The 70,950-nt window shown below is 48.2% G+C and overlaps 2 protein-coding genes across 2 annotated transcripts; one reads left to right on the forward strand and one right to left on the reverse strand.

The window, feature by feature from the left end:
- The first annotated feature begins 20,735 nt into the window (after positions 1-20,735).
- On the forward strand, positions 20,736-26,012 carry TBX22 (T-box transcription factor 22). The gene is made up of 8 exons (XM_064462721.1): positions 20,736-20,871; positions 20,980-21,109; positions 21,358-21,459; positions 21,583-21,757; positions 21,946-22,110; positions 22,273-22,337; positions 22,414-22,499; positions 25,402-26,012. Exons 1-8 carry the CDS (start codon positions 20,736-20,738, stop codon positions 26,010-26,012), a joined length of 1,470 nt encoding a protein of 489 aa, XP_064318791.1.
- Positions 26,013-50,243: 24,231 nt separating this feature from the next.
- On the reverse strand, positions 50,244-58,717 carry CHMP1B (charged multivesicular body protein 1B). Its single transcript, XM_064462840.1, has 8 exons — positions 58,621-58,717; positions 55,967-56,064; positions 55,115-55,261; positions 54,383-54,451; positions 53,939-54,046; positions 52,900-52,943; positions 51,989-52,061; positions 50,244-50,954 (listed from the first exon to the last, which is right to left on the reverse strand). The coding sequence occupies exons 1-8, from the start codon at positions 58,634-58,636 to the stop codon at positions 50,910-50,912; spliced, it is 600 nt and encodes a 199-aa protein (XP_064318910.1). The 5' UTR covers positions 58,637-58,717; the 3' UTR covers positions 50,244-50,909.
- Positions 58,718-70,950: the final 12,233 nt, after the last annotated feature.

The raw sequence follows: 70,950 nt of genomic DNA on the forward strand, positions 1-70,950 counted from the left end.
ACCTTGGTTTCCATTTCGTTAATATTTTCCGAGCGGGTTTCCTGTTTTCCTGTTGCCAGAAACACACATTGGCAAAAAAGTAAAATAATTCACATACCAAGTGTTTGAAACAATTGTTTCTGCCCAGAAATTAGTGAAAACCTGATACTTTTTTTATCAGCAGACCCCGCTGTGGTCCTTGCTCTCGCAGCAGATGGATTTTTACCCCCATTTATTGGCGCAGGGAGGAAGCCCGACGCCTGCGTGCCGCCCCGGGTTTTGGGCCCATAACTTGAATACCAGGGTCTGCTTCACTTTGCGAAACAATATTTTTCACATCCCGGCAGAAGCGGGTGTTCTGTCCTCATCGGTTCAAAACTATTTCGTCGTAGGGCAAAAATAACAGGGAAACTGTTAAAGGGCAGGCAAAGGGCTCTGGGATTGGAAAATTTCGCTCTGTCTAAAGTTACTGCTTTCAGGGCTCAATTCAGTAGAAGAAAATTGTGGTATTGTGAAAGGCCGTGAAAGCAAAAACCTTTTTACTGGGGCACAAAGCCAAGGCAACTTAGCAGGCTCCGTATCTTGCACATCCTGACAATTCTCTATGTACTTAAGCTATTAAGCTGCCCGTGCCCCGACTGGTCCTTCCCCGCAGCTCCAGAGATGCAAACGTGGGAGTTAAAAGCTTGATGTTTTGAAAAGTTGGTGGTTTAAACCAAGAGGAAATCGGGCGGTGGTCCCGCTGGGGTTTTCTCCTGCAGCGTGAACCCCAGGGAGAGGCTGCGGAGCATCCCTGGCCGGTGCGGGCTGCCGGGACGAGCGGCTCATGGGGTGCCCGGCGGGGTTGAGTAGCTCGTAAATAAAAAATAGAAAGAAAATCCTCTAAATCAGGCTGATTCGTTTTAGGGATTTGAGAAATTGTAACCTTTTTTTATTACTTCAAACTTTTTTTAAATATGGGAGAAAATGTATATTATTTACATTTCCTCTGGAGCAGCTATTTTACGAAATACAAACGATCTTTTGAAGGAAAATGTAAAAAAAAGGCAAGGACAAATTTTGACAGTGCATGGAAATACTGTATTTTGTCAGTTTAGCGTGGGGTTGAGTGCTTGGGGGGCAGAGGTAGATTCCCACCTCGTGCCCTGCCTGCCCTGCCCCTCGGCGCGGGGACCTGGATCGACAAAGAAAACAAAAATGAGGAAACTTTCCATTTATAAACGCGTGTTCCTCGTCTCGCCTTTCTCCGCGCGGCTCCAATCGGTGTAGAAGTGTTTTTGCCGTGGGTGAAGCAAGTCCTCCCAGGGCAGGAGGAGAATCCGCTGCACCATAAGGAAAAGAAAATAAAACAAATAAATGCATTAAATTAAAAAATCAAGGAGTGAGTGATGGGGTTTGCTGGTCACCGGCCACCTCCGACAGAGCCTCAAAATGTAATATTCAAATAGGCGCCTGATTTGGGACAAACACAACCCAAAACTGATGCGGCTTCACCTCCTCCAGCCTATCGCAATAACCAATACAGCTTTAGAGGGAAAGGCGGAGAAAGTCCGGTCTGCTCCTATGGTGTTTTCATGGCACTTTTTGTTTGAGTGATTAAATTCAATGCAGCTAATTCTAATTTACACTGGCAAACTCAGAATCAGGAAGAAAAAAGATATAAAGATGGGGGAGGGAGAGAAGAGGAATAATTTGAATGAAAAAGAGAAGAATTGGCCAAAAACCTCCTACAACACAAATGTACTTTTAGGAAAAATTTGGGAAATAATGACAGCCATTTTTATCACTTGATGCTCCAAGGCCTTATTGTTAATATAATTTGATTAACAAGCCGTTTTATCCAAATATTGCTGTTTAACATAAAAAAAAAAACCAAGAGAAGTTGCTGATGTTTAAAAAAAGAACAGGCAAGTAAAACCCAATACTTTCATTAAATTTTGACTGAGGGAATGAGGGGGGGGGCCTCATCCAAGCTCCCTTGGCCGGTTCCGGATCAGGCCCTCGACCGCTGACCCCGCATTCCCTCCCTTTGTCTGACATTAAACCGAGCAGTGCAGATAGTACCGACCGTGCACGAAAGAGCTGGGCTGTTTTAATGTCGCGCAGGGGCCGTGACGTGGGCCCGGCCCCGCGAGGCGAGAGCAGCGGCGCCCCGGCGAGCACCGCTCGCCGCCGGTGAGCGTTAGCCCGCTCGCCCGTTCGCCTCGTTCTCGTGACGCTCCGGCCTCCCTCTGCTTGTGAAAGTACAAATCCCTCGCTTTGGAAATTAATTCGGGAATATTTTCTTTTCCCTGTCATTTTCTATTGCATGGCTTAAAATACGTGATTCAAGAGAGGGATCTTATTATTGACTGTTTTATAAAATGCAAATTAAATAACAACCAGAGTTAAACAAGCCTAGGTAGCCACCAGCTCCTAGAAGTAAACGTTTCACCTTCATACTTCAGAAACATTAATCAATTTTCTATGTTTTCTCAGCTTTTCAGTGCAGAAGGTGCCGAGACGCGAGCCCAGCCCGCGGTCTGTCCCTGCCGCGTCCCGCCGCGAGAGCTTCCCTTCCTCTGCACAGCGGAACGGGCAGCGGGGCCGCACCCCGACCCGGTGCCAGCAGCGGCAACGGCACCGCTGAGAGTCGCTTTGTTTAAATTTAAAACTTACAGCTCTACTTATTAAGGCACTTTGTCTCAGGCATTTGAAATAATTCCTATATAGGAAAAAAAGAGAGAAAATTAATTTCCTTCGCCCTGCTCGAGTTTCAGAGGAAATTCCACGTTATCACTCTCGAGAGCACCCGCAAAAGAAAACAGGGAGAAAGAAATCTTTTTATCCAATCATAAAAATAACCCGACTGTGGTGTTGCTTCCTCTCGGCTGAGCAGCACGGACTGCACATGCTGTCTTTGGGCTTCACTAGAAGATAGTAGTCACTAGAAAACAGTAAACCAGAGTATTTTATATCTACATCCCCTGCCCAAGTGCCTGTGCCGGGGAACACTCGTGTTCAACTTCACAAGCAACAAGCATCACGAGAAAATGGGGCCACAGCCCAAGTTTCAGATCCAGCAAAACATATGCGAGGCTGCAGGGAACGTCTCTTCTTGCAGGATTTGGGGGTTAAAGAAAAGCACGGTCTTGCCTCAAGATGGCAGGCAGGAGACTTGGATCTCAGCTGCGGTGTTTTACGAGGTGTGTGATGAAACCTCGACTGGCCCAAAATGTGCGTGGTGCTGGCACCTCCAGGCAGCCTTGTGCCGGCACCTCCAAACCCCAGTGCCTGCGCCCCCAAACCCCAGTGCCGGCACCCCCAAACCCCAGTGCTGGCGCCCCCAAACCCCAGTGCCTGTGCCCCCAAACCCCAGTGCCAGCACCTCCAAACCCCAGTGCCTGCACCCCCAAACCCCAGTGCCAGTGCCCCCAAACCCCAGTGTTGGCACCCCCAAACCCCAGTGTTGGCACCCCCAAACCCCAGTGCTGGCAGCTCCAAACCCCAGTGTTGGCACCCCCAAACCCCAGTGTTGGCACCCCCAAACCCCAGTGCTGGCAGCTCCAAACCCCAGTGTTGGCACCCCCAAACCCTACTGCCGGCACCCCCAAACCCCAGTGCCGGCACGCCCAAACCCCAGTGTTGGCACCCCCAAACCCTACTGCCGGCACCCCCAAACCCCAGTGCCGGCACGCCCAAACCCCAGTGTTGGCACCCCCAAACCCCAGTGCAAGCATGCCCAAACCCCAGTGTTGGCATACCTAAACCCCAGTGTTGGCACCCCCAAAGCCCAGTGCTGGCACCCCCAAACCCCAGTGCCTGTGCCCCCAAACCCCAGTGCTGGCACGCCCAAACCCCAGTGCCAGTGCCCCCAAACCCCAGTGCCAGTGCCCCCAAACCCCAGTGCCGGCGCCCCCAAACCCCAGTGTTGGCACCCCCAAACCCCAGTGCCGGCGCCCCCAAACCCCAGTCCCAGCACCCCCATCCCCATCCTGGCATCCCACCAGGCGGGAGCAGGTGCTCCCGGGCCGCTGCCCCCGGCACCCGCTGCCGCCCCGGCAGCACCAGTGACCCGGACGCGGGTGAGCTGAAGGAGCAGAGCGCTGCGGGAAGCAGGGCTGTGCGGGGGGGTCTCGGGCACATCCCTGTCCCGTGGCCGTACGGATGCTCACAGCAGCTTCCACCGCTTCATCCTTAGAGATGAGAGAAGCAATTACTGCGCCAAGGGCGCGTGTCCCGGGGACAGCTTGTAGGTGGCTGCAGCCGTCGGGCATCTCAGCAGCTGCACCGTGGCACTGGTTTTTGCTCCCAGCTGTGCGCAGGCGGCAAATAAACGGCGGCAGCAGCGACCTGTGCCTTTTGAGAAGTTTTACTTCAGCCTCACAGCAAAACCAGTATTGACCACGGTGCAGACACGCCAGGCAAGGACCCGGCGTGGGTGAAACAGCCTCTGCCCCCGCGGTGGCACCGTGGAAAGAGGCCGGATCCACCCCGCAGCCGCCCCGGGCACAGGGAGGTGGCACCAGCCGTGCCCTGTCCTCTGCAAGGGCAGTGAGTAACACCGACCTGCGCGGAGAGCCCTGAGACCGCCCGGCGATGCACTTCATATCAAAGATAAATATTATCTCAATGAAGCAACACGCTTAGTAATATGCCCAGTTGAATTCCTGGTTCAAAAGATTACCAAGAATTAAAACATGCTGCTTTCAGCCCCAAATGAGAGAAATTCTCTTCTCCCCCCTCCCCTTCCCAGCCTACCACCCGCCCTCCCCTCCCCAAAACCTTATTTGTGCGGGAAATAAGTCAATCAAGAATGACATCGAGTCATTCAAACTTCTTAGGTTTGGCCATGCACAAATTGCCTGCTTTTCCTTCAGTTTAACCATATATTCTTTATATTTTTATTATCAACAGAAGCCAGTTTCCACCCCGGCTTGCCTGGCCAAGAGCTCGGGGGACCCTTGGCACGCCGCGTGGCTCCAGCGCAGCTTCCCCCCGAGCTGCTGCCGCTGCAGCGCCGCCCACGGAAAGGTGGTTGCACGCGTCACCTCCGCATTTTAGCCTTTTTTTGTGTCTCCATGGTTTTGTTTATTGTTGCCAGCTCATTATCATGCTCTAAAGTGTATTCGGGAAGCCTTATGGGCCGAACACTGACGCTGCAGGGGGTGAGCGTGTTGGAGGGATGGGTTAAATTCAGCCTCTAAATGCAAGTCAAAGGAGAGGAAAGGTGCTTGCTGAGCAGATGCAGCTTAGCCCCTCGCACACCGCATCCTTCCCTACCTGCAGGTCCAAAAGGGGTGACATTGCGAGCTGCAAAGGAAAACTCACTGGCATGTTGCTTAGTATTTACCGCTGAAGTTCACTTTTTGGGTTAAAACACTGAAGCGCAGCTTTAGTTTCACCTGCTCCAAAGCATTTTCCACCCTCTTCCAGGAAGCCAGGACCTGGGTGCTGGCGTTCAACATCAAGCTGTGATAGGAAGAGGTGTTTGGAAGGGAATGAATTAATGCTGGATCAGGGGGACCCCATTATTAGCCTTTAAAATCATCTTTCACGCAGGCCCTGGTGTCAAATGGAGGAGGCACAGCTGCTTTTCGAGGGGCGGCTCATGCAGGAGGGTATCTCGGAGATGCCGCGCCGGGAGCGGAGCCTGGTGCCCAGGCAAAACTCGGTCACATTTGCAGAACTGCTTCCCAAGGAAGCAAATTGCACGTGGCAAGTATTCAATTACAGTTTATAGCTAAGAAAAAAAAATGACAAAGTAAACATCTACTCTGCATGAAGGGCTCTCTTCAAGTCTCGGAAACTGTAAATTGAGCAGGATGATGAGCGTTGGCTTCCTGGTGTCGGGCGCACCGAAACCTAACGTTGAGCTCTTCAGGAGTCAGTCTGGTGATGGAGGATGGAGGAATTGCTAATCCGCACTCATCCCACGTCTCCTCGCATTTGAAGATACAGCCTCGGAGTGTTATATCATTTGTTATTAATAACATCCATCGTACGCACCCAAACTGCGTCTCATTTTGTGCGTCCGACTGTTTGGGCATCGTGTGCCACGGACCATATGGGCCTCGTTTGAAACCCCTCCGAATCGCAGGGGTCCATGTGCAACTGATAAAGGCCAATTTGGGGTGAATGGGGGGCGGGGGCACCGCTCTCCAGGCAAATCCAAGAAGAACGCCCTATATGTTTTCTAAGTGCTAAACCCAAGGGAAATTACTTCATCAAAACCCGATCCAGACCACAGTAATGAAGACTGTGATGTAGCCAGTGTTCAACCATGTTGACTTTACAGTACTGGAATTAATCCATCTGCATTGCAGCTCGGTGAAATCATTTCCAGCCCGTAGCGGCTCCGGGGCTGACTTCATCCTTGCAGACCCAGATGCAGAGCCCTCGGAGTCGAGGGAATTGCGGAGAGGACCGAAAGGCTGTTCTCTGTGAGCAGTGACGGCCGTCTGTCTTCATGGGGGGGGTGGCAAATTCATCTTAGGGACAGTCGGGACCCCACAGCTCCGCGAGGCTTTTCAGTGGCCACGCTTGGCGTTGCGCTCATCTGCTCCCATCGTTGTGCTTCCCGCGGGGCTGGAGACAGGGGGATTTGCTGCTTTGCTCTTCCTCTATGAGATTATTCAATTTTAACTCCCATAAAAATCCCCGGTAATCTTACCGTGACTGTGGGTTATCCAGGGTGCAAATTCAGGCTGATGCTATCAGCGGTATCTCATGCTTCCTTGGAAAGACGCTGTGCGAGCGCGGGGGCTTTCCCTGCTGCACTAAGTGCCAGCCGCCGTCATCGCGGCGATCTTTTTACCTTTTAAAGAAAGACACTCTGGATATTATTGTGCTGTTTGCACAAGAAAAATGCAGGTGATGGGATGCCCTGGCTGCGGGCGCCCTCCCGGGAGCTTGTCCGAGCTCACGGAGCCTCTCTCCGGGGTCTGTGCTCGGAGGAGCCGAGCAAAGCAGAAATCCCTCCAGGTCTGCCCATGCGTTCCGCTGCCCATCACCATTTCACTGCCTTTCCCTTTGTCCCGTGCTTTTTTATTAACCTTTTCTCAGCAAAAACACAATCGCCTTGTTCATGGTGGTTGCTGCAAAGCACAAGCGCTTTTGCTTTCCATGAAAACAGGGAGCTTCTGCAAAGCGAACACCACCACAAAACCCCTGACTTTGGTGGCGTTTCTTAGTCAAATGAAACCGAAACCCCGCGGGGACAGATTCTGGCTCCTGGCGAAGGCGGTTGAAATCCCCAAGGCCTCCCTTGCGCTGAGGCTGGGGGGTGACGCCCCAGGGACCCCCAGGAGCTCTCGCTGCCGGGACAAGAGGGTCCCCAGGTCAGGCAGGTTGTCACCTAAGCCTGATGCGCTGCTCGTGCCTCTACAACGCAGGGAAACTAATGGAAATTCATTGATGCTCAGATCTCTGAGGAGCCTCCTGAGCTGTTTGAACTCTCTGTGAAAGCAGGATTTTAAAACATATATAAAGGTAAATGCCTTATACACGTGAGAGGGCTCCGGAGAGCGCCGTGCGTGTATGGTGCTGCGGGGCACGGGCAGGGGATGCCACCTTCGTCGAGGTGTCTGGAAGGCTACAGGGTTTAGGAAAAGTGTAAAATGTGAGTATATCCAAAAGGATTTATCAGTCCTTGTATTATTGCTGGGGTTTTTGCTGTCTTACCTAACCCCTCTCGTGTAATTTAATTAAGTTTGTTTAATTTATTTTTTAAAAAAATGCATGTGGGACTAGTAAACTTAATTAAAAAGAAACATTGTTAAGCAGCCTGATACAGCTATAATTTGATTTAAAGCACTGGATGATACCAACATTATAAATGTAAACCAATATGCCTTTTTTTTAAAAAAATAAAAAGTTCTAAATGGAATTTAAAATACTCCTTCATTTGCAGTGGGCTTTTTGAGCTGGGGTTAATTGCAAAGGCTTTCTTCCTCCTGTCCTGTTGCTGTAGGGCTTTTCTCAAGTGGGGTAAGAAATATTTCATCCTCAAAGAAATTGCTGCTGGCTCACTTGTGCTTTGTGTTCCGCATACGAGCCAGGTTCCCATACCTTTGTTCATGTAATGCACAACCCTGCCTGCCCAGACACCAGTGCCAGAGCTCCCAGTGGTTTCAAAGGTACCGGGACATTAGGGGTAATTTGGATTTGTTTCTGGAGTAGTCTCCTGGATTTCGGAGAGGTGCCCACCCAGCACTGGTCAGAGGGGAAGATGTTTCCATCAGAACCTGTTTATAATGCTATTATAAACGTGTTATGTGTCATGCAACATGATAGAACACGTGGTATTGCACGATGAGCCTTGGATTCACATAATTTTCTGAGGCTTTTTGCTACTTCAGTCTAAGCAAGTCCACCTCCTCACGACCAGCAGCCCGCGGAAGCAGGTGCTGGAGGTGGTGGATGCCTCAGACAGTTTGCATATCCCACACCATAAAGTCCGGATATCCTCTATTGCCTCCAACAAATCCTTCCTAAATCTCCCTGCGGGGGTCGGGCCCCGCAGTGGGCAGGGATACACACTCTAAGAGAGAAAAAGTGCTCAGGACACCTGAAAACTGTCCCCAGAGTCACGGCAGGCACCACCGGGGTCGGGTACCGGTTTCCTTGGCTGCCTCTAAACCTCCGCCGAAGGATGGAGCCGGGCGGAAGGGCTGGCGCCGAACGACCCCGGCCTTCCTACCCCCCTATCAGCCGTTTGCAAAGCTACTTGCGGTGTGACAGTGCACTATTTCACATTGACTATTCAGTGGGAACGAGAGCAGAAAGGGGTTTTTTCCCAGCAGCGAGGTTATTTTGTACAAGTTGCTGCTTTTAACCTTTTCTCTGAATTATTTGCAGAAACATTTGAGACAGGACAGGAGGTGGCTGGATGATGGGAACCACAACTTCACCTTCCAGAGCTAGTGGGAACCCCCTCCCTTAACGGTACATACTCACTGGGACCGGTTATTGGCTTTGCCGCCCGCATCTCTCCGGAGCTGGACAAATCTAGGGGTGCACAAGGCTTTGCACAAACTGCAGCCGGACCCGAACCAGCCGAAGGCGGAAAATCGAGCACGTGACGAATAGTGGGACGATCACTCAGGATATTTTGTCATCTGTTTTTGTAAGCCGTGGATGCAACTGTTCTGATGACATGAGGCAGCAGACTCACAGGCAGCCTTAATTCGATCCCACTTATTTTAATTTAAAAAATTAATACATATAAAAAATCTTAATTAAAAAGATTGCAGTTATTATACTTTCCCCTTGATTTTTTTTTTTTTTGCCAGTCTCTTTTGCCTTTAACAATAAATAACAATAGGGTGTTCCCCTCCTTGCTTTTAAACCTCCAGCAGGAGGGGAGGGGGACCTGGCCGACAGACACAGAGGAAAAGACGAGATGCAAGAGACGGGAAACAAACTGCTGAAAGTAAAAAACACTGGTTTCCTTCAACCACACTTGATTGCGGTGATCTGAGAGGCAACTGTAGGCACAGAGGCCAAGCCAGAAGGCGTTACAGGCTTTTAATTTAACTTTCTTCCTTTAAACTTAAAGCTTTACGTAACTTTATGACTGAGAAACTGTCCGAGAGCTCCTTTCAGCAGCCTCGACTCCGGCGAGTGTCAAATCCCAGCGTGAGGTTTGCAGGCGTCCCGGTAGTAGAAGGTATTTAATATTATTTGTTGAATCAAGTCCTTGATAAATTACGGCATTTCTTTTTGTCTTGCAAATAATTCCCAATGTGTTCCTGATTTTTGCGAAAGTAAACAAACTGAGATAGTTTTCAGACTCGGGTTTGTTCGCACATGCAACCACCGCCAGAGATCTGCGGGCCGGTTTGTGAGAGCAGCCGCCTTCCCCGGCACAGGCAAGAAACCCCGCGGTCCCACAGCCGAGCCCAGCGGCCGAGCCGCAAATCTCATCCCCCCTTTTCTAGTGATATTTGCCAGACATGGAGACAAAACATTTATTATTATTATTATTATTATTATTATTATTATTATTATTATTATTATTATTATTATTATTATTATTATTATTGGTGGTGGTGGTGGTGGTGGTGGTGGTATTGGTATTGTTATTGTTACTGTTATTGTTATTGTTATTGTTATTATTAAAAATTTCTACAAATCTTTTTGCTTGCATTTTATTGTTGATATAAATTACAGGGTGAAAAAAATCCCAGTGCTGTGTTTCAAATATTTATTCCCTACGATTTGGTGGAGTACAGATTCACTCCTTACCTCCTGCCCATAGCCTGCATTATAGCAATTAGCGGATAACATATTTTTCAGTCCTCTTACCTCCAAACTCCAGCTGCCCGGACAGGATAATACAAACCACATTGAGCCGGGCCAGGCAGTGCCACGGTAGGGATGGCTGCGCGTCTGCAAGCGGCCTCAAAGCCGTGGCTGGTCTTTCAGATGGGGAAATGATCTCTCCGAGGCAACTGGGATTCATCACCCACAGCTAATCGAGCCCTGGTGAGCAGGAGGGTTCCCATCTGCTGGCTCTCTCCGTCGGGCAGAGAGCGCTGGCAGCATCTCCCGATCCCATCTCTGCAGGGGAAGTTCCTGCGCTGGGCATCGCTGGCCCCCGAGATGCTCCGAGGATGGCAGTGGCTCTCGTGGAGCTCCCCGCCGGTCCCCACCCCATGGCTCTGCTCTGCCCAAGGGCCGGGTAGTGCCAGACGAGCGATGTTAACAAAACCCATCAAGGAAGTACATTAAATAAAAGACTTTTGCCCTCCAACAGCAAAGCGGGGCTGCAACGGAGGCTTTGCTGGCTCCTCGGTGGTTCACTGAATTTGCCATTTCTGCGGGTCGGGAATTGGAGGATGTGCAAAGTGGAAGCGTTTGGTATCGTCAGCTTCATTGTGATTTTCAATGAACTGGATTAATTCTGTTATATATGGAAGTGCTTTAAGTTTGTGGAATGTGGGACAATAAAAGCAAGCAGATGCAAGAACGTAGGCAGAAATCCAGAAAAAAAATATATAGCCCATAGAAACATCCCTGCCCCTGCATGTGCTGCCTGCTATGGGGTCCGCCGGTCCCAGGAGGCAGGGCAAGCGGAGCAAAGAGTGAAGTCAAAGTGCGTGGGAGCCCACGGGGTGGCCCCTGAGGGGCTGCGGCTTGGGGCAAGGGCTGGTGCAGCTCCGGGCACTGGAGCTCCTCCTGGGGCACCTCTGCAGGGCTTTGGTGTCTGACAACAGCAGGAGAGGTTTCAAGGCCACTCACCTTCAGTGGCGCAGGGCACGTTTATGTTCTGGGATAAGATGCATTTTCAAAAGGGGTTTTTTTTCAACCCAAATGACTTTTCCTGGCAGCGTTGGAGCCGCCTGACCTCCCGCCTCTGGTGGTATCGCAGGAGACACGAAACCTGCCCCGCCGCTTGGTTTAACGCCATGCTCAGTCCTGAGCCTTCAAACCCGGGGCTGCTAATGAATTACCACTTACATTTCAATGCAAAATATCCACCAGGTTCCCCACAGTGCACTTCTGCAGACGGAGGGACTATTTACTCCAGTAACTAATGGGCACAGACAGACTTGAGCAGCACTGAAAGGTAATATCACCCCCAAATACAACCAGATGTGCAAAAAATACACAACTTTTCGATGGATAGAACTTGCTGCGGAGCCCAAATCAGACTCAGCTGCTAGTTCCAGGTCTTGAGGGTTAGGAAGAGGCAAATTTTTTGCACGTGAGCTATAATCATAACTCAGCCTTCTGGCCCAGACTGGCAGGGCAGAGTATTAATCAGGGCAGATGCTCCAGATCAAGGGCCCAATTTAAGCTCCCAGGGCCGTGGTGCCCAGAGGCACAGTGGTCTTGAGGATTTCAGGGCCCTACCAGTACCTCTTCTGCTTGCTGACAAGGCTGCTCAGGCATAATATCTCCGTAGTCCTCATTTTAGACTGCAGCTTATCTAAAATGATCTGCAAGGAAAGGAGCTGAGATCAATGTATTGCACATAACAAGGAAACCTATTTTGTTGCCTCCAAATCTTCCTGTTCTGCAGCTTGGGCTCCAACCAAGGATGGAGAAACTCTGCAGATCATAGCAACCCCAGCCAGAGTGAGGATTTTACATCTCTGATAGGAAGATCTCTGCTCTAGCACCTACACACTTGACTTGCTTTGGTCCTGGAGACCTTAGAAAGAAAACGGTAGCTGGCAAGCACTGGTCCATGTCCATGATGGCTCTGGTGAGCCCCAGGAGTGTGCGTGGAGTCTCGGAGCTGGGACAGAGCAGGCTGATGGAGAAACGCCGCGGGGCCAGTGTTGGGTGGGGGTGGCAGACCCTAGGGAAGGGCTCGGGGAGCCCAGCATGGGATGGGGCACTGGGAGTCGAGGAAGGGATGCTCCCTGCAAGCCAAGAGTCCCATTACGCCCTAAAAGCCAACGGATGCTCGGCCAGAGCCAGCTCCAACCCCAGCCATGGCTCTCCCATGAGCCTTCCCCAACTCACCTTGTTTCTACATTACTCGAGGACAGAGGTTGTTTTTCAGGGCAAATCCCCTGATAATGTTGCTGGGATTTGAATTTATGGCCACGAGAGGTGTTGAGCCACGAGGCCAGATGGTTATTTGCTAATTTTGATGGTTTGGAGTGGTTTTTGGATCTCAACAGAACTGTCCGCATTTGCAAACAAGAGAAGACCATAGGCTGAACTGTTTCGTATATTAAATCATTGCATGGTTTTCTTCTTCCCTTATTGAAAAAGGTGGTTTGATTTTTGGCTGTATAATTTACAGTCCTCAACCTGTGACCCCGTGCAGCCAGAAGGAAACTTTGGAAAGGGAGATAATACCGTGGAGACAGATTTTCCTCTTCTCTGAGCTGAAATTCCTCAGGAAGCTGAAGCTTGTTGACCAGTTCAGCGAATGCTGATTTCCTTCTGCTCCAGCAGCACTAGCCACGGATAGACTCCTTTGGCAGACTTTATATAGCAACTACCTGTACTTCGACATGCACGGATTGCATTTACTTATTTTGCACAGCTCGGTGCTGTTGGGTGGCAAGTCAATCACATTTATTTATTACTTTAAAATTAAAACCAGAAAATAATATCCGTCATCCATAAGCGGGTACTTGAAAAAGCAGTTTCACCCAGCTTTGCAGAGAGTTCACGCGGTTTTAATTCTGAATACAAAGGGAAGATAGCTTGGGTGGGGGGTGACACCACCCTCCTTAGAAAATTTCATATGGTTCTTCTTGTTTTAAGGGCTATTATTTTACGTATCTGCCGACAGATACTTGCATTAGCAGATCTTATGAAATATTAAGATTGTATCTTTTCTGTTCAATTTCAAAAGTCACTTCCTTAACCAAAGCGCAAGCTAACCGCTCAAAAAAGCCAGTGCTTCAAAGATGTGTGAAAACTTCCTTGCAAACCTTTTGATTTATTGTCCTTCTCCCCAGCGCATCACCCCTTCCAAGCTTTTATTCCCACCCCTCTATATTTGCATTTACAGCAATAATCAGCTGCAATAACCGAGGACAGCAAATAGCAAAACAAAGCTGGGTTTCTCCGCAGCTGGTCGGTCTCTCCCAGGTGTGGGCTCGGTTTAAGGCCAGAGTTTGCGTTTATCTTTCCAGACAGGGAGGGAAAAGTCTCAAACCTGTCGTGGGGCTGACTCCTCCAGCAAAGTGCTGGTGGTGCGGTGGGAAGAAATCAGTCAAAACCAAACAGTTGGAAAAGCACTCTGCACCAGAACTAGTGGGACCGGGGATAAATCATCACATCTTGTTCGGACCCACCTTCTCTAAGCGCAGTGAAGGAGGGAGCAAAGCTTACTGCAGACATCGGGATTTGGCGAGGTAGAAGAACAAGCCCCAATAACCTGCAATTTCTGCATGAACAATAAATAAACCTGGAAGTCCCTGACAGGACTGATTTTCGAAGCCGTCCTCCAGAGCAGGCTCTTGGCTGCACCATGAAAGGCACCGCTGGAGAACTGGGGACTCCCCAGCGTCCCTGGCCTGGCCCCGCGCCACAGATACCTCCAGCCGTGGGGTGTTGCTTCCTTACGGCGTGAGCCCCAAGGACACAGCCTCCATGGGCTGGTGGGTCTGGGATGCCGCTGGGGCAGCGATGGCAGGGGAGAGGCAGCTATGGCAGCCTGTTAAAGCAGGTGCAGTATTGACCCCGATAACGATGACCATTCATTGGGGTGGGCTTTGCAAGCCCGGTCCTGTCTGGGACACGTGTTGGTGCTGTGGACTCTCACCCTCCCTGGCCCCAAGTCTTGGCGGTCACGGGAGACCTTGGCCCGGTTTTGATTTCAGAGCAGACAGTGCGACCAAGGCCATCAAAGGACCTTCCTGCTCTGCACCAGCAACAAGGAGATGTCTCAAGGTATCCAGTTACTAACTGAAGTGAAGCAAACCAGAATATAGACTGCATTTTGTAAAAATAATATCATCTTCCTCTTTAAAAAGGCTTCTTCCCCTCAGACCGCTGCCTGTGAAAGGGCTCGCTGCTCTAAGGCCCCGGTTGGCCTTCCCAAGACCCCGGGACGCTCCACGGCCGGACCCTGCCTGGCCCCGGCGCCGAGCGGGGAGCGCAGGAAAGGCGGCCCCAGGTCTGCCCGCCTTCACTCCTGCCCGGGAATATAGAATAACTCAGTATCAGCTTCCCCATAACTATTTTAATTTCACTTCTCCTGTGTGGTTTCCCTGGCAGCTAAACGGAGAGCTCTGGCTTTTCCCTCCCTACACGCCACCGGAGAGCAGAGCAGGGGTGGCCCTGGGGACAGGGGTCCCGCAGCTCCCAGGCCCACGTTGGGTCACCCTCTCTCTCCCTGGAGCTTTTCCCTGTGGCAAAGCCAGACAGGATGCATTTCAGTGCCATTCGAAAGGTTTTCTGCTTCATCCATGTGGTTAATTTTGCTGTCTCTAAATCCCCTATTATTACACATTCTTTAAGTATTTTCTTTAAGTATTATGAGAAAAGTTCAACACGGCAGGAATTTTTCCCTTTACTTAGAGGGGGAAGGGACTGGGTCTTGGTCTTATTTCTCGGCTCTGGTGAAGTCACGATGAAGGAAAGGTGGTGGGAAAGCTGCTCGGTGGGACGGCCGGGCTGGCAGGGGCGTCTCGGGTGGAGGTGGTTGGAGAAGGGATGGAGCAGCTTCTCACTCTCACGCCTCACACACAACCACCAGCCATGAGCCAGGAGCCCAGCCAGGAAAGGCAACCCTAAAAATGTTCCTCGCAGCACAGAGCCAAGAAATCTTGCTTTTCCAGAAAATATTTTGAGGTTGCAGTGAGGTATCTGACAGAAGCCCCCGTTACACCGCCCCAGCCACGTTGGCGTTCCTGGGAAAGCTCTGGACAGGGCACGCAACTGGAGCCAGAGATGCTGGATGAAAGTTCTGGTGGTGGCATGTCACGTCTTGGTACTGGAGATGCGCACGGTGGTCTCACCCTCACCCCGCCGGCGGGTGGATGTTACTGACCCTTCCTCGACTCCCCCGGCTGTGGTGGGGAGCACCAACCCTTCCCTCATCATGAAGTGATCCGAGCCCTCTAATTTGATTTAACTCTCCCCAAATGCTGTATAGATTGTTTTTAGTTTGCTGAATAATCTGCTTAAAGTTTGATCCTATTCCCTGTGCACCTTTTGGGGGGGTTATGTATAAAATAACAGAGATTTAACATATCTTCAACCAACGCAGTGCACGTGGCGGTGAAGAACTTGCTTAGGAGGTCAACCAACCGAGAGGCCTCAACACCGGCTCTCCACCGCCATAAGCTGGCCGTTTCTTCCCCAGACCTGCCATTTTTGCCATGAAATTAATTTGGGATGTTCCCGAGAGCGAGGATGGGCTGAGCCGCGCCGTCACCTCCCGCTTGGGACATTGCAGGGCTGGTCCGGAGGTGCCGCAGCCCAGCGGGGGACGGAGAGCTCACGCCATCGCACTGCGCTCGGATGTAAGAGCAGAGGTTTTGCAAAGTTCATTATGGGCAAAATAAGGTGGAGGATGAAATTAAAGCTTTGCTGTGGGACTGGGCATTTGAGACCGTAAGGGAAAACAATCTCCTGAGCGCCGTTATGAGCTGTTACGGGTGTTTTCTGCCAAGATTTACTTGGACTCAGGAGATTCTGTTTAAAAGATTGTTTTCAGGAAAAAGAAATATTTGTCAATCCATTAATAAGTAATTAGTTAATGACTCAAATGAAGTGGTAGTTACATTAAGAAAAATTAAAGTTGAATATCACAAATTCCGGTTCCCGCAGAAGCCAAACTGGCGTTATTTCAGCCCACAGAAGGGTTATTCAGCTGACGGTCACATCCACTCCCGTTGCAGCCTGCGTATTAGCCAGAGCATTTAGAAACTGGTTTATTATAGCTTCAACGTACTCCCATAACACACCTTCCATCCCTTTCCTGTGCTGACAGTGGCAGCTGCTCGCAGCACACCGCCCCATCCACACGTTTATTTATTTTGTTCTTCCAAGAAAATGATATTATTTGCACATTGGAATATGAGCCATTAGCTTGCGTTTCTTCAGTGCCAGGTTTATCCCTATTAGATCTGAGGCAGCCCGTACATTTATAGTTACAACATGACAAGCAAATAGGCTGGGGGCTGAAAAAAATATAGATTATTTATTTGCTAGTAACAGTAAGGCTGGGGAACTGAAAAAAATGCAAACTGGACTGTGAGTCCAGTGAAATGAAAAATTAGTAGCATGTGCAAACATGGTTAAATCAGTCCTGAAGTACGTTTTTATAGGAGAGGAAAGATTTTGAACAGGGAAGATGTGAGGGCAGGTGTGGTTGGTGCCACCAAGGCCGGGGAGGGGAGGGGAGGGGAGAGCGGGGGGGTCAAGGGACTGGCCTGGGGTTCGCCGCTTTGCGGGCTCCGGCTGCGTCTCCGCAAGAGGAGAGGAGTTACGCCACCCAAAAGACCGCTCCGAGCGCGGCCCACGGCACGCGCACCCCGTGGGAACGGAGGCGCACCCACGCCCGTCGGCAGCCCCGAGGACGCGCCGAATGGTTACACGCCGGCGAAGCGGTCGCTGAGGCTGTGCCGTGGGAGCCGGGGCTCGTGCGGTGATACACGGCGAGCAGTGCCGCATCCCCCCGACTAGACTCCGTGGGCTGCGAAACCATCTTTTTTCCAAATGCTAAAAACGAAAAAAAAAAAAAAATTTCTTGCTAACGATTTGTCAAGCACAGAACGAACAATCCTTCGGGTTTATCCGAATTTATAGCTGCAGCTTTATATAAATCTACGACATATCAGGTAGAGAAATTCAGAGATAAGAGCGTCAGATGCGTAATCGAGTGCAGGCGATATTAAAATATTACCCCTAAGCCACAAGTCAGGTTTGGTTTGCTTTGGGGCTTTTGTTTTGTTTTGGTAAATGCAAAGCAAATCTTGGCAAACCCGAGCGCAGCTTGAACACAATTAAATCTCCTGAAGTCTGCCCCTAAAGTGGTCGGAAAACTGTGTGTTTGGAACTTACCTGTGTGCTTTAACAGATTAATGGACAGTATTAAAAGATCATTTGCAAGTTAAGCAAACATTGCTGGCGTATCTTATAACACTTGCTTTAAAATTAAGTTAGTTATTCTGAACTTCGTGCCAAACGATTATTTGCTCGGGTTTCTGACGACGGTAATACATGACACACCATCACATAATTGGGTAAAGACAATAAGGTTACAAAGCCCAAGAAGGGTCTGAGTCAGTCTTTGACAGATTAAAGCTCTCCAAGTCCCCTGAAAACCCTTCTCTGACATATTAATTTGACCTAAACCCTCAAAATGTTCCTGATTATATCATCTCAATTGGGCTTTATTTTTGTTTTATTTTTCATTGTAGGAAATTAAAAAGGGTTGGTTGATCCCTGGCCAAGTTCTTGAAATGTGTTGCAATGCTAAGGAAATAAAAGATTACTTGAAATACTTTTTAATAATATGTCATGTCAGCAGAGATAAAGGTTCACACTTAATGCCCTCAGCTGGCTTCTATCAGCGCTGGGGAGCGCAGCGTCAGCCCCGGCTGGGCTCCGGGAAGGACCCGCGGTTCACCTTGCTTTTAAATCATGACCTTATGCTGTTATAATTATGAACATGTTTATGAAATTTGTTTCATTTCTCTTTGTAAGGAGAAAATAAAGATCTTGCGTAGGTGGAGCTGATCCTGCCCGGGCACGAGGGCAGCGCAAGATAAGCTCCCAAGCCTTCCCTGCCCGGTTCTCTATGCATTTCTTGCCCCGCAGAGACAGACGGGGATGGCTGTGGGTGACGAGCCTGGAGAGCCCCCCGAAGTGGGTCAGAGGTGTCGGGCGGGTGCAGCTGAACGCGCTTGCTACGGAGGGAAACCACGTCCGCGGGGTTTGGGGCTCTGGAGGGCCACCCCGACGGACATCCGTGGCAGGGTGGAGTAACCCGGGGACAGAACCACTGTACTGCTCCTATTACGACACGGCATAACGGGTGGATGGATTTGTGAAGGAAAAATCATTATAGTTACCCTCAAAAAGTCAAATCAAAAGTTAATTGGCATCAGCCTCTCTGAAGGCCGCACTAGGAGATGCCTGCAGTCCTTCCAGGGTCAGGGCTAGCTCCTCTCCCATCTGACCCCTGCTACGCACAGCTCTACAAAAGCCTGGAGAAACAAATTCCAGAGCCATCCTGCCATATACTTACTTCACAGCTCATCTGCATCCGTCCCAGCTGCCGTTACAAACGGCATTGGTGGTTTTCCACCACGAGTTCAGCAGGAGCTCAGGCGGATCTTTCCGAGCCCCATTTGCAGACGGGGATGCTAACTTTCCGCTCCCGGATCAGGCCACGCGCGCGGAGAAGTCGGCAGCCAGAAAAGTGGGCAGCTCTCCACCAGGTGCCCCGGGCTGGATGTCGAGCTCCGGCCTTCGGCGCCTGCGTCTGCACCCATTCACTCCCTCCAAGGCCTTTTCCTTGGACAAACTCCTGTCCGGGTGAGATGCGCCAGGATTTTGGTGTATAAACGTGAGTTTAAAAGCATCAATGAGTTTAAATGTGGCTAAACGTACAAATGAGTATCAGTGTGCAAACCCCACCGCAAACAGAGTCATGAGCGTTCCTGGAACGGGGATTTGTGGATCACGATGCGAGTCTGGGGCATTTAAAACACGCATTTGTCAAGAGTTCGACTGGAGAGCAGCCGCCTGACGTTCGGTTTTGGTTGTCTCCACAAAGACAAAGCAGTTTTCACTCCGCTGCCAGCGCAAGCCTTGGAAGAAACGTGTGTGCCAAGGCGCGGGCCCTAACAAATACAGCAAGAAATCCTGAAAAGTGGAACATTTCCATAATCCAGTGCTCCCATGAGACTCTGGGAGCGTTTGGAAGCGGGGCACGGAGCGCTGCACCCTGTCCCCTGCCCGCCCCGAAGCCACAGCTCCCACACACACCCCTCCCCAACCTGCTTTCTCAGCTGGCCGGTGAATTTTATCCCTTTCCACATTTTTTTTCAGTTAAGGCTCATCTGTCCCGGCTGACCTCCCCAGTGCAGGGAGAGGCAGCAGGCGAGGGGTGCGCTGGGATGGGTGGGGGAGGCGGCCACCCACCCTGCTCAGCATGAATGCTATTGCTTTCCCCCCAAAAAATCCCCACCGAGCCCCGGGATCCCCTCTGGTGCCGGCTCTGGGGAGGGCTCCCGGCTGGAAAATGAATCAGCGTGGTGCGTTCAAGCCTTTGTGGCACAGGGAGGTCCCCGGGGGGAAGGGGGGGACCCCCAAATTCACAGCGCAAATGCAGCGCAGCCCTTTCCCTGCGCACCTGCGGGTCTGCCCGGAGCGCCCCCCCGGCCCGGAGCCCCCCCCCGGCCCGGACACCCCCCATGCCCCGGCCCGACCGCGCTGGGGCTCCCAGGAACCGCCCGAGTGGAAAACTGGGATTTCTGCCCCTAATTCAGCGCAGCTGCCGCTGCGGGGCCGCGCTTTGAAGCGGAGCCGTGGAAACACCCCGGGGGCGAAGCCGAAGCGGGCGGGCGGGGGCTTTTTTTTAAAAAAAACCCCAAACAAAAACAACTCCCCCCAACACTTCCCCCCCCCCCCCCCCCCCCCCAATCCCGCAACCAAACCCCGGACCAAGCGCGGGGACAAGCCGGGATCCCCGCCCGGCGCTGTCGCACAGCCCGGGGGGGTGGGGGGGTGGGGGGAGGGTGGGATGGGTGACACCGCGGTCTTTCGTGCTGGGGGGATCCCGCGGCGGGGGGGCCGATTTGGGCACAGCCCCCTCCCACCCCGGCCCGCATCTCCCCACGCACGGCCATGGCTCTCCCTTCCCTTCAGTCTCTTCTTCTTCTTTTATTTTTTCCCTTTTTGTGCTGGTTCTGGTTAAACGTTATTTGCACTTTTGTTGGAAAAGTGGCCCCTAGTGTGCAATTATGTCAAATTTCTTTGAGTTTTACAATTTAATGGAGAACAGTAACTCGTTTATTGATCCTAGACGGGGCCGGCTCCTCTCCCCCCTCTATCCCCCCACCCTCCTCCCCTCCCCTCCCTCCCCCCCCGTTACTCCTATGAAATGTCACTCAATGTTTCTTATGCTCCCACCAGTTTCCAAAACAAACAGTGGAGGCTGCAGCCGTCTATTGACTCAGTTGGATGCAAGAGGATCTCGCCGTGGCCGCTGCCCCCCGACGGGAGCCGGGCGGCGGCCGGGCGAGGGTGGCCGGGTGCCGGCCGGGATGGAGCCGCGGCCGGTGGGACCCCCGCCGCCCTCCTGAGCCCCGCGGCCGCCCGGGGGGACCCCCGGCCCGGGGGGGATGGCGCTCAGCTCCCGGGCTCACGCTTTCTCCGTGGAAGCTTTGGTGGGACGTTCGACCAAGAGGAAGATGCCGGATGGTCGCGATGAAGAGACCGGGGCCGGCTGCAGGCAGAGCCGCGGAGCCCCGGAGGAGGGTCGGTAGCGGCGGGGACGCCCGGAGGGGACCCCCGGTGGCCACCCCCCCCCCCACCCCGGCCCCGGCAGCCTCCCGAGCCGCCCCCTCCCCTTTCTCTTCCCTGCAGAAAAGCGGCCCACGGGCGGCGCCGAGAGCCGGGCGGGGGGGCCCGGGGTGCAGGTGGAGCTGCAGGGCTCCGAGCTCTGGCGGAGGTTCCATGAGATCGGCACCGAGATGATCATCACCAAGGCCGGCAGGTACCGGCTGCGCCCCCGCTCCCAGCCCTCCCCCTCCTCGGCGGCTTTTGGCTCTTTTCCGTTTGCTTTTGGAATTTTTACTTCTTTTTATTTTTCAGCTGGGTTGGGGTATTTTTCTCCGCACTTTTTTCCCCCCGCTGTTTTCCTGAAGTTTGAAAATTTGTTTCCCCACGCCCGTTTAATTTTTTCAACCCGTTTTCGCCGTTTAACCGGCAGCTTTTGCTCAGGACCTTCCCCTCTGCCCGCAGGAGGATGTTCCCCTCGGTCAGGGTGAAGGTGAAGGGGCTGGAGCCGCTGAAGCAGTACTACATCGCCATCGACGTGGTCCCGGTGGACTCCAAAAGATACAGGTACGGGAGCCGGGGAGACGGATGGGACCGCAAGGCTCACATGCACGTATAGAATCTATAGGTGGGCGTGAGGGGGGGTCGGGCCGGGCTCTCGGCCGCCTGACCGCGGCCCGGCCGGGCCAGGTACGTCTATCACAGCTCGCAGTGGATGGTGGCGGGGAACACGGACCACTCCTGCATCACCCCGCGGCTCTACATCCACCCCGACTCCCCCTGCTCGGGGGAGACCTGGATGAGGCAAATCATCAGTTTCGACCGGGTGAAGCTCACCAACAACGAGATGGACGACAAGGGGCACGTAGGTGTGGGGCAGCCCCGGGGCGGGGGGGGGCAGAGCGTCACCCCCGGCGGGCAGCGGCGTGGGGGCGGCGGGCCGGTCCCCTCTGCCCCGGGGCTGAGGTGGGGTCCCACCCGTGCTTCGTTTCGGGGCTTCTACCTGGCTTTCCCCGCCGCGGGGGGGCTCAGCCGGCCTCTCCCCCCGCACAGATCATCCTGCAGTCCATGCACAAGTACAAGCCCCGCGTCCACGTTATCGCCCAGGACTCTCGCTTCGACCTAGCGCAGATCCCGTCGCTGCCGGCCGAGGGGGTGCAGACTTTCTCCTTCCAGGAGACCGAGTTCACCACCGTGACTGCCTACCAAAACCAGCAGGTACCACCGGGGGACGGCGGGGGGGGGGGGGGGGGGGCACGGGGAGCCCCGGCGGTCCCTGGGGCCCGGGGGGGATGGAGACCCCCGACGGCACCGGGGGCCGGTCCGGGCCCTCCCCGCGCCCCAACGGCCCCTCTCGCTCCCTCCCTCCCCCCCTCCCAGATCACGAAGCTGAAGATCGACAGGAATCCCTTCGCCAAAGGTTTTCGGGATCCCGGCAGGAACAGGTAAGAGGCCGCCGCCGCCCCCCGCCCCGTCGCGCCCCCGGCCCCGCCGCCGCCTCAGCCCGGTCTCCCCCCGCAGGGGGGTCCTGGACGGGCTCCTGGAGACCTACCCGTGGCGACCCCCCCTCGCCCTGGACTTCAAGGCTTTCGGCGCAGACAGCCAGGGTAAGTCCCCTTTGCTGCCCTTTTCCTCCCGCGCCTCTCCCCGTGGCCTCGGGGCTGCGGCGCGGCCGCCCGCCGGCGGGGCTCGGCGGCTCTGAAACCGTTCGAATCGATGAGGTGGGTCCAGAAAACCAACGTAGCGGCCAACGTAACGTTCAGGAAGCCGATTTCACGTGTTTTCGGCAAAAAAAAAAAAAAAAACAAACCACAATCCCTCCCGTTAAACTCGATGCGGGCTGGCCCCCGGAGGAGCCGGGCAGCAGCGCGGTCTGCCCTCGCCGACCGCCGGGGCTGCCGTCGGGTGTAATGCACGGGGAAAAAATCATCAGAGTATGCGGGAGGCTGGTTTAGAGTCGGGTTGTTACAGCTTTGATCCTGTTACACTAATCGTTTCCAAGCCGTTTGAGAATATTAGCTTGAAACGTGATTATAACGACGGCCGGTGCCTCTGCAGCCCGCCTCTGCGGTGCGAGGAAACGCAGCAGAACGCGGCGTATGCAGCAGAAAATGAAATTAGCTCTTATTTAGGATGTAGCAGTCCCACAGCCCGTGAACTCCGCAAGAAACACAGGGAAGAGGGGAAAATTTTTCAGGGAAAACGACCTCCCTCCGCCGGACAAGCGCACGCCGGTCTCTTACAGCCCTCGTCCAGAAAAAGGGCTTTTGGTGTTTGATTTGGTATTTGGTATTTTGGTATTGGAAAAGTGATAATTCGTAGCGCCGAAAGAAAAAACTAATAGATCGTTTGGAGGCTGGAGCGCTCCAGTTTGGGGTTAAAGTCGCCGGTTTTACTCTCATTTGTGTTAGGAACTCTACAAAATACCGGGGCGCACCAAATCACTCCCGTCTCTGCAGGGAAGTACTGCAAAAACTAGCAAAAATTCGTGCTGTGCAGGCGTAGAAATGCAGAGACATTAAAAAAATCAGGCTTGGAATAAATTAAGAGGTTTACCGGGTTGTACAAAGAACTAGATTTTTTTATTATTATTTTATTTTAGAAAAGACCTTATACAAAAAGCTGCTTTTGAACCCGTTTTGCAGGCTGTGATGCGGTACCGAGGAGAGGAGCTGGTGGATGGGGAATGAGAGAATGGCAATTGCGGCGATTATTGTACAGACGCTAAAATATTAGGGCTTCCTGAGATTTTTTTTTTTTGCTAGTCTTAATGTAATCGGTATTTTTCTTCAGGGTTAATTTCCTGGACCGATGTAAATATAGCTGAATCTCCATTTCCACTAATAATAATTCTGTATTTCTGAAGAAAAGCTGAAAAATAGAAATACTGAAGCCCTAAAACCAGAAGGTAAATTAAAAGAAAGCATGAACAATAAGCTGAAGAATTGGCCATAAACTTGGGATTTTTTTAAGCCTAATAGAAACGGCAGAAAAAATCTGCACTCTGAGCTGCTCCGTCCTCCCCGCTGTGACCCCCCGTCCCAGACTCGTACGGGAAGCCGTGGAAATCGTGCGCTGTTCTTGCTCGGGAGTCCCTGGAGCAAATCCTAACGCCCGCTTGCTCCGCTGCAGCCAGCGCGCAGGGACCCACTGGCTGCCTCGCGCTCACGGATATCGGCTCAGTCACACCGTTCTCCATGACCCGAGTCCTGGGAGGACATCAGGGCGCGTACGTGGGGAGAGGACCAGATCCCTGCCCCGCACCCGCTCCTGCTGATGTCAGTACCGAAACAGCCGCTGACACCAGCGGGGAGGGGTGAGGCGGGCAAGCCATAAACCGTCCCCGGATTATTGCGAATAGGTGCCGCCCGCGCGTTACCCGACCTGTAAGATAATCTGTTTGCTGGGAGTTTGCAGAATGACTTTGTGCCACATCCAAAATCGTTGTGTTTTGTTTAAGGGTTGCTATACTAGCAGATATGGCTGGGTGATGCAGTTGATTCTGTGTCGCTGATTGTAGGTAAGGTCTGACCAGGTCACATACAGACAGCGTTATCGCTTGGAGTTAAGTGTAAATAGAGAAAAAGGCAGAGCAAAAATGGATTCACATTCCCTTCCTTCCTTTTCCAGTGACTTTGGTAAGAAATTAAAATAGCTGGGGGGACACACGGGCCTCCAGAAGGGTGTGGTAATGACTGTGCTGCGGAGACACGCGGCTCTTAAGTGGCATTAGATGAAACCAGCATCTGTTTAGCACCAGGGATGGCCGCTCCAGAGCACCGTTCCCACGCCAGAGCAGCCGCCGCCGCTCAGTTTTTGCTCGGGAGGAGCGGCGAGCCCGTGCTGACCCGCGATGTTACACACCAGTGGCCTCGGCAGCGCTCGCGCACGTGAAACGAGCCGGTGTTGCTGTTCTACCACATCATGAAAGTGTTCATTGATTCATTTCAGAAAAGAGAGTGTTCAAACGACACGTGTATTTAAAGTTTCTGGAGACACCTATAGTATTCAAGTATACGTTTCAAATTGCATGGGAAGCCAAGTAAAATTAGTCAATTCCTGTGAGCGGGAAGGTACAAAAAAAATTCTCCATCAGGCTGAATACGTTTTTTTGTTCTTATATACAAGGGGAAAAAGCTGCCTGTAATTTGCGCGAAAAATAGGGAACCTAAAATAGCAATGGCGTACGTGTAACGGGAGAAGGTTATCGGCCGTACAGCACAGATGCGGTGGTACCTGCATGTGTGGAGCCAAACTTCATGGCTGTCCCGGTAAATGAATGGGATTAGACGTGTGTGACTATTGTTCTTAGACAAGTGCCAAGGGAAAACAAAAACTAATTTACAGACGGATCTTCCCATTTTCCAGGAGCTGATTTTTGCGGCTGGTTTGTGCTTGGACGGACACCAGCAGCAGGGAGACGCGGAGTGGGAGCGGGAGTCCTCCAAGGGTTCCTTGGCCGTGAACATCAGCTAGGCCAGCCTGGATGATTTCTGTTTTCATTTTCAGGTGGGAGCTCCAGTTCTTCACCGGTGACCTCCAGCGGCGGGACGCCCTCTCCTCTCAACCCCCTGCTCTCTCCATCGTGCTCTCCTCCGACGTTTCACTTGTCAGCAAGCAACATTGGCGTGTCGTGCCCCGAGACCTACCTACACAACCTCAACGTGCCCCTCTACTACAAGATCTGCCCTACGAGCTTCTTACGACAACAGTCTCTCATCTTTCCAAGCCACGAGAAACTGGGAGGCACCAACCCGCATCTCGTACCCCACTTCATGGTGGACATGCCAAAGCTTTCTTCCCTCGGCATAACCAATCTGAAAAATGCTAAGGCCGAAGACCTGAACGGGCAATGTCTACAAGTACCCAGTTCTGCTAGTCAAATGCTGTACGGATTACATGCATCTGGAAACATTTTCCCATCAAGTCCCATTGCTCGGGAAGCACTTAATTGTTCTTTACATCCTCCATATGGCTTGTACGGTTATAACTTCTCTGTGCCATCCAGACTGATGAATGCAGCAAGCCATTTCAAAGTGAGTGACAGCATTCCAGCTTCTCTGAGAGATGGCAGATGTAATCACTCTAACTGGCACCCGACAATTAACCATTGCCTTTAGTGGAATTATATATTTCTAAGCATTGATATGTAAAGCAAGCCTTTCCTTCCTTTATACCCGAGGGCTTGCTAGTTATTGACTATGAAATACTGCATGGTACAGGAGCGGCATGTCTAAGCATTTAGCTTTTTTTTGTGGGCAAATGTGTCGTGTTGTTGGGAGGGTGGAGGGGCTGGGAGTGTTGGAGGGTCTGAGGTGACCCACAGCAAGGTGATACCTTCTGGTAATATTTATGTCACGGTTGTAGGTTAAGAGAAAAACTGTACAGTCACCTTTTTAATATTTGCACTCTGAAGCGGGAACGTAGACGTATACATTTCTACATATTTGTTTTCCTGAAACTCTCTCTCTAGTTCGCCTTTATTTAGCTCAAGGCCCCCGTGAGCTTTTGCTCACCCTACCTGAGCTCTTCCACTAATTTCAAAGGGGTTATTTGAGACCTTGAGTCAGTGAAGGAGCCGTACGTGGCCAAGCGCTCGAGCATGTTCTCAGGTTCCCTTGGCTTTAATGGGTCCTAATTAATGACATGAAAGTGCCTTGTTGCTCCAGGACCCTGACGACTCAGTTATTGGCGTGAGCGTGTGAATTCAAGTATCTGCTGCCGAGGTAAAGCAAGCCGGGGTAAAAGACGGATGTGTTCCTACCATGTGGGGATGAGACAGTGGAGCCCGAGGCAGGGGCGGCCCAAGAGCCCTCCTCCCCGCGCTCCCACTGCCAGGGGTCCCCAGGAGGTGGTAGGGCAGAGCAGCACCCGCACTGGCCGGCGTGGTGGGAAGGAACAGGGGGTCACGCCTCTCCCCCACGGCGGCCAAATCCACGCCGCGGGACCTGGGAGGTAGATCTCAGAGAGCGCTGAGGTATGAAACACCTCCGGGAGCCCCGCAGGACACTCCTCCGACCCAGCACTTTGAGCCCCGGGGGACGCAGAAGATGCGCCCGGGATCGCATCCGCCAGCCCGTGCCCGAGGGCAGGGGCAGGGCTGGTCCCGCGGGGAACGCAGAGCCTTCCCGGATCGCTACGACTCTGCGGGCCCAGCAACGTGAGATCTTCACCTCCTTCCAAAAGTCCTCTTTGTTTTATTATAACCTGTGGATATTCTTGTTATTCCTGTAAATAATCTCTAGCTCCCAAGGGCACAATATAACTCGCAATAAATTGGGGTGCAGATTTTATTCTTTATTTGATCAATGCTCAGTCCCTACCTGAAGCCGATTTTATTACTGATACATGACAGAGATTTGAAAATTATGCTTGACTGGACCTGGCCACATTTTGGGTTTAAGATAAGAGAAGCCTGTATGTACAAACGTAACACAGCACTATAGAGGGATTAAGCACAGGTTTGAGAGTCAAAACTGGTACCAGAGTCCTGGTTTTGTTTTTATCCAGACCAGATAATAAATGAAGAGCAAAACAAGCAATACCAAAAGCTGTTAAAATAACACAAAGTCACACTTTTACTTTCATGAGACTTTGCTAAAAATCAGCCAACGTTGGTTTCTCTAATTTATCTGCTTTGAGTGTTCACAGAGCCCCCAGCAACACCAGTATGAACCGCTGGGCCGTGCTTGCCTGGCTAAATAGTCTGTATAACTGTAAAAATGAACAAACCTGCTTTCTCGCGCTGTTTCTTAGCAGTTTATCTCACTATTTTTATTAAAAAAAAAAAAAAAAAAGAAGAAACTTTTTTTCCTTGGCAGTCCTTATTTCCTAGCCGCCCCTCACCCTCGGCGGTGGCCGAGCCCCCTGCAGCCGCTGGGACGGGCTCTGCAAAGCGCTGCAGATCTCTGCTCGCCGGACGAACCCCGTGGGCTGAGTGACCGAGTACCGGCCCCCACATGTGGTTATACTTTTGGGGAGCTGGAAGTCACGGATTCGTGGGTGGATGCAATGGGTAACTTCCAAATTTCCCAATATTTGCGGTTGCATGACATATTCCAGAGTTGCTGGCCACGAGATGGTGAGCCAACAGATCTGTGTCTGTCTAGTTAAAAATGTGACTGATAATGAGTCGAATAGATATTTTCGGTACGGGCGACTTTACAGCGATAGAGATTTAAATTTGGTTCAGATAGATTCCATCTACTACGGCTGAGCAAATGCTCTCCTTGACGGGGTGCAACCCCTTCCTACCCAGGGCATGCTTGCAAAGGGGCGCGGGGCTTCCCAGAGCCGCGCCTTTGCCTTTTGGGAGGACAGCACAAACCCAGCGCTGGGGTGATACGCTCCAACAGCGACTGCTCGGCTAATTCCAGTGGGATCGGGCCGGGTTTTGATGCGCCTCGTCCTGTAGGAGCCCGGTTTTTGCCACCCGCCCCGGTCGCAGCCACACGGAAAACACATCCAGAGCCTGGTCCCTGCAAGGGATGCGCGACAGCGGCACCCCTGTCCCCTTGGGTGCTGGCACCGAGCTCGGGGAGGACGTGGTGCTCATCAGCGTGGGTGAGGCAGCTGTATAAATACCGATTAGCTCCGTATGAGAGGTCAGCACGGCACGAGAGACGCTGGCAGCTCTGGGTTATCTGAGGTTATTTTCAACTTCCTTTGCCTTTATCTCCTGATTTATCCTCTCAAATATCGCTGTAACAGATAAAAAAAGATGGTGGTGGTTCTTTATGAAACAAATCGGTGTTTTCAGGCAGTCGTAGGTCTCTGTCCTGACGCCCACGTTGTCTCCGCAGGCCCGGCCAAGGCTTCCTGGCCACCCCAGCGTGGGAGTATTTTTCACACCCGCGATGGTAATTCAGCCGCATCGCTCACGCGATGACATAGACGGTTCTGCTCGTATGAGAAACCCTGTGCCCGAAATAGCGGATAACCTGCCCCTGCTTTCTAGGGGCGCTTTGTAAAACAGCTGCTGGTGAGAGGTGAGTGGCAGAACTCCAGAGGGTAAGTCAGTATAATAAACCATTACTTATTAAATGTGAAATGGGGGGAATCAAGGTCAGCATTTCAAGCGGGACCACGCACCCATAATACAAGTGCGTTACGTGCTGCTCTGTACTTCCTTCCATTAACGTTATTTGAGAACCTGTGGCAACTGTGAAAGTTCACAGCTTTAGGCTTAGTGGGTGAATACAAATATAAACCCAGTATTACGGTGCTAGTTTTAAATGGGGACAAGGAGAAAATAATCAAAGATTTTTTAAAAAATATTAAACTTGCTGAACAATCTTAGTGATTAGGCATTTGGCCTTTCCCAAGAGAAGTTTGAAGCTACTCGGGAATATCTGATCCCATTTATAGCACTCGGCAAATAAATCCGGCCGTACCCCGGGCGCCGCATCCAAACTCAACGCTGGGACGGGGATGGGCTCGGTGCTCTGACACCACAAGGTTGATTTAAAATCCAAGGAGACAAGAAAAACCCCAGCGATAATGTTTTAAATCAAAGTGCAGTTTACTATCCAGTTTCACCCAAATTTAATACATGTATTTGCGAAGCCAAACGTGTAGAGGGAGTGTCGGATGGAGCTTTTTCTGATCGAAGTGCCTCGGTTTACATTTGATCTTCTGAGGTTTGGTCTGTAATTAGATGATAATTTGTATCACAATTATGCAAAACAAACGAGGATTGGGTAGCAAGATAGACCAGAACAAATAAGCACCCAGACCATTTGAAATGCATCCAGTATTAAAACAATGTGCGTGTGTGGCTGGGGCCGGGGGGGACATGCTGTTCCAATAAAGCTGCAGAAAGGGAAAAGGCCGGTATCGGTTCCTACAAAAGTTTCAAATGCTCATGTTTACAAATTTGTATTGCACATTAATATGTAAACACACGCTATTGGAAACAGATGACGCCGCAATATTTACGTGTTCTTTCCTTTGAGTTCTGTGTGTCTGTTTGTCTCCCAGAATACACAAAATATGCAGTGACTCTTTTAAAACATGGCTCAGAAAGCTAAACAAGAGGTGCGGCGGCTGAAGGCATCATTTTAAAGTCACCGGCACCGCGGCGGCTCTCCGGCCCCTGGATGTATTTTGGGTACCGGCTGCGGGGTGATGCGTCCCCCCGACTCCTCCCGGGGCTGTGCCGCCGCCACTCGGTGCCCGGAGCGGCACTTTGCAGCGCCACAAGTGGTACCTCGCTCCTTGGCCTTCATGCACTGAATGCATTTCACAGTTTTCTTCATCGCCGTGTCACTTGGAGGCACCGGAGCATCGCCCGGTCACGGCGGCAGCCCCGTCCAGTCCACGGTGGCTCAGCGGCCGCCGTGCTCCGCCGATGCTGCATCCACCGAGCGCTGGAAAAAACACCTTTTAAAACATAGAGTTATTTTACGATAAATTCATTTTGAAAAGGAAAAGGAAAGAAAAAGACCTTCCTTGCAATGCGAATAGAAGCTTGCAACTTGTTAGTCACCTTTTCTTTCACCTGTTGTTTTGCACTTTAGGATGCGAGCTCCAGGCACCCCTTTCTGTGCAAATCGCAGCCTCCCAGCCCCCGTGGAGTTAAAGCCGGTGTCAGACAGCCTGGGCGCAGCAGTCGCGGCTGTGGGGAATTACACTGGCTGCAAGGACTTTTGCAGATGTTGGGTATTGCAGTGCAAGCTCTGCCTGTTTAATAGGGCTCTGCTCTCACCGAGCTTATGTAGCTTCTAAATTTTATAGTTATTTATAAACCCGCTTCTCCTCCGTGTCCCTTCGGTGACATTCACAAGAAGGACCTACCGTCTGCTTCCATACATCAAAAATTTCCTCCCAGATTGCTTATCCTAAAGCACCAAGCTTTAGGTTTATTGTAGCAATTAAGTACAAGAAGTAGTCCAGGTTTCGTGAAGGACCCCTTGAGCTTATAAATCAAATAACACAAACCAGCAAGTAAAATTCAAGACCTTTCTGGAGAGGAAAACACCAGCGATAAGGGAGAACCCCCAGGAAAAGTAATATTGGCTGTCTAAGGAGGCAGATCCTGAACAAAACCAGAGATGGAGGCAGGGGCTCAGGGTGGTTTCTAGCCCTCTGAAGTCTGAAGATATATTAGATGCACTAAAGAGGCTTTCAGGTATCATCTTTTATTTTAAAAGCCCCACTCCTTCAGGTTTCGAGGGACCGGCTTTTTGGAGAAATTCACTTTTTCCTTCTTGGCGCTGGCTCCAGATCTCATCTGTGAGCTGGGTCCCAGCTCCAACAATTTCCTCCGGGCCCTGCCCAGCAGCTGGGAGCACTTAGCAGCTCATCCACCCCGTTGGGCTCGCCCCGTGAGCGAGCCCTGACAGGTCCATCTGCTTCCAGTCAGGCCTGCAAATAAAACGGGGCCTCGACTCCAAAAGACAGAAAAGAGTGATGGACTCATGCAGTTCCTTCTGAGATGATGCTCCAGGGATGGACGCTGCCTTCTGTTCCGGCTGCTGGTCCATTGGAGAGAGCTGTGGACCTGCAGCCTGAAACCAGCAGAAATACCCTGGTTTTATGCAGGTTTGGGAGCAGATGCTCGCTGCTGTTGCACTCAGCGGGAAGGTTTAAAATACACAGTATTAAACACCAGCTGGCGTTGGCGTGGGGAGGACCGCAATACCTGTTTGCACAATTGGCTGTGCCCACCTCACCCCAAGCACTCGGTGATTTTAACCATCATTTTCCATCGTGCATTTCTCTAAATGCTTTGGAGATTCTGCTTTTGATGGGATGCTAAATACACTGGAAAAAAAAAAAAAAAAAAAAAAAAAGCAACCAAACCCTGTATATTTAAGGCAGTTTGGTAAATTTTGGGGGTGGGATTGTGTTTCATGGGTGTCTTCAACACCAGGATGAAATGGAGAGATCCAGGAGGCTGGACTTGTTTATCCTCAACCAGCGCTACGACCCCCTCCGTACAGGCTGCCAGTTGAATTTTACAAAAAACCAAAAAGACCAGAAAAGCCTAAATCCAGATACAGGGGAGCTTTTCTAGTGCTAAACTGTTCATAATACAGTAATACAGCGTTAAAACTAAGAACCAGTATCAGACGATGGAGCGCAAGGAGCGAAGGCTGGGGCTCGGAAAGCCTCTGCGAGCCTCGGAGAGCTCTCGAAGCAAAACCTCCCTGTCCCGAAGGTGCCTTCAGGTGAGTCAAGTAAGATCTGAACCGCTCTCAGAACTTGAGGTTTAGGTGCTGGAGTCAGGGGGTTTCTCCCTGCAATGAGAGCGTTCCACCCAGGCCTACGAATATTTCCCGGGGCTTTAAAAGCAGGAGGGTGAGCTACGGGCACCACCGCCTCTGCACAGCGAAGAGATTTAATTTAATTTAACTTAAATTAAATTCACGCCAATATCTTAATTTCTACAGTCTTGCAGCGAATCATTACGTATTACAGCATCAACAATCTTAAAGTAGAGAATTAACTGTCTTAAAAACATGGGCTACCAACTATTATCCTTCGTGGAGCGAAAACGATGCCGACTCTGCAGCTGCCCTGCTCAGGTACAGCCCAGCCTCTCTCTGCCCGCTTCTCTCTCCATTTACCGACGACATTTTTAGCTTCAGCCCTTTGCCGAATTCTTCTTTTATCTTCATTAAAAGTCTTACTGTAGAATTAATCGAAGTTGATAAGCTATTTCCTGTATCGTATTTCTTCTAACGTTATCAATATTGCTAATAAAAATATAGATTGAAACAATATGTTGTAATGTCCAGGATATAAGCCAGGTTCTGCTGCAGCTCAAATAAATATGAATTTGGCCTTTGGCTTTCATAAAAGCAGGATAATGTCTCTATTTGGGCTATTCTAACGGATAACATCAGCCCCCTTTGCTTCACTTCTCCGTACTACCAGAATTTAAGATTTTAGACCGGTAGAAGAAATATAACCCTATTTCCTGGAGATTTTTGAGATTAAACCAAATCAAAGTAAAGCGAAGCCCCAAACTCCATTTCCAACTGTAACGAAACCCAACATTTCAAAGCCTTCGTCCTTTGAAGGTGCTGAAACTACGTTGGATGGCGGAATTGCGGTGAGAAGCCCTTCAAGGAAGGGATGTCAAAGTGAGGCCGGGGAAAGCTCATCTGGGTCCGGCTGCTTCATCCCTGCTGCCGTTCCTCCTTCCCAAGCCGACGTTCTCCCTTTCTGAGATGGGTTTTGGTCAGATGGGGTTGGGTGTGTTTGAGAGCCGTGCGTGCCGGCGCGGAGCCCTCCCCCTTGACCAGCTCTGAACACCTTATGAAGAGGCAGGATTTCTTCGGTCCGATGTGTATCAAAGGCCCATCTGAGAGCGCATCCTACCAGCTGCTGATCTGAGGAGCGTGGTTGCCAGGTCTGGCCGGTGAGACACCCGCAGCACCCTGCTCCGACCCGCGCTTCCCAAATGACCAAAAGATCCCTTATTTTTAAATTGTTTTCGAGTATTGTTCATGCAGCTGGCAGCATGGGCCATAAAAAGGAGGAATTTCACGGGGTAGGTCTCCTGGACACAGAACAGAGCAGGGGGTGGGAATGAGCTCCAGCTCTGCTCAAGCTGTAATTTTTTGGAGGTGGGGAGTGCCTCTGCCATCACGCGTCGGGCGTGCGGGGCAGGACTGCTCCTGCATCCGCCGACGGCTCGCCTCACGCCGCATCGGACCCTAACCCGCTCAGGTGGGGAAATGATCTCCAAAATTTGGAGGCTTCCAGGTTTCCTTGGGGATGCATCCCTCACCAGCCAGAGCCGCGGTGTGGAGGTAGCAGGGAGCGGGTCAGCGTCCCCTCAGCTCTCCCCATGGATTTACTTTGCAGCAGGTGAAGACACAAATGAGAGGTTTTCAGATAGTTTGTCAATTTTTAAAAAAATTAATCAAACACCCCTGGGGCAGGGGAAAGCATTTCGAGCGGTTTATTTGCGGTAATTGGGCTCGGCCAGTTCGGATCGCGGCATTTCTGCCCTGACAGCCACGCTCGCCCCCGCGCCAGCCCCCATGCTTTAATTCTCCTTTTTTTTTTTTTTTCTTAAAATAGGACACACCTGTGAGGAAGGCAAGTTTCTTCAAGACATTCCTGATCTGGAGCATATTAAACTGATATTTTTGTTTTGTATTTTTGATGATTTGCTCCAGTGATAACATAATAGCATGATATTTTGCCTGGGACTGATTAAAACATTTCTTTTGATCAGCGCAGCAGATTGAAACAGTTGTTTATTACTGGACAAAGCTTTGAGAAAAAGAAGAAGGAAAAAAAAAAGCAGAAAAAAGAAAGGGCTCTGGGTGGCTGTTGGGTCTGCTGTTCGCCAGGCGTATTTCCTTCACTTTGGGAAAAGTCTCCGTCCCAGCCGGGGCCGGGGTTTGGGAAGTGAGGGAAGGGAAGGACGATCCATCACGCTGATGGACAACGGCTGAAAACCCGGGCATTGCTTGTTAAAAGTACACGTGTGCTGAATAAAACTCGTTTCTCCCTCTCAGGACGCACCAGTCACCCGGATCATAACTAATGAATTTCTATAACCAAATTTAATGTTTCCTAGAAAAGTTGTCCTTTTAAGCTGTATCGACCACTGCACGTTTCAAAGCTACCTGAATTTTAAAAAGTAAGACTGAAGTTAAAAACCCCCTTCTTTTCTCGCTTTATTAACCGAAGGCAGGATTTTACAAACCTACAACATCTGAATGTAAATGTGTTATTTTGGTTTAACTCCAATTCCCGTAAAGGCTTTCAAGACTATAGATTTTAATTACGTGAATATTTTTAATAAAATCCCCTATTTAACTGCTGGCAGGACTGTAAGGGAAAAAACAATAATATCTGGCTCTGTCTCTTTGACAGAATAATTCTTCAAGTTACATTTGCCACATTCACGCAGCTGCGACCAATAACCCTGCTGTCTTTATTATTCTCCTACGATATGAAATTAAAATGAACTGGAAATGTTTATGCCGCAAATGGCGTGCAACACATTAAACAGATAACGCCAGCTAAGGTTTTGCTTAAAACAAGGGGGTTCTCCTCCAGCAGAGCCAGTCTGTAACTTAATCCCCTCTTTTCCCAGGCAGCGGAGATTGCTGCTCTGCCCAAAGCCTCAGACACATAACAATATCTTCATTAAAGAGGAATTACTTCCATCTCGCCATCCCCAGGTGCCACTGAAAGCAGAGCTTTGTTTCATGTGGCCAGTTTCGATTCCTGTGTTTATATCAGCGGATTCCTTGGCTTCATGGGACATTTGGAGATAAATCTATTTTAGGTCTTGTTTGCTTCCCCTTGACTTTTTCCCCGCAGCGTGTTTATAAGCTGCATATTAATCCCTCGGTCATGCCTTTGGTAGACCCCATCGCATTTAATCATCTCAACCCAACATACTTTTTGCTTGTTTGCACCGATCGATAAATTGAGCTCAATCAAATTCTTTCAGGCTGTTAATTCTGAAGGGCTCTCGTCCCAGCACGTGCACCTGCCCCGTGTTTTCCTTGCAAGGGGATACCTCTCCCCCAGCAGACACACGCCGCTCCGGCAGCTTCGCCGGGAAATGCCGGGGCCGCGCGGAGGCGACGCGCTGACATGTGTCTGCAAATCGATCTTCAGGACGCGGCGAGCCCTGGGGCGCAGCCGGGGGGAAACGAGGGAGGGGGAGCTGCAGTTCGGTCATTTATTTCATGCGTCCCTCCACGTCCCCGCGGCGCAGTCCGAGCACCGCCTTAGTGCGTCGGTGTTAAGAAATGCCCCGTGCTTTACTTGTGCCTGTGCCCAGGTGACGGGATTTGTGGCTCCCTGGACGCCACCTCACACCCCGGTGGTGGGTCCCCCTCCTCGCCGTCCCGCTCCTCCTCCCCTTCCCTGTGCGGGGGTGCAGGTCCCCTGCTCTGGTGCTTTGCAGTTAATTATGTAAAAAGCACTTCAGTGTCCTCGGTAGCATTTTGTTTCACGCACGACGACCCGAGCGCTGTTTCCCTCTGAGGTGATGGAAAAAAATCAGTTCAACATCTTCCCTAGGACCGGATCGGCTCTGCCCGTCCCTTTGGTTTTCACAATAGTGCCAGCGCTTCGTTAAGAGCCTTCAATGATGTGACTAAACCCATCAACCGTTTCATTAATTTGCTGATATTTATTACCTGTCAATTTAGTGCACTTTTGTTCCCAGCTCTGTGCCCCCCTCCCTCCCTCCCTCCCTCCCTCCCAGCATCCTGACCCCACCACGCTGACACATCTTCACTGAAACAGCGGAAGCAATTTATTATTAAGATACTGTTTTCCACTGATTGTATTAAAAGATAATTATCCACAGTACTAGCAAAGAGAAGATAAAATCGATTTGTTTGTTCAGAGGGTTAAAGCAAGAGAAAGTTCTCTTTGGTTTTGAAATACAATCTGGAAGTTAAAAGTTCATTGACTGTAGCTTACAGCATTGATTTTTCATAGAGGATTGTTACCTTCTGTGACACAGGAACCCAGAGGTGAGCATTTCTCTGCTTTACACGCTTTAGCACTGAGGATTTTGAGGGATTTTTCACGAAAAATAACAGTCTTGAGTGACCATCAAGGTGAGAGCAAGGACTGCTGAAAGCAGCCGCGGCCAGCTCGCAGCTTACCTCCCTTTGGCTTCCAGCCCTCACGTGAGCAGTTTTAGATTTTTTTTAAAAATATCAAAAAAAGCGCATCAAATTCCCACAAAAGAGAAAGCTGGGGGGGAGCGGAGCGGCCTCCTGCCCGGCGGCTCTGCACGGAGGCCGCGAGCATCCACCGTGCCGCCGGGCCACCTTCGTGGGGAGCTCCCAAATCTGGAATTGAGATTTAAGGAGGAATTTTGCTCCCTCCCGCCCCTGCTCGCAGCCCTTAGCAAACAGCCCTGCTCCGGCAAGGGCTGCCATCTGGCCCCTTTGTTTTTCCAGTAACCTGTAGACACCGATAGCGTTTAACAATGAGATGCGGGTTATCGCAGACCATTTGCCTTTTTTCTTTTTTGCCATCCTTTTTTGTTTTTTTAATCTCACTTAGTCTTTTGCTTTGCTCCGGTGCAGACCAAGGAGCTCGCAGGGGAGAGAGAGCGGCCCCGGCTCCTCCGGGAAATGCCACACCACCTCATTCCCTTTTTCTCTCCTTTTGGCTTGGCTTTGAACCATTTTGCTGCTGAGGGACTGTAGCAAAGGGCAGAAGCAGGAGCAGAGTCCTCCCCACCTTCCCGTGGACAGATGACCGTGGGCCACGGTGACACCCCACCTCGCAAGTGTCACCCCACAGCTGCTCCTGGCCTGCAGGTGGTCAGCACTGCCCAAAATCAAGCCTAGCGCGAGCAGAACTGGACTAAACCGCAGCGATATCGGCATTTCCTTCGGCGTGGAAGTAAAAATCACCCGGAACGGGTTTGGAAGAAACCCTGCCTTGGTTTCTGCGAGGGCAGGGTAATGGCAGACCTGCCCGGGGCACGGCTGGTGGTTTGCCTTTGCAGCCTGGCCAGGAGACGGCCAAAAGCCCGATAACTTTAACAGAAGCGTACAGGATTGAAGCAGTAAAGGTTGTGTTTTTTTTTTCAATGAGCTCAGCTCTTCCTTCCTTGCCGGTGTTGGGGCGAGCGTGGGAGCTCAGCGCTCTCCGCTCGGAGGTGGCCGGCCATGGCAAGGGCTGATGGATCGGTGCCGTTGGCTCAACGAGCCTTATTTTGGCTGCCCGTCGCGCTCTGCCCCTTTTCACTGTGAAGCTGCTGTTTCACAACATACTGTACTATTTGAGCTTTTAATGCACCAAATTAGTCGAAGATTAAAAAGTTTGAGTGCTGCGAGTTATTAATTGAATATTAACTTGCTTGATTCTTGCTGCTAACAGCAGGACAGTCCCAAAGACGGCAGCTCCCACTAACCATTAATCCATGGACTCATCTGGTTTTGGAAGTGTTTCTGCCCTTCCCACTGTAGCATATAGGCACCCCACTGTCTGTAATACCCCCGTGGGGCGTATTCCCGGGGGGTTTCTGCCACGCTGGAGGAGCTGGGAGGGCGCGCACGGTGTCCGTGTCCTTTTGGCGCTCTCCAAGTTGCGCTTGGACGAGAAACCAAGAGCTCCTCGGAGCAGGGCTCTGCCTCGGCCAGCCCGGGAGCTGCAGGAGACCCATCCCACACCAGGCATGTCCCGATACCGCCTGGCCCAGTCACTAAGCAGCGTTCCGAGCCGACTGCTAATCGTCTGCTGAGAATCACTGTTTGCTGCTATACGGCGCTGGCTTGAGGAATGCAAACTCACATCAGCTTCGATTTAATATTTCAAAGCATTAGGAAGCATCGCTAGTTGTTCCTCCGTGGAACCCCAACCACCTCCAGCCAGCACTTGCAGACCAAAAGTTTAGATTTAAAGAAGCACATTGTAATTTGGGGGTGTTTTTTCTTTTTTTTTTTTTCCTAAGCAAAGCAGAGTTTAATTAACACCCTCGGAATCGCAGCATAAATCTCGCCGGCGGGGGAAGTGCACTGTGGCGCGAGCTGTCAGCAGCTCCCTATGATCTGACAGGGTCCAGCAAATGCTTCCCCCGTCCTGACCCCACCTGTCAATCAGCTTTCGGGGGAGAAGGGTCTTCTCCCCCGCCTCTCGTCTCTTTGGCGAGGAGCAACAGCCAGCTACAATTTTGACTAGCTGTCATTTATCGTTATTTCGGGGAGGAAGGAGCCAGGGAGGCACTCTTCACCCCGAAGGTGCGGGCTGAGCAGAATTTGAGATGATGGGTGGGGATTTCCACCAGCACAAATGGGAATAAGCCTCGGAGCTTTCCAGGCTGCACCAAAAATAGCGGACCAATTTCAATCTCAATTATAGCTTGGTTAACCCGGAGTATAATTCAGAAGTCAGCTTCTAATATTTCAATTCAGGATAAAGAATAATATTCCACTTCCCCCTCTGCACCCCAAGCGATTTTCATTTTATAGGGGCCAATCTTGACTTGAACATGTGTTTCGGTGAGATACTATAGGATATGAGTGCGCTAAAGAAAATACGGGAAGAAGTTATTTAGAAATGCCTGTTAAGGTCTGCAGAGGAGTCAGCTGAATAACACGGCTCCTTGTGACAAAATACTCCATTTATCACGGTAAAATGTGATAAACAGCTTATTTCACGTCTGCCGCACTGAGGACAGCAGGAGCCACTTTCTCCCACTGGAGCAAACATGTTTTCAGGTCTACGATTCCCCCAAGCACCAACACGTGCAACGCGTGTCCCCTTAAAGTCTCCCGTCACCCGTTAGGGACTCGGTTGTCTCACCGGGCTGTGCCAGCAGCGCCTGTGCTGCTGTGGGCCTGGGGAAATCGCTTCTGGTCGTCGCTAGAGTTTATAAAACACACCAGCAAAACTAATAGCAGGCAATGGTTTTATGTTCCTCACGCATTCATTAGGGTCCTAGGAGAGCAAATCATCGGTATTTCGTACGTAAGCGTGAGCGGGGTTCTCAGCATTTCGCTGGAGCTTCTGGGACGATGTCCGGGCTGTTCCCAGGGGCCAGAGCTCTTCGGCGTCACCGAACCCGCCTACATCGCGCTGTGCTGAGTGGGCCTGGTTGACCTGCACAGCTGTACACGGAAGATCAATGGTGCTGCCATGGCTTACAAGAAGATAGATGCGAGCATATCCTCATCGCCGAGGTACGAGCTGCCCGGTGCAAGCCTTGGGAAGGCGTTAAGGAGAGAAGAGGAGGGGGATGGCTGCTTGATTAAAAGCACTCAGTCGCATAGAGTGCTTTCCTGCAAATACCCTCCCCGGGGGGCTGCCACCCCTCTAAGGGTGAGCCTGGCCCCAGGACACGGCCCCGCCACCGCACTCCCCTTCTTAGGCTTCGAGTCAATATTACCACTCTAATAATAAATTGCTTTAAGAACAAGTACTTTTAAAAGTCGACCTGAAGGATGTTTTCCATTTTAGAAGACGAGTCCTAGCCTGCTCTCATTCTGATGACAAAGGAAATTGCCTTTATTATTTAAATTAACATTTTTATTTAGAAACAGATCATATTTATCGCTTACACGCTTCACCTGGGAGCACTCCTACGCAATGCTTTGCATTTAAAAGAACAAATTTGAATGACGAGATTGATCCCCTGGGCAGGAAGAGGGGGATGCTGGGGGTACAGTCTAGGTATGTGCTCTTCCAACAGCAAAACACTGGTTTTCCAGCCCTTTTTTAGTCTATCAGTGGAGAATCCCAGAGTAAAAAGGCTCCTTCGGGGTTTCTGCCCACCCATAGTCCTTCCTGCAGCTTCGGCTCATCCCTCCGAGAGAAAGGGACGGCACACGAAGAAGTGCCCCTTCCCTGCACCGCAGGCTTTCCCCCTTTGGTGTAGGAATTATTTGTTACTTAATCATCTGTAATTATCTCCTGGAGTAAATTCTGTTGGTGCATCAATTTTCAAACACAACAGTCATTTTTATCAGTCATGTTTATTTAATTTTAGCTGATTAGCAGAGAACCTAACAAGTGGCTTAGACTAACAGTGTGTCACTGCCCAAGTATTTTGTAGGTAACAAGAAGACATGGAATAGTGCACATGTTGCTTTGTCTGCATTAATCTATTTACATTGTAATTCTTCAACTGTTTTTAATGGCTGGTTCAGCTGGAAGCGATTAGTTGTCTAAATTAAAGCCACATTTCTCACTTTGTGCACGGGGAAGGTTTTTAGCTGTTGTCTGTTCCTTGCTTTTTGTTTTCCAAATCAAGACGGATACCACTTGAAAACGCATGAAATCTTATTGAGGGGATTGATCCGGGTGCTTGGAGCCGCGTTCCCACGTATTCGTCTTGAAGGCAAATACTTGGACGGGCCACAAAACGGTGCATTTGAAGTTGAACTCTGCGGCAGGGCTGTCAGCGGGGCATTGGCCAGGCCACGCGGGAGCCGACCAGCAACCAGGCTTCAGAGGGGAACCTCGGGGCGGCTCCGAAAGGAGGAAAGCAAGACGAGAAGGCACTGCAGACACAGCGCAGGAGTTTCTGGGTAGTTCTGCATGGGCAGTAGTCACTTGTTTATAAATCAATTAAATGAACAAGTATGTTTGTGTTGTGCACAAGGTAATTTATATAGAACTTCAGACCAGAGCGTCAGCATGCGTTGGATCTCGCCCTCTTTTTCAGTGCTTTAGAGCAAAAAGATGTCACATTTGCAAAGCAGTCATGAAACACTTGGAGTCAGCCTGGCCTTTCTCCTGGACTTGCAGCTGAGCAGTGCCATGGTGCTCATCCCACCTCCTCCGGGATTTCCCAAGTCTGGCCCAAACACCACACTCTTCTCACAGCACTACAGCCAGATGTTCGATGTGCCAAGTCTCACGAGAGATCTTCAGCTCAGCTGTGGGGACTCAGAAGGCACCCATAGCTGAGGGATACTGTGGTCAAGCGTCTCTCGTGAGACCAGGAGCCTCCATGCGAGGTGAGGATCGATCACTTCCCACCCCAGCTTCTCTGCTGGGAGTTATTTCTCTGCACAAGGTCAGTGTGGTGGCCATGCCCTCATTCATTCACCGTGGCAATGGTGCTGCCCCTTCTTGCTGCACAGCTCCGGGGGTTTAGGTGAGCTTTTGGCTGTTAGGAGCTGACGGGAGCCCTCCAGCTGGCTTCGATCCCACCTGCATTAAGACCAGGCTGAGGCTGCTTGGAATTGCAGTCACAGGTGAGATGTATGGCTGACCCTGCAGACCTGGGACTGCCCGAGACCACCTTCAGCCAGAACTGCGTCCTCCCGACGGCACAGCCACGGTCTCTCTTGGCAAGCATCAAGCGAGACCTGTTGGCTTTGTCCTTTCCCAAGCAACACGTCGGTGCTGCAAGGCAACGTCTACCTTGTGGGAAGGGATGACTTTAACTCTGCAAAAAGCTAACAACACTAGGCAGGCTCCCAGCTCCGATGGGAAATGCGGGGCGAGTAGATGAAGATTTGGCTGAGGACACAGCACCAGCTGAGCGCTCCTACTTACCTGCAACAGCTGCATGGAGTCACCGCCACCAGTACTGCCTGGCGGGCACGAGCGCCATGCTCACCGCAGAGCCCTTCGGCAGAGCTCCCTAGAGAATCTTCCCTTAAAAAGTACTATTTAATACCATTTTGCTTAAAAATAATTATCTCCATGCCATCCACTCATGAAGGCAAGGCAAGGTAGGGGCACAGTGGGCCTTTCATTGATTTCAGAACATCCTCCAAGGTGGTACCCAGGGCAAGAGCCTGGGAAGGTGGATACGGGGCGGAACCCCTGGGGAATGCGGGGTTTTGAATCCCAGTCACCCACACCAGTGTCTGCAAGGGCTGTTGGACAGGTTTCAGTATGGGCGCTGTTGAACTCAACACATTTTCACTTCAGCAATAAAAAATAAAAAAACCCCACATGTGGTATAGTCCAAACAGAGTCTTCACTTAAGTCAATATTCAAAGCAAATAAACCAAGCTTTTGCACAGATTTACTCCTGAGGAAGCGCTTCCCTGGTTGTCCGGCAAACCAGGGGGAAAGAAAGGCAAGCTAATGCGCTGTTTGCTCCGCTTCCTCCCCTCTTTCCACCCACCCCAAACCCAAAGATAGCAGTCCCAATCAAGAGTTTTCTGCCTTCATCAGTTTGTCACAACCTGAGAGTCCCTCAAATATTTGTGTGTATTTCATTATCCTATCTGTCGCATCTGTACCTCATTACATGCTCTAGCCGAACGGTGCACGGAGTCGGGTTGCGACCAGGCAAAGGTCAGAGGAACCTCCAGCCTGCGTTTTGCCATCGGTTGATTATTCAGATAATAAACAACTATCCAAAAGACTGAGGGCTTCTCTGTGGCTACAGACAGGACCCTCTCACTGCAGCAAAAGAACAGAAGAGAGTGAACTCCTTTTGGCTACCCGCTACCTTGAACATCTGAAAAATAGCAGAGCAACCAGATGGTATTTCTTACAGCTTGGTGCATCGATGCAGAGCTGGTACTTGGCAGCAGCCTTCTTGCTCCGCTGCGTCTTGCTTTTAATATACTGCCCAGCATTAATCAAGCAGTTTAGAAGCATCCTATATCAGTCCTGCTTAAATGATTTACTGTCAGATTCTTTCAGCTCCTGTTAGACTCCTGTTTTTCTTTCATGTGGGTAGCAGAGGTCAGCAGCGGCAGGAGATGCATGCTTTCACTTTGTCTCACATTTGCTGCTGTCATTCCGATCCCGCTCCGGTCCCTGCAGAGCGACAGGATGTGTTCATGCTCACAGCCCTAGATGCTAATTGATTTTAGGGAGCCCATTCATCAGTTAAATTTAGTAGATCACCCACCAGGTTTGCTGTTCACTGTCAAAGGTAATTCAATTAAAACTCCAGAAGTGTGACTAACTATTCGGTGGTAAATATGTTTCGCAGCTGTGTTGCTGTATCTTCTCCATCCTATTGTGTCTGTGAACCAGCCCCCGCGCAGCATGTGACCGAGCCATATACCTTGGCTGATTAATGTATACAACAGTTTTGCAGCAGTGCCAAAAATTAAGTCCAAATGCCTTCTTTGGTACGCAACGACATGCAAATGTCTAAATTCTTCAGTAAGGAAAAAAAAGCCTCGAAAGCGTTGAAAGGCAGAAGTGGCTACAACGGTTGAATTAATTCCATGCATCTATAGGGGTTTGGAGGTTCTTTTAAATAACTTTCAAAAAAAATCATATTTGGGTTTTCAAATCCATTGATAGCTTGGAATCTCCTCATTCCTACTTGCCTAGTTTCCCCTTAGCCATCAAAGTTCGTATGAAAGCCATCCAATCCGGCCTCATCCCAGCGCTGAAGCTGGGTATAAATCCAGCAGACAATGCAGCGCTCCTGTGGAAAGATGTTTCTATTAAATGTGGGAGGTGGGGGAAGCCGGGCTGAATTCCTCCAGGCTGACAAGCGGGCTTTGACTCTTCTTTGTCTGCTGGCATCAGTCACTCACATGCGGTTTGGTAGTAATTAAGCACATCGTCAGTGATCCCATTGTACACCAAGGGACGAAATGGTGTGTCTGCTTAATAGATTAAAGGAAAACATTATCTGGAAAGCACAGGTAAACAAGACACGCATCCCTCAACCTTTCACCCTCGAAGACCAAGGTTCACATCCCACTAGAGCACAAACAAATAGGAGACTGGGCCCTCCTGAGCCACTGCTGGCGAGTTTTTGTTCGCTGTGAGATGACTGCGGAGCCCAACGGACTTGTTGGTCACGGGGATGGGAGATGGGGGGATGCAGGCTGGGAGCAGAGGTGCACAAAGAAACTCCCCAAATCACTGCCCGTGCAGAAAGCGGCACGTATTTACCTACAGTGACTGCCTAAAATTGTTCTTATAAAATTAGCTAGGCACTAAAATGCAGAGTTTCTAACAGCTACCATCGCACAGGGCCCATTTCATCAACTTACTCTGCAAGAGTCCAACCCCACACGAACACTGAAATTTTCTGATTTCCGTGTGGTTGTAGAAAATAAATGAGATCCAGCGACTCCGCAAACCACCCGTCTTCCTGCACGTCTTTTATAAGCAGGAGGAGGAATACTCATGTGGTTTGGTAAACAGTATCCTGAGAAAACATCCAGATTTCCCAAACCTCACCATAAACCTTTATGAAGAGCTTGGGAACACCTGGTCTAGCGAATACTCTAACCACAGGCTAACTGAAGTTGTAAAACTGCAATAAAAGCATTACATTTGAAAGAGAACCCGGGATATTCTGTATTTGCCGCTTTAAACATGCAACACGGGGGTTTGGTAAGTATTAATCTTTATCATACAGTGTACTTTTAAAATGTTTGGATGAAAAGCAGCGCTGCTGTTGAACGGAATGATCACCACTAACACACTGATACTTCTGCTGTCTTTACAACTAGGATTACCTCTGCAGAAGGCGGCGTTAAAAGCATACGTTTTATACAAAGACACCCAGTTTTTAAGCAATGGTCAAATACTTACGGCAACGAAACTGGATAAGCAACGACTTTGATATACGGTTGCTGCCAGGAGACCCTATTTTTTTTTGTTGTTGCTGCTGTTGAATCTCTCCCTTCTCCTGGCATCAATAAATTCAGGCACCTGCTATACAAATCAGCAAAAATCTGGAAAATCATCATCACTTCAATGCGGAAATGACGCCCATCACAAAAGAACAAATGGGGTATGTAGCCTACGTGGGATTTTAAAAAAAGATTCTGTCAAATTACTAGAGGAAAAGTTGATCTTACTGTTATGGACTTTATCCACTTCCAGGTCATATCAATTAGTTACAGCAGTCTTTTGGAGACTGGAACTAATTTACAACACTGAACGGGGCTGCCTGCTTCTCCTACGCGTGTCAAGTCAAAGGTTGGGGCTTCAGTCTGTACCTGGAACTGAAGAATCACAAGCAACAGTTACAGAGCTTAACGGTTCCAATATTAACCTGTTTTGCAGCAAGAGACAAGAAACAAAGCCCTGACTGCGATAAGAACAAAGTGAAATATCCTGTATAAAGACCCCAGGATTACATTAAATTGATCTTTGAAAAACAAGAAAGAGTTAAAAATATACATATAGTGTCTTCAAATGAAGTCTGGAGATGTTTTACTATCCCTGACAGCTCATTTTGACAGAAATTGATTGTAATAAAGAATTATGAATCAGATAGTAGGGAAATGATATTAAGCTGACTGCTATCTTCTCAAATACGTATATTTGTTGGTAGGTAACATTTGTTGCTTTACACTTTTGCAAAAAGACTCTTCCACTCGGAGTTGACAAGTCTGGAATATCCTAAGCAATGCCCAGGTCGTCGCAGCAGTCAACCGTCTCGTGGATTAGAAATACGTGATACTTAAGTACTTTTATCCTCTGAAATCACCTGTCTCTAGATAAGAGCTTGAAAGCAGCCGTTCTGCTGCGAGATGGTCCGGTTCCGGCTGCTTCTCGTGGCAACCGGCACCACTGGAAGACACTGGAAAACTTTCCAAAGAACTGGGAGGAGGTGGGATCCTACGGCCCATTGATTTTCTACCCTGACTGCGTATCACGGCTGATTCAGCATGACTTTCTTAATAAAGAGTAGCAAAGGTCAAGCGAGAGCCTGTAAGACTCACTTACTGCATCTTCTTCCAAGGTAAAAAGGTTCAACTGGCACTTGAAATTAGTTACAGATTGTTCGCATCGCTCTTTTCCTTTATTTGAATGGTAATGAGGAGAGCTGCTTCCGATACAAGTAAGGCCACTGACCCTTCTCGGGATTTCATTGGAAAAATATTGTTTGACAAAAAAAAAAACCAACCCCACACCAAAAAAGGGAGGTCACTGAGCAGCGAGTTGCCGTCAGCTCCAACCAGGCCTTCGCAACGGATGAATGCTGACGTTAAAGCCCAGAAATGCACCGCGCTGTACGGACAGAGAAAATCCTGAAACCCAAGGAAATACTTCATCAAATCAAATCTCAACGTGAGCAACACCTCTGACAAGAAATGACATTTTCTATTAAAATACATTTTCCATCAGCGGCAGTGTGTGTTTCCTTCTGTATAAAATAGAATTATCCTCACAGGACAAAAAAGCCCAAGAAACCGGACACAACCGCTAAAGAAACCCAAGAGGACTTCACTAAAAATTGAACGATTTATAATTTTTAGGCGCAAAGTTTTTCACTACCGCACTCCTAGCCGTAGATCTCCAGGTCCCAAATTAACGCCTAAAGACAGCGAAGAAAAGTTGTGAAGTGCGTTTTGCGAGGATGGCTAGACGTTGGCGCAAATCGGCGGACGGCCCCGGGCAACGTGTCTCCAAGTTGTATTTTGCACACCAGGGGCTTTTAGGCAAGGATCAAAGCCCCTACACCGGCACGCCCTACCCGGCTTCGATCGTGCCCTGAAACAGAGGTTCCAGAGGAGAGACAGTCCCTTAAACCAGCTCGAGATGACTCTGGAAGTCCTTTGTTTTAAGAATTTAAATAAAGATTTATGTAGGGCCTATTCAAAACCGAAGCCTGAGGCTCCCTCTGCTGGTTCCCAAACAACGATGGAAGCGGAAACTAGAAATGGAAGGTTTTTAGCTCTGGGACGACAAACTCAAAGCCACACCATCACCTGCCAGTTTTCCACGTGACCCCTTGTTATATACGGTACGGGCAGAAAGCCCTCTCAGGTGTTTAAGCATGAGGGATACACTCCAGACCAGACTAAACATTAAAAAAAAAAAATTTTTAAATAGATTTTCTGTTGTTATACTTAATTACTCCCTAAATTCTCGTCCTATATCTTTCTCAGTAGTACCCACTTTAAATCTTTATGGAGACAAAATAAGAAGAAAGTAATTTTCTGATTATCTTCTCACAGGAAAACACCGACGACATTATGACATCTGCTTTTTTATCCGTGGCCCGGGCCCCGCCAGCAAACAGCCATATAACCGGGGAACACATCTGAAATCAGTTGTCTGTACAGTTTATTTACCACTTGCAGTTACATTTACAAACTGTCCCATACACGTAAAGCAGTTTTCAAAGTGAACTCTACCAGAGCTACAAAAATTCTCTTCTCCATACATGTCACCAGCTTCAGAATTTCTGTATACAGTTGCTGATTGTATTTGACAAAATTCCACTATGTTTTGGCTCTGAGGATCTCCACAAAGGCAACTTGATCGTTTTATCTCACCGCAATCAAGAAAGTTCAAGTTCTTGTTCTTCCTTTCTTTCCCTCTCCTTTCATCTGAAGCTCTTCACGGCTTTCAGTTTTGGAATTCAAATGAATGAAGGCTAATGCTACCACACACTTGCAATTTTAGTAACCAAGGGAAAAAACCAAAAAGTCGAGGAAAACCATCTTGCAACATTTCAAGCAATGTTTGACTTTAGGTGTGTCTGTTCATAAGAATAAATACTGAAATATTATCTGGTAATAGGTACATAAAAGCACGTACAATTTATATAACATGAAATGAACTTCTACAAACACATACAGTTGACTTTGAAGAAACACTAGCAAGGTAGGAGTGAGGAGCCACAGTTGTTCAGAAAAGAGCAACTATTTTGAGAAGATCCTGAATAGAGGAAGGATATGAAACTCAAATACTGCTCTGAGAGTAACTTCCAGTTTTAAGCATTTCCAAAAGACTTGAGAAAAAATATACACATTCAAAATATAACTCTTAAAACTCTCTGAATGCCAGCTCTCACACACAAGTGCTTCTGAAGAGACAAGAAATCGTCTTCCCCAGGAGAGGGCAGGAGATCCCTACACAGAAGTAACCAATACGGAACCCGGGCCCTGCTGAAATACGCAGCAATTCTCAGGGTGAAGCCAGCAGGGCAAAACCCCATTGTTTCAAACACTTATTTCTTCCCCAAGTCAGCTAAGCCTGCCGACCTCTTTGCATCACAGTCCCGCAGAGGTGACGTTAATTACGACAGTCAAGCCTTTATGTTTACTTGTTTATCCCTTTAAAAAGAACTGTACTGGAAATCTGTCCCAACACTGGAGTTAGCAAGCCTGGGATAAGCTCAAAACTATGAAGCAGGCTGTGTGTAGCCAGTAAGATAAGCTTATTTATCATTGCAGCTATCTAGTTGGTCTCACCTCCTTTTGTTTTTAAATTCCTCCAAAGCCCCAAGGCTCACGGCAAGAAAACACACCCAGAAAATCAAACACATGGGACCTCAGAATTGCCGTCTGCCCCCTCAAAGCGTTTCAGGATGGCCAGGAACAGTCTAAAAGCAGCACAGTCTTCCACATTAAAGTAAGCCAGACAAGCTAGCTGAAGTTGTCTAGTACCAAACACTGAAAACCTCCGTACTTCACGGTACAGCTCCGCCACCCAGCAACCACGACGTAAACTCACGTGTGGATCTATTTCACAGGAGGAGGATTCCAGCCCTATCGTGAGATAAGTGACCGAATATCCAAACCATGCAGTAAGTTCAGCAAGGCAAAGGCACGCACACAAGCGGTTACCACGGTCGTGGCTAACCTGGTTGCATAGATTTACCATCATGTTTTTGTTATATTGTTCAGAAGGAGGTGGGGGGGGGGGGGGGGGGAAAGTATATAGCCTCTTTCCTAAGATGTCTTGGTAATAATTTGAAAGGATTGTACCAAGACTAGACATGCAAGTACACGGTTTTTAAACGCCTTTCAATTTCTCCTATTTTCAGGAGGAGCGTTCAAGATGTTTAAAAGCTGCACTGAAATTAAATGTAAACAGGTGAGAAAACCACATTTTTAAAAAATCAGTTTAGTTTAGGCTGCCAGTGAGAGATACACGATTCCACAGTTTAGGTTGTTTTGTCTGTCTTATTTTCCATATCTTATTTTAACAGTAGCCTTGAATACTTCAGTACCCAACATCCTGCTAAACATTCAAAGCGATTTCAATAACACATTCAAAATAGTTTGAAACAGCGCTGAAAGGTTTCTCCATTTTTTGCATGTTTTTACTGAAAACTTGACTAAAAGAGAAGGGTTGGGTTGGTTTTTTTTAAATATTTCCCCAACGCTGGAAAACCCATACGATCCTGAACCCCAGCGAATTAAGAACTACGTCTAAGGCTACTGCTTGACACCTTCCCTCACCCCTGCAAAGATAAAACAAAAAACAAGCCCCAAAAGTCAGAAAGAGAATTTTAACATCACTGTTTAGACCAACACAAGTAGCCTCAGCTGCAAATTTCTACCATGACTGCAGCCAGTGTGAAGCTACTGAGAGCAGCCAGTACTCTCTCTTACTGTGCAGAAATATAAAGGCATCAAAGGGACCACCAAACCAAACAAGCTTCTCCGTACAACTGCAGTATTACAGATCATTTTATCTGCAGAGAGCCACATCACACCTTACAAAATAAAGTAGCTGTTCTTAATCCAACACAACTGAGGTAGAGCCTGCCCCCTTTGACCGAGCTGGGCTGTTCTACTCGTCTGCTACTCACCTGTTGGGTGATGGAGGAGGAAAAGCGGATCTAAGGGAGTGCCCCAGTTAGAGAAGACGGGGTCAGGACCTGGACTCATGAAGGAGGACTGTGAAGATTTGAACCTGAGGAAGAGCACTTCGGTGTTTTTCATATATGGAAGAACACTGAAGTATGGAATATGATCCCAAGACTTGCCCTTATGTACAGAAAAGGGACTAGATTACAAGCGAAGACAGGGTAAGAGGGAATGCAGAAAAGTAGGCTTCAGTTACTTCTCAGCCTGAACCTAAAAAAAAAGAAACAAAGATCGACAGCGTGAGTTCCCTGTTATCAGGAACTAGATGCTGCCCTGGTAGGAATAGAGGCGAGTGGGGTAACTGGCTGCACCCCAAGACAGGGAGAAGAAAGCAAAATGGAGAAGCTACAGCACCTGCCATTGAACGACAAGCAAGCTGCAACATCCAACAGAACTGACAAGAGTTGAAAAATAGATTTTATTCCTCCTGTACTACAGTGATGACGCTGTACAAGTTCCCAATTATATGAAAACAGCTTTTGGTAACTTATTTTTTAACTGAACAACTCATTTCAGCACAACTGCCATTCAGCTTTAGAAGACTAAAAAACCCAGACTGAAGTCCACTTATTGGTTTTAACAAGCGTATTCTCCAAGAAATCCATACAGTCCACCGTTGCGTGTCCCAGGAGTTTGGCTGCTAAAGGAAGTTACCTGCAACAGTCACCTGAACTGAATACATCAGTTCTTCAACCATAAACAGGTCTCATAATTAAAAAAAAAAATCACTTCATAATTTAAAATATGTATCAGTGACGTTCTGCTTTTCTTCTAGCTAGAATGTACCACCATTACTAGCTGACTTAGATGATCAACTTGATTTTGTGAAAAAAGCTTGCAGAAAATATATCAACTTCAAAATGTACAGAAGAGGACATTAGAGAGCTGATACTTCTGGGTTACTTCATGTATTTAGAAAGAGCAGCAAGCTAGGAGTGAAGTCTCCTGTATTACAAATATTCAAACACCTAAGCCATACTGGATACACCTTTCTAGTGTAGTGAAGGGTTAGTTACAGAAAGGGCATTTTGAAAGCATGTACAAAGAACTGCAGCTTTGTTTAAGTTAAACTTGATCACGTAGGCGGGCCAGTCGCTGTGACAGCTCATCCTGCAGAATTGTAAAACACAAAGAAACCAGCTATTAGCAATACGAAAATCAATTTTTGCAAAGTTCTGCAACTGTCAAGCAATCTCACGTCCAGATGATATGAAATTATCTCATGTACGAGTCCTAACAAGACTTGCTTAAGAGCTCAGGAATGACTGTAGCAGGCAAGACCAGAGGTCCGTGCAGCCACCTTACCTCCAGCAGTGGGCCCCTAGGAAGGAGTTTCAGAACACAGCAAGTAGAGATAGGGTTGGTCTGGGGCTGCGGGGTTTTCACGTGTCATCTTTGCAAGTGTAAATCGGCTCTTACCAAACTGCGTCCTTAACTGGACGCAGCCCTGACCGCCCAAGGCTGGTACCCAGCTGAACTGCTACAGCGAGACAGCAGCAGGTCTGTTTGTTTCTGAGGCCTGGTACAAGGTGAAACTGAACTTTTCCAAGAATGTGGAATAGTTGGGGCTTCCCAAACATTGTTCAGTTAAGATGAGGCTCCCTACAGCCTTCTCCACAAAGACGGGGTGACAGAAATAAACCGTTCTCTTGCCATTCCCTCAGATATATTCCCCTAGAATGGGAAAACGATCACCGAAAGATCGTTGCGACCTTGACACTGGGACCTGTCCATGCAAAAGAAATGCTAAGCTATCCATGTAGAGCAAATGCGGAATCCTTTGCACTAGTCCCATAAGACCTTTCACATATTAAAGGGAAAAAACCCGAAGACCTCGTGTATGCTATGGGAGATGGCTGGATTCATGAAATTTGGAGTAGGCAGGAGAGCCAACTGCTTCGAACTCTATGAAATAACTGTGCAAAAATACAGGTGAAACTAGACTCTAAACTTTCTGGATTTACTAAGCAGATAATGGTTTTTTTTGTTTTTATTTTGATTGCAAGACCATTTTAACAACACACTATTTCTTTTTGACAGCTAAAATCTTAATTACAACTTAGCAAGCCTGTTTTGACCGAGTGAAGCATTAATTCGCGCATCACATTTCTCTAGAAACGCTGATTTCAGCTGATTCTGTTTACCTGTTCTGCTGAGGCAACGCTTGTACCAACAGAACCTGTCTGTCCTTGAGGTAGTTCCATGTTCAGATCAAGACTAATAGGAGAAAACAAAACATAAAAAAACAGTCAGGCATATACAGCGAAAGGAAGAAGCACAATAATTGGCAAGCAGAGCAACTGGCATCCCACGGATGCTACTCTGCAGCTAATTAGGCGACTTGGTCAGTAAATTTGACTCATTACCAAGACGACAAGTCAGATATTATAACTAGCAATAGCTAAATAAATCCTGCTTAAGCAGAAGCGAGCAAGATTTCTGTTTCACAGAGGTATCTCAGACATGGCATGCATATGAATGACAAAAAGTTCACTCATAAAACAAAATTTTTCTTAAAAATTTGTCGGAAGTATTTATCCCCGAGCCAACAGAGCGACACTTCCAACTTAGGCGTCACCAAGAAAGCAAGTAAAATTCTCTGAAATATTTCAGTATACCCCAAAGGCTTGACTATATCATGATGGCCTACTTTGCAATGTCTAGCGTGTAAGAGCAGAACTACAGGAAATTTTAATGTGCTAAAGGGGAAAAAAACAAGGAAAAGCGTGGAGAAACATGGCAAGGACTTCTAACGCTAAAGCTAGTCCAAGTAAATAATAACACGCTACCCTGACATGACAAGTAACACATGATTTTAGGCTTCTGCACAACCACCCCTGCATCCTGACATCCACAGTAGCTTTGAGTGAAAACTGAATGAAATACTGGCAACTAAACTATTATGAGAATGACTCCCAGAGGTGAAAGGAAAACACTGATTATTCTCTGATTCCAAGAGACAGACACATAAAACAAGGACATCTGACCTTCAAGTTAACCCGGAAGGGTTGATGGAGCCAAGATTTATTCAAGGAATAGTCAAAATTTTACCTACCCTGCTTCATCTGCCATTTCCTGTAGAAGCATATCCACTTGGTTCTAGGGTAAAGAAAAGAAAATTGATTGCTGCATATTGTAGGTGACGACAAGCTCTTCCATTAAATCTTGAGAGAACAGAAATTATGTTAACAAAACTGACCTAAAGGTAAATGCCTTTCACAGACCATTTTTGTGCTTAACCACCAGAGGGCCCTGTAGGAACTCAAAAATAATGAGCAGAGGTGCTCAGCCTGTTAAACTCCCAGTAACTGAACTCAAGCTTCTGAAGTAACGCTTCTACAGAATTAAACTTCTCTAAAAAAACCCCAACATATGCTTGAATATTTTAAGTGTTATCAACTGCTGATTATTAGCTACTGCTTTGCACAACATGGGAAAAGCCCATCTCCATTAGATTCGGTTTACTATATTTGGGTTTTGGTTTGCTTATTTACGAAGCCCTACCTCCAGTAAATTTCTCTCTGAGAGCACTTCTGTTGGAACAGCACGTTTAGCCCCTTGTCGAATAGCGCAAGGGGATGGGGGCTAGGAATTCTTAATTATATAAAGCATTGTTTAAGAATTTATTTTAGTAAACACATGTCCATAAATTGAAAGCAGGTAAATACAACCTTTCCATTGCACATACTACTACTTAGTGGTGACTAATGGAATTTTATTACTATCACTGAGTTGGAATTATTGATTTTCTTACAGCATATTTTGCTTTGATAATCAATGCTGCAGTGTTGTCTGGTTCAGAAGGTCATTAACTCCTCATCAAAAAGCTGCTTATTCAGCAGGAAGGTTAAAGTTTTCAAGACACAATATGAAATAAAGCCTGCTATAGAACAGTGAAACAGACTAAAATACATCTATGTGCTCCTCTGTACTTGTGACTATAATTTGAAAGTCTCCTCATCACAAAGAAGCACAACGCAAAAAAGTTGCTGCAATGTCTTAAAGTAGGCAGAAAGAAGAGAATCAGACATTTCCATGCAGTTTAGACATGTAATTTAAGATAACCTGTTTTAAAAAAAAATTACTATTCTTACTTGTGGCGTTGTTAGTGTAGTAGTGTTGCTCATTGTGTCTTCCATCTGTTGTGTCTGAACATCTAGCGTTTCAAACTGATGCTCAAATTTGTCCATTAGTGCAGATATCTATTAAAAATATGAACCAAATCAATGACCCGCAGATAACGGAAGAGAAAAGTATCTGAACTGGCAAAACCACAATCACAGCACGATGAAGGCTGCAAGAAGCAGCTTCTGGAGACCAGAACGTTGAAGTTGATCTAACACTGCAGTTCACGCAGGTTGGTCAGGGCCCTGTCCAGTCAAGTTCTGAGCATTTCCCTTTGTGAGGACTTCACAACCATGTTGGGCAACCTCGCTGCAAAACCTTTGCTCTTGACTGGAATTTCCCTCTCAAAACGTGTGTCCGTTGCCCTTTCTGCTTTCGATGTGCACCTCCAAGAAAAAATTAAGTCTATTCACCTTTTCCAAGTTCATGCTCTTCAGCGTGGCATCCATAGACTTCACTACCCCTGCCATCGACTTCGTTACCTGACAGAGAAAGAAAAAAGAGCAGTTTCTTTCCAAGCTCTCCCACCTCTAGCCAGAGTTTCTACAGTATCAAACAGCAGTGCTCATGCTATAGCCATCTAGAGCACCACTTTTTTTTTTTACAGCTCCCGCCATTCCAAATTCTATACATTAACTCAACCACTTGAAACATGCACTCTGAGAGCAAATTCACTAAAAACTGAAGTGTATGTGGCATTAACTTTTCTGGGTCTTGAGACCTGTCACACGTTAAGGGATATATTTGGTATACAGATCACATGGCAGAATAAACTCTCTGGCTGAAGAGCAGCACAGCAGAGCTAAAACAGCTTTCTGGAATCACACGTCCTACATCATGACTTAATGTATTTGGAAGTGGAGCGATATCTTTGCAAAGTGATCCGAACAGCATAACCAGCACACCATGCTGCATCCTTAGGAGCATGAATAGTGCCAGCTGACAGAAGCTACCAGCCACAAAACATAAGGGGCAGCAATCCACTGCTAAAGAGCAGCCGCCAGGGGGATTCCAGTACCTGATTTACTATTGGCTACATCTGAAATTAAAACTGAAACTTTTCAGCTCATTAGAGATAGAATTAGGTCACTTCTAAGAAGATCAGAGATCTCACCCTGGCAACAGATTTGTGAAAACAGACTTACCTTGCCCATTGTCACTGCAGTCTGAACTCTTGCTGCTACAGCATCTACCCTGGCACTCATGCGCAAGAAATTGATGGCTTGATTCTTCTGGCGGATTGCGTTTTCTGCGTGTATTCGTGCAACTTCCATGTTACCCTTCTGAATTGCCTGTTGAAAAAAGGGGGGAGAAAAAAAGAAAAGCATTTTAACCTTTGCTACTCTTGTAAACATGATTCCTGAATAGCCTATTTCAGTTCTGAAATAAGCATCAATTCATCACAATATCTTTTCTATTAAGAGAAACCCTCCTTCCTCCCCCAGTATTTCTCACTCTTCAGGATGTGAACTCCTAACTTCTTTCCAGGGAAGGTATCTAGCATGCCCTTCAAGTAGGAGGTTTTACAGAGCTACAGAAATGTAGTTTTCTCATTCCTAAAAATGTTTACGGTATCAAGACCCAAACACAGATACGGTTGGTATGGTTGTATTTCATGGACAAAAATACAGACAAATAAATTTAGTCTCTCTCTTTTTTGAGTCCTTGAAGTAGTAAAGTTCATTTTCATAAGCCTTTTAATACAAGATGTTAAGCATTATGATTAAGTATTTTTAACTTTGAGAACAGCAGTCTCTAACAAAACACAAGACAATTTTCTCAGGAAGCAAATGCCACAAGCCGTACAGCAGGATCCATAGGAACGTATCCTCACATTTATTAATAAGAATGGGAAGAGTTACAAATTTTAAATCACAGGCATCTATCGCAGTATTACCATCATGTATACCAGAGAAACAGTAAAAATACCAAATATTTTTCCTGCTATAATAGGTAAACGACAGATCTAAAGAGCCTGTTTCAGACCCACCGCTTACCTTCTTAATTTTAGCTTTCTCAGCCTTTTCTTCTTTGTCACATTTTTTTGAGTTCCTGTTGAGTTCCTTTGCAGCAAACTTCAAATTAAACAGGTGTTCTGCAGCGCAAGTTAAGGGTTCAAGGGCAGGATCAATCCTTTCATGACAGTATTCTGCTCTCCTGTTTGAAGTGCTACCAAACCTGGTGTATACTGTGTTTCCCCGTTAGTGATATTAAAACTTGGATGTTTTAATATTGTACAAATATACACAATATATAATGTAATATAACATTAAAATGTTTTTTATGTAAGCCCTTGAAATTCACACAATAAGGAGACCTACCAAGCTGCTTTACAAGCATAATGCCGCTTATCATCTGGATTCTAAAACATAAGGCCGTAAAAAATAAGTTCAGATGCCAAACTGGCTCCATTTAACATCAAACCTACTCCAGGCCGATAAATACAACAAACCAACCCTCCCTGAAGAGGAATTGAAAGCCTGACTCTGCCAGCTACTTGCACTCACGCACCCAGAGCCCTTGACTCTTAGTGAAATGGAAGTGCGGTTTACTGGCCTGCCCAGAACCTCCCCGTCTGGAAAGAAACACACCACTGAGGAACAACAGACAAATTAAGAGCGTAACAGCAAATGGGCTCGGCTGACCGTGCCCAGGCACAGACCAGGAGGCAGGGCTGCCCTCTCAAGCCACAGCATGACCTGGGGTTTAAACTGCTCCTGCAGCTCCTTTACAGAGCAGCCTCCCAGTCCTGGGTCATGTGAGTGGTGCTGGGTCCCCGACAGCTCTGTCATCTGACTTTGGGGAAAGAATGCCTAACTCGGCAAGAGAAACTCTTCTTTTTTAAAAAGTTCAAGTCCTGCTTAAAGTGAAAGCTTTAAGGATACAGTACAACAAACCTTCATAGTGGCTTAGAATGATTGCATTAAACCGTTACTGACAGAGAATAAAGTATGTGCTGTAAAAACAATTAGAAAACCATACTCTTAAAATGCTGCTGCTGAAAGCTTTCGGATAATATCAGTCTTTGTCAAGCAAAATGGAAGTACAAAGCTTTATAGGCTTCTTCCATGCCACCTTCTGATATCCCAAAAGGAAGATGCAGCAAGTACGAAGATGCTGAACAGTTAAGCAGAAGCACATAAAGCTAAACATTATGAGGTATTTGAGGTTTCTTTAATATTTCAGGTATATAAATTATTCCAGAAGTGGGATTTTTTTCCCTTTAAAGTCTAGCCATGCATCTTAGAGCTCTGACAGCAACCTGAAGGCATCAGGAAGTTTGTTAATATATTTGTTGCATTATCCTCTAAACAGCGCAAGCAGGCTACAAAAAGGAAACAGCTGTGCCTGTACAGCTAGGGCATCTGTTACAGCAGCTCCCAGTAACGCTAAAATTGCTGCTTGCATTTTTATTTCTTTGCTTTAAAACCGAGATCGCCATCCCTTTCTGCAGCAATATGTGGACTGCACTGAGCCACAGGAAAACGTCTTCAGGTTTTTCAGTCAAGTACACTTCAGGTCAGAGACCAGAACCACCAGGTGAAACATGACATCACCTGTTTACACCGATTACATGGCAACAGCGTTTGAGAGCAGTTTATTTTGAAATAACTTCCTCAGTTACTCACTGGGGCATTTACCTTTGACACTAAAATAGCTCGCCCTGCCACCTCCACAGGTCTTCCATCCCACGACGAGCACACGCTCGCTCCTCCCTTGAAACGCCGATGTGCCATAACCCAAGCGAAACCCAGCGGCCCCGTGATGGGTGACTCAGAGCCGCCTCCCCCAGCGCGCCCGCCAGGCCCCGCCACAACCGGCAACGGAGCGCTGCCAGCACGCTTCCACCTCGGCAACGGCTGGGGCGGGTTTGCCCCTGAGCGTTACGGCAGTTTCGCACCGCGAGGATGTTGAAATTTGCCCGTAAGGGTTTTCCCTTCTTTCCAACCCCTGGAAGCTCGGCAGGGTTTTTCGGGTGGTCGCCGCCTGGGGGGCGAGCTGGCGCGCCGGCCCCGCGGCATCCCCGCGGGCCGCGCACAGTGCGGGACGCACGGCCCTCACGCACGGCTTGCACAACTCTACACCGCAAACCGCATTTTCTGCCCCAGGGAGCGGCTGCCCCTCGGCCCCGCAGCCCTGGCAGGGGTGACAGCGCCTTCCCCCTCCTAAGGTTAGCTGGCCTTGCTTTGGGAAGGGAAACTGGGCTTCCCACGCCCTTCCCCACCCCGGCACGGAGGGCAGTCCTCACGGTTAGAGAGCCCAGCTGCTGCCAGTGTCACACAAACACCACGCACCCTCCTCCTCCTCCTCCTGCAAAAGGCCCTCCGAGGCGAGGCGAGCCCCCCCGTCCTCCCGCCCCGCTGCCCCACCGACCGCCGCCGTGAGGGAGGGGACTCGCGTCCGCCTTCCCCCCGCGCCCCGGGGGCTCCTCCGCGGCCGGAGCGGCCCCAGAAGCGCCGGTCCCCGGCTCGGCCCGGCCCGCCCCGAGCCCAGGCCGGGCCCAGCGCCGCCTCCCCCAGGCCCAGCCCAGCCCCGGCCGCGTCCCCCGCCCCGTGAGGGCCGCCAGCCCCGGTGCTCCCAGCAGCGACCGGGAACGGCGGCGGTACCGACCGCCGAGGGGGCTCCGCGCCGCCCCGCGCCCCGAGGATACTCTCCATGTTGGCCATGGCGGCTCCGGCTCCGGCTGCCCCGCCCCGCTACGCGCAGCCGCGGCGGGCGGAGGCGGGAGCGCGCAGGTCTCCTCAGGGCGGCTCGTCCCGTCCGGCGGCTCCGCGCCCTCCCTCGGGCGCTTCCCCGGCAGCTCCCGCGCCGCCGTCCCCGGCGGCCAGGCCGCCTGCCGGGCGCGGGGGAGGGCCCCTCGCAGCGGCGGGGAAGCGGCCGTCCTGCCGGCGCTGAGCGGCACAAAGGCGGCAGGGCTGGAAGAGAGCGGGTGGGAAGGCGGCAGCACGGCGGCGGGAGGGGTTTTACCTCGGCTTGGCTGCCGTGCGCAGCAAGAGCTGATAGAATTATTCCCTCCGGCAGCCTTTTTGGTTCTTGGTTGTCCATTTATAAAGGCATTAATAGTAGTAAACTCTGCTGTGTAATATTTGAAGGCTACTGAATGCGTATCTAGAGCGACTTGAGTTGCTTCAGAGTGAGTTGGGGGCAGTCATGAAGGAAAAAAATGCAAAGGGTGTTGGTAACCGTTTTCAAGGGGGGATAGTGGTACAAAAAGCTTTAGATCTGAGATGAAGAAGCTGGATACATAAGCTTACATGTACATCTGGCATGCCAGTTGATACAGTAAGCACGTAAAAGCGCGTACTAAGCCGAAGCAGTACCGGCGTTTGGTGCTGCCGGGGGAGCCCTGCGAGGGCAGGACGTTCACCCGGGGGCTCTCCAGGCACCCACACACGGGTGATCCAGGTACCTCCTGAGCCACGCTCCCGAATTTAATGGCTTGGTGCATTTTACACGCCCAGGGCTTCGGATCCGTGAGGGGTTCCGTCGTCTCAAGGCGCTGCGCTAGACGGTTCCGGCGCGGTGTGGGAAGCACGGCTGCCGGCTGTGGCCTTGCTCCTGGCCGCACTGCGGCACCTCAGTTCGCTGTCAGGACGGGTAGGAAGCAGGCATTCCCTAGGCACCTTTTTGGTGACACTCATTTTTCTGTAGAAATTTTAGGAAAACGCCCGTTGCCATTTCTTTTTCGGACTCGCTTCATTGTAAGCGTTTCCCATCCTTCATTTCTTGCAGAGAGATGGTTTCGTATCAAATTGTCTTGGTTTTGTTGATAATAGTAATATTGGTTTCCGTTTTGTTCCCTGTTCCTTCACAGAGGTTCCTGATATTCTATTTAGTTTCATTATAACCCAACACTTGTCCTTGAATAGTAACAGGCAGCTCAGAACCTTTGTTTTATTTGTGAAATTAGATTTCTCCATGTGCATCACTGCCTATATACCCGCACTGAATTTAATCCGCGATATTTTTGGCCAGTTATTCGCTCTCTGCAGTTCTTCACAATCAGCTCCCGCCTTTCCACCAAGAACGTACCAACCTGAGCAAAGTTTGAGCTCTGACTGTTCATCCCCAGTTTAAATAACATCCCTGATAAATATGGCCTAAACCAAAATAAAATGAGGTCCCTCTTCTAAGGCGATGCAGTTTAAAGCCCCGGTCCTGGAGACCCTTACGTACGGGCTTAGTGACGGGCACTGTGTGTCATCCTATGGGCGCTAATAAACTCACTGAGTGTAAATGTAAGCATGTACTACTAATAATAATAACTGAGGAGTGAGGATCTTACTAGATTTAAACTCACGATTTGAAAATACTAGGTAAGTATTTGTTAAAAGACGTATCTTTGTTAAAATACACGGTATGATTTTTTTTTTAAAAAAATCAGGATTATATGTATTTGGATTGGAAAAATGAAGAGGTTGATTACATATGCCTTCCTTTTTTCTCCCTGAAAAAATAGCTAAAAAATGCTGATTTGATATTTCAAAGTAGACTGTGATACAGAAATGCTATATGCCAAGAATATATATATAGCCTAGAATATTTTTATGTATATTAAGAGGGATTCATATAAAATATTATTATGTTTTGATTATAAAAATATAAAATAAACAAGGTATGTAACCATACTAAGAAGGCAGGGAGACACACTCTACCTGTTGCAAAGTATTTATCCTCGGCTTACCAAACCTTAAGATTTCAGGGCTTGGTTTAGGAGACGTGGTATTGTTGGGCTGACGGTTGGACTCGATGATCCTAGAGGTCTTTTCCAACCTTAAAGATTCTGTGATTCTGTGTGTTTAAGCTTCTGTAGACAGCATTCAAACAAACCGAAAGAGCAATGGGACTAATGCAGAAGTTTAAAGATAGATAAGTGATCGGTTGCTGCAGAGTGCTGTAGTTCCTGTTACTGCACTTCTGGCTAAAGCCAAGTTATTGTACAGCACGTCATATATGTACGTACATGTGTTTATATGTGCGCACACATGTATGAAATCTTGATATATGTAGGGAAGGATAACATAGTCTAAAGTTCGGTATTGGCCTTACCTGTAATTTATTTATACTTTCATTAAAATATTCTGTCCTGTTTTTAAGATTATCCCCTCTGAGAGCACAGTGTTAAGTTTCACTTCAAATATAATGAAATACAATACTAATGTACTGTAATAATTTCTTTGTGATAATAAATTTTAAACTTGACAAGAAAATAACCTCAAATTCTGATGCACTGGGGAAACACTGAAAACTTGTGCCATCAGATTTCTCTGTTGCTACTCTTTCTTGTCTTCCAGTAGCAGAGGAAACCAGTGGAACTACTTTTCAGAGGAAGCAGAACGTTATTCCATGAGGATAGTTAAATGAACTATAAATCCCATGCAATATTTCTGTAGATTTTGTGTCCCTCCACTGAATTCCCTGCAGTATGGCCGACCCGCAACTGTAGGCTGTTCTGGGGTAGAGCAATCTCTGGTCTTCCCTTTGAGGCAGAACAAAGCAGAACTAGACTAAGTTGCAGAATCTAAATACACTGAGAAAAAGAGAAATAACCTGAAAAAAAAGATACTGATTTAACACACACTGGAGTTACTGGAAGAACTTCCACTGACTTGCAGTTAGTACAAATGTTGGTGGCAATAAGGTTAATATTCTGAAGAACAGAGACCTGAATCTTCTTCAGAGAGCCAAGGGTGACCTATATAAAGCCTTTAGTACAAGCATTTGATACCAAGCTGTGTTTTTTATCATATTTATCAAAAAGTTCCAAAATTCGCTACTTTATTGTCCGCATTTCAGTCTTCCTAAGTAGAAGATACCCCACTAAGCGGGCACTGTTTCTCGTTGGGTCACTCTGAACACAAAGACCAAACGTGAGCTGTGTTGGCTGTTGAGCTGTGTTGGGGGTGACGTTCTGTAAGCTCCTGACATCCGCTTCAGTATGTGCTAATTCCTCCAGCAAGTCAAATTATTTTCTTTGAGTCACCTTGCTGAGTCACTCGGATGCCTTGAGATGCAGGTGTTTTCCCGACGGTGCATCTCTCAGCCAGAAGTTGTTAACCTAAGTGCTGCGATGTCTAATTATTAAAAGAGAGAGGGGGTCTGAACCAGTAATTTTGAAAGAACTAAGGAGGACTCTCATTCCTTGTATTATGTGGTAACGACAGCGTAACGTGATGTGCAGACCTCGCCTACAACACAGACCCCCACCCAAACCCCGGAATGAAACGACAGCAGTGTTCATCTACGTAAGAAACTGTTCAACACCCACAAAAGAGTGAAGAAATAAGATCATCGGCCTTTGAATTTACCGCGAGATAGAACGTAATTATAGGAACAGAACTTCCAAAACTAAGGTTCACAAGCGTGTCGTTAGCTGAAGGGCTTTTTTCACCCTTCAAATCATTTAGGAGAATGTCTTTCTGATTGCCTCCAGCTTTTAATTAAATAACTTTTTAATAGGATGAAGTAAAATGAATAGTTTTAGTAAAGAGTGACACATTCTAGTTAGATACAAAATGCACATTGTCTGTTTTAAGATGTAGGGTTTTTGGGTTGCCTTTTATTTCTTTAGATAACAGGGCGAGAGTCTCACCTGCTGGCATTCCAAGCAACACGTCAGCTATTTACAGCAAGTGGGGAGTTGGACTCTCATCTTTTACGATACTAAAAATCCTCTTGAGCCAATCATTCATTAACTTGCAGGTAAGCATGGAGTAAATCTCCACGACTGTCACCATCCCAGAAGAGCGCTGGGGTAGTTACTAATCCTCCCGCTACCGCTCCTGGAGCTGCCATCGCTGCTGTTTGACTCGTCTCATCTGGTGGTGGCAAATGGGGGGGAAATCAGCGATCTGGTCATTGAAAGTGGTACAGTCCTGGCATCCCATATCTGAGAAGTGGCATAAGCTTAATTTCTGATAACACTTAACTCAAAACTGACAGCAACTCAATCGAAACGCTAAAAGTATTGTTATTCATACCCAGCCTGTTCTGCGCCCCAGGTTCAAACCCTGACTCTTCCACAGTCAGACCTCGCTTGCTGCAGGGTAAATGTAACACGGGTCCTCAGAGGTAGATGTTTTAGAGGAGCAGAGCTTGCAGTTAGACTGAGGCCAAGATGTTTTTCTCTTCAAGACCTGGTCTTCCATGGGGGATTTTAGGTTTCATTCATCATTTCATTTAGATGAAATAAGCTGTCGCACTAAGGGCTTTGTTTCTTTAACAAATCTTTCTAGCTAACATAACTGGATTAATCCTGCTAAAACCCAAAGAACGCTCTTGCTGGTTTATTGACTGATTCACTGTGAGTGCCGCTAGCCGTCGGAATAGGGAAGCGACTGCATTTTTCAAATGGAATGTATAAAACTTTATTGTGTACAGACAGGCCGTGTTAATGCGAACTCATCTGTTTGTTACACAAATAGATATTAAGATTCTGATTTTTCTTCCAAACTGAGTATGGTCTTTTAATGTCTTAGGGCTGGTAATGGGAAGCTGTTAGCAGCGGTGAAAATCGGACAATGCCAAGGAGGTTGATCTTCACTACTTCTGTCAGAGGAGGCTGTCTTCAGATACCAGAATGCTTTGGGAAAAATGCTGATTTATTCCTTCGTAGCTAGCTAAGCTTTCAAACATGAAGTCACATTTTTTCTTCATGAGAATGAATTTATCTCTCAGTCTTAAACGCGGGTATCTGTGTTCTTTATAAAGAGGGTGCTCAGAAAAGGTATCGGAGCAGGAAATTTAATCCTGCTTTCTGAAAATTCAAGTCTGTATTTATTAAGATCAGTCATATTTCTTTCTTAGGATGAATCTCTATGTCTCTCTTGAATTCTTGATATACTGAATAGGATTTCTTAGATATTCCTAAGAACATTATTTCGCTGTTGCTGTTTATGGGAAGGCAGCAGGAATAAACTCCTTCATTTTGTTACTTCTGAAAAGACCATGTAAAAACATTTATAAAGGAAAGCCTTTTGTGCCTGGAAGCGGTGCCAGAACACGAAGTCTGAGATTGGGTCAAGGAGTCCAGAGGGCTTCCCTAATTTGCCTTCTGAGGTGAAGGTGGGAGCTTCTGGCTGGGCGGCGTGGGAGCGATGGCCCCGCAGCTGGCCGCGGCACAGCAGCACGAGGAGAGGCAGCTCGCGCGCTGCATTTTTAATGTCTTGTTCTGCTGAAGCATCGCCGTCCACACCCTGCCAACACAGTGACGTATCTGACCCGGCAGCTTCCTCGTTCACCCCAGTGTGCGAAATTCATATATGAATAGCGTGTAGATACGGTAATAACGGCGGAGAACTTCTGGCAAATGAGCCGTAATAAGTGGGGCAGAAGACACTTTGGAGCAAAGCTAGTAACAGTAATTATTCTAGCTTGTGTCTCGGGAGTCTGAATTCATAATGATAAAGATTGCTGGATCCTGCCTGTAAAAGCTTTGAAACACCTACCGGTGTCAGACTTGTGGTGACTAGCAGCTGCTCTGCTCTGTGCTTTTGACGGGAGAGCTCTATGTAAAGCACCTTTTCAGGAGATGGGAAAGGGCGCAATTATGGTATATGATTTTCTGGATCTGGTCCACGTTGGTAGATAATTCTCAATATCTCGAGCTCACAGAAGCAAGTATTATTGTCTGTGGTTTTAAAACCAAATCTGTGGAGAGGCGTAGCAGTGATTTAACATATTTAATGGAGAACTAAGTGAGCAGGCTGCTCCTGCATGAATGGTCCCGCTGAAATCAGCCTCCTAGAAGCTCGCGCAATAATTCTCATGAGTAATAGTTACTTAAATGAATAAGGTTTTCCAGGGTCAGGAACAGACACTACATCATTGACCATCCACAATTTTTTTTCCATGATATTACTGGAACACATTAATTAGGACATGATTTGGAGGTGGCAACAACATTAGGTAGGAACTATTAGAGTGATCATCCGCTTTGAAAAAAAATGATTCATTTCAGTGATGTCCAAGAGAAGTAAAACTGACCTGATTATCCCCAACATTGTTAGAGAAGAAGGCAGCAAAAACTGCTCAGAAATAGGAGCATGTCATGTTTTGCCTCAATCAAACCCGAAAAGGTGTAAATCGGATTCACACAGCTGACACAGGGGGGAGCCAGCTAGGCTGCCACCTCTTCAGCGCTGCCCAGGACATAAGCTAACAGAGCCAAATTCCAGCTTAAACCCCTCTTCCCTTTGGGCTGCTGCAGAAATATCCTTCTGGGGTTGGGCTCCTCTCTGGCTTTCCCAATTTCTCAAGAACACAAACCTCCTGCAAAGCTGAGTACTTACAAACCAATGCATGCAGCTGCTTTCCTCCCTTTTCTCTGACGTCCTCCATGGCAGCAGAGATACTCGGACACGGTTTCACATCCTTCGTCTAACATCCTGCATGGCCCTGAGAAGGAAAAACAAGGGCAGTGAGAAGAGGACTTCCATGGATGCCCCAAGAAATCGGCCTGATCACTTCTGACTTCATTGCTTGCTGCGTCCTCAAACTGTCTACCGATAGTTCCCAAAGTAAATTTAGAAAGGTACAACTGAGCTGTGATATCCTTGCAGATTGCAAACCGTGTTAGTACCGTCGCGCCGCCGATAGAGAAGATGTTCTTTGAAAGCTGTGTCTTGGTTCAAGTGAAATTTAACAATAAAGCCCAGAGGGCTGGTCAGTTGAACGGCACGATGGATAAGCTTATCCAAGTATAGCACCTATGAAAAATGGCAGATTATTGCTTTCTAATTTTAAAATAGTAAATGTCTAGAGAAAGTAGCCTGTTGGGGTTTTTTGGCTCACGCTACCATTTATTCCATTTCTTGGAAAAAAAAAAAACCTTTAAATGGCTGGAGGACTGTAAGTGAAATATTGCCAATGGAGCTCAATCATTGCCATGGCAACATGGTGGTTGTGGTTGTGTCACAAGAAAAATCGCTGTTACTGCTCTGCAGTCGCTTGGCCGGCTGTGTGTCAGGATAGAGTGTGTGAAGTGCTGGGGTTTCCGTCGGCTCTGCAGGAGACGGGTTTCACCCCAAGCACCACGGCGTTTAAGTATAGTTATGCTAGAGTACAGCATCTAGCTGCAAAAATGAGCGCTCAGGGCGGTCTCTTCCAGCCACCTGATGTTTTTGAGTTCATCTGCGGATCGTGTGGCTTATTCTATACAGAGTCCTGTTTTTAAGAAGATTAAACTGCAGAGCAGATTTTAAGGATTATTGACCCGTTTATTATTGAATCCTATCAGTGTTGCAGTGATTAAGAGACAAGCAGCATTACTAAGGAAATACAGCTTGGTTTGTTTTTTTTTAACTGACATACATCGTTGAACTTTCATTACTAAAAAACCATAAAGAAATTTGGAGGAGACACATCACCCAGCACTTCTCTTCAGCAACCTGAGTTAAATATCTTGTCTGCTGCGGGGGCAGATGTAGAGACGTACCAAGGAGTTAGTACAGATTGCAAGGAAACTTAGGTATTTGTAAACATTTTCATTACAATAACATACTGAAAGTAGATTAAAATATATAAATTGCATATTCTCTGCATGCTTTCATTTGAAATTTACTATTTCATGGAGAAGGGAATAAAAATTGCAGGGTAAATTACATCAACTAGAGACTTCTTAAAATGCTGATCTTGCAGCTTGGGGGAATCTGCAGATGCGCAGTCCGGTGCCATTGCCAGGAGCGTGGGGATCATGGTCTGATCTCTGTTCCACCTGCACACTCCTGCAGGAAATTGCCCATGGAAGAGGCAGTTTGACCCATTTTGGTTCTACGCTTTAAAGGTCCAAGTGCAGGGATTGCTGTGAGGGGAGCAGAACCCTTCATTGCACATGAAGACAGGGAGACCCCTGCCCCCAGCTCTGGCTAGCAGCTGCTACCTTCTCTCCCCTCCTGCTTGGCTCGCGTGGAGGGATCCCCATCCAATTTCAGTCTACTCTGACGGATACATTTTGCCTCAGCAAAAATTGGGCAACTTCTGTCTCTCCTTGCCCTGCTGTCAACCAAAGGTAATCCCATTGCCGCCGTTGCAGCTGGAGCATTCACACGAATGCTACAGGGTTGGGAATCTGCTTCTGGATTTCATAAATATTTAAGGTTTTCATTTTTTTATAATTAATTGGAGATCCAAGTGAAAAGCCAGTGCTTAGAAGACAGTAAGAACTCTTTGTGGTAGCAGGATAGGAGTGTGGTGCTGCTTTTCCAGATTAAAAGGTTGGAAGGGGACTGGAAAAAGCAAGTGTGTCTTAAATGCCCAGTCTCCCGTGAAAGATCCAGTGAACGCAGGATCTTTTAGTTGTGTCATCACTTTGATTCAATTTACTCCCTTGGCACAGCCAGCTTGCACTGCAGCCTGCTGCAAGAAGACTCGTGGCTTCTCTTCCGTCCTCTGTCTCTCAGCAGCATCCCTGACGCCGGGAATACATCGATGGCCAGACCCCGAGAGCACCACAGGTGGAAGGCGGCGGGGGCCCTCCTTGCGAGATCTCTCCCTGCTGCTGTCTGGAAATCTGCAGTGCTGTCACAGGAGTGGGAGGGAAACGGCCCTCTTTTGGCACATTTTACCATATTATAAATGTCTTCTACAGAACATAGACCGAAACGAAATACCTGTGCTGCGCAGCTGTGCTGCTTTTGGGCTTTTCCGGTTCAGCTCCGTTTTAGTAACGCCTCAGCTGGCCAGAAGCTGTGTTTGGGGGGAGAATGAGACATCGCTTCACAGTAACTCGGTGCTAAGACCCTCCAGCCTGTCTCATCTAGGAAAAAGGAATAGTGATAATTTTGACATTTGAGTCACTTATTTGGCACCTGAATGACCTCCTCTTTGAAATGAATAAAGCTGTTGACTAATCTCCGAACTATCAGTACGGACCTTCTGCCTCTGTAAAATGAGGAGGGGTTTGCTCTATCCTGTGTTTTTGAAAGATGAAGATGCAGTTGTTGGCTTTTTCCAGCCAATAACATTTTAAACAAATTGGTTTACCTTACTTCAAATGAATCCTAGATTTCCAGTACTGATTGCTTACATCTCATTTGGCTGAAATCACCCTGCACAGCCACTATCTCTGAGTGCTTTCCTCCTGCTTTTTGCATTTGAATTCTTGATATGTCCATTTTAGAACCTCAGCCATTTTGTACTCTGAGTTACCTACTCTCAATTCTCAGACCACTTCCAAAAGAAGCAATTTAAAGTCCAGCGCCTGCTTCCTCCCCTCACCTTCCCTCCTACACAATCACCATTTCGTCTTTGATGCAACAAACATTTATTTTTCCTTAAGTTTTATTGTGTTGTGAGTTATCTGTTGCTCCCTCCATAGCACTTTGGAGAAATAAACACTGACAAAACGAAGCTGCACAAGGGGATCAGGTAGAAAAGAAGTGAAAATATGAAAAAAAAATTATTAAATAAAAGTGCTGAAGAACTAGAGTAGAATTCAATTTCCAGACACGATGGAGGTATCTGGATTTGCCATTTTAACGCGTACACTTCCAGGTGGTGATGGCTTTTAGAACAGGAATGAGGCAATGAGGTTTAAAACATTCATTACGTAAACAAAATTCTCCCTGCCTGTCCGTGGTGTTTCAGCTCAGTGTTTCTTTTGCTTTTACTCTTCCTTCATCATGCCCCTTTTCTGGTTTTTATTCCCTTTCCTGTGTGCTTTAACACGCAGGTGTAGACCAATATTTGTCACGGGTTAGTTGTTTATGACGAGCTCATGAATGCAGTGTTAGAAACAGCAATTGTTTGATGCCTTTCAGCTAAGCCTACAGAAATAGCCGTTACTCTTGATGTTTTGTAAGAGGAAACAGGGTACATTTTATTTTCATGATACCTGAGGCCCCGTATTGCATAAAGCCCCTAAACGTTGGCTCTTGCCATAAAATGGCTCATTTGTAAAACGCCTTCGAAGCCAAATACCACAATGTATAAAGGACATACACACGGCTTGCTTTTCATTCTGCTGATGGTCAAATACTGTAATTTTGACACAGCAATAATTCCACTGTCCTCGGCGGAATTCTCACCACGTGTAAGAGTTGCAAGACCAAGCCAAATGAGTTCATGTGCGTTGCTTTGCGAACTGTGACGCCAGGAACGCGTTGCAGCGAGGATCAATTTTAATCACAGTAATTGATCTGTACCCTTAGTCATTCCTAATGTCAGTCACGCACGATGCGCAGAAGAAAGTAAATGTTAAAAAAAGAAATTCAGGTGATAGAACTTTAGAAGAAGTAAATCTAGGTACGGTACAAACACTACGGAGAGCTTTAAAAGTAATGCTGTGGAGAACACTTTTGTAATTAAAATGCAATTTTCTTACCAGATGCCAAGTAAAAGCAATACATGGATTTGACTCACATTGTATTTAAAGTCTATATATAGCAGAAAGAAATTAAAGTGATAAAGACATTAGGGAATGAGGGACATTCACTAACCGAGGCATTTATACATCTCTGAAGCAAAAGCAGTTGGCTACAGAAGGCTGAATGATGCGAGCCGTTCGGGTGAGCCAGGCTGCTTGGCCTCCTCGGTCTTCCCTGGTGGAGCCCCGCTGGCGCAGGAGCACGCACGCGGTGCCCGCTGCCTACGCTGCTCTTCCAGCTGCAGCCATATTCCTCACAGCAGATGGGCTCCGAAACGGTGCGAATTCCTGATGGCCCGAAACGTTGGCGACGCACCAGATTTCCACTGCAAATGGTTGCAGCGGGTTAAGTTCAACGAGTTAACGGCAAAGTGCGATGAGTCCCAGCTCAGTGTGGAGAGGCGATGGCAAAGTATAGGTCTCCCCGCTTTCTGCACCAGGGTAAGCGCGGACGTTCTGGCAATAAGGGACCTTGTACCTGTGGATGGAAAAAGGCTGGTTAATCCAGGCAATGTTCTGCACCACATCCTGTGTGATCGTAAATCCCAAAATAAGCTTTTCCGCGATTCGATACAATCCCTGTTAGTATCAGGCAACAACGGGACGACGAGGCTGGCGGTGACCTTGGCTTAATGTGAGGGTCACTTTGGTTAGTACGGAAGCCTTATTACTGATCCTTCTTTCACAGAGAGTACTTCGGTAATATTTTGACTTAAAAGATGCCACTGAAAGCGGACAAAACTAAGAGTTTCTGTTCCACAGAAAATTCACCAAAACTCCTTCTCATTTAGAGTGAATACTGGAAATCGTGAAGTTCTCCATGGAAAGGAGAGTCCAGTCACTCATGTTTTAAAAAATCTCGTTTTCTTTATATTTTTAAAAATATACATTTATATATATACACATTTCAAAAACTCCTCTCAGTCATATTTCGTGCTCTTAAGCCATTGTAGACTTTCTTGTTGAGGGAAACACAGAGAACCCCCGAAGCAACCAGGAGAGGGAAGTGCCCGCAGCCCGCCGGCTTCCCTTCTGCATGCACGGATGAAGAGGGGAAGGGCGGCCCTGTGACTTGGAGAGGAGGCAGCGCCACGTTCCCTGCCCAACTGGCCGATTCTGGATTGATGCTGAAGAGAAGAAAGACACGTAGGCAGAGAGGTGCGGGGAGGTGGTCTGACATTTCTGGCCTTTTCTGCACCAGCTGAAGTAAAGAGTGGAAGGAGGCAGAGCTGCAAATAACGAATTTGGGAACAGCAGAACTTTCTGTGCTTTATGAGTCAAACTGATCATGCGGCGGAGTTTTGTTTTGTCACAGCTGGTATGAATTTAATTAACAGGCTGCATAAATTTTATCAGAACACCCTGGTGCATGTAGCATCAATGTTAAGCAAACAAATAACCCCCCAAATCCCTGGATTGCTCTTTAGTAGTTCTAGAAGACCAGAGTGCTGTTGACAGACCTGGTGATGACAAATAGCTTTCCTTACATGTGACACACGGTAAATACCTTCACATTTTGATCCATAATTCACATGCAAACAAACTGTGTTGTTGTGGCTGGAGAACAAATTACAAAATCACAATCAGGAGACCCTACAGATGGGAAGATTTTGTGCA

The sequence above is a fragment of the Phalacrocorax carbo genome, chromosome 11 (genome assembly GCF_963921805.1).
Source record: "Phalacrocorax carbo chromosome 11, bPhaCar2.1, whole genome shotgun sequence".
Lineage (NCBI taxonomy): Eukaryota > Metazoa > Chordata > Aves > Suliformes > Phalacrocoracidae > Phalacrocorax > Phalacrocorax carbo.

Excerpts from the sequence above, each read along its gene's own strand:
- TBX22 (XM_064462721.1), top strand. The coding sequence starts at position 20,736 with ATGGCGCTCAGCTCCCGGGCTCACGCTTTCTCCGTGGAAGCTTTGGTG. Across the intron at positions 22,111-22,272 it reads CTGCCTACCAAAACCAGCAG|ATCACGAAGCTGAAGATCGA; the intron begins GTACCACCGGGG and ends CCCCCCTCCCAG. Across the intron at positions 22,338-22,413 it reads CGGGATCCCGGCAGGAACAG|GGGGGTCCTGGACGGGCTCC; the intron begins GTAAGAGGCCGC and ends CTCCCCCCGCAG.
- CHMP1B (XM_064462840.1), bottom strand. Across the intron at positions 54,047-54,382 it reads AGAGCATGAACTTGGAAAAG|ATATCTGCACTAATGGACAA; the intron begins GTGAATAGACTT and ends TATTTTTAATAG. Across the intron at positions 52,062-52,899 it reads GAAATGGCAGATGAAGCAGG|TCTTGATCTGAACATGGAAC; the intron begins GTAGGTAAAATT and ends TTCTCCTATTAG.